At 43.8% G+C, this 72089-nt stretch overlaps 1 protein-coding gene across 1 annotated transcript; it reads right to left on the bottom strand.

Annotated features, from left to right (window-relative positions):
* Positions 1 to 27355: 27355 nt before the first annotated feature.
* ZFP64 (ZFP64 zinc finger protein) lies at positions 27356 to 60061 on the bottom strand. The gene is made up of 6 exons (XM_040437875.1): positions 59917 to 60061; positions 57178 to 57411; positions 51885 to 52037; positions 50730 to 50792; positions 48747 to 48998; positions 27356 to 29598 (listed from the first exon to the last, which is right to left on the bottom strand). The coding sequence occupies exons 1-6, from the start codon at positions 59957 to 59959 to the stop codon at positions 28379 to 28381; spliced, it is 1965 nt and encodes a 654-aa protein (XP_040293809.1). The 5' UTR covers positions 59960 to 60061; the 3' UTR covers positions 27356 to 28378.
* Positions 60062 to 72089: the final 12028 nt, after the last annotated feature.

Here is a 72089-nt window from a genome sequence, read left to right as displayed (position 1 = left end):
TAGAACTGAAGTATCAGAGCATTGAGTAATAAGTGCTCTAGAATTGAAGTATCAGAGCACTAAGTGAAGTGCTCCAGTACTGAAGTATCAGAACATTGAGTGATAAGTGCTCTAGAACTGAAGTATTTTGCTTAGACTATGGCACAGATGTATGAAGAACAGTAAAGATACTCCAGGCATGGCTGTTATCATTAATTATTAACAGATAATAGGCAACATGAGAAATATTGGACGACTGACCTCCAGACGGGTTATTTCCTTCAGACCATGTGAGGCAGTTCCCAGATAGTTGCCTTTATTTTATAACCACTTGTAATCATTCTATTCTTCCTGCAATGGAAATCATCTCACCATCCAGCGTGTCTCGCTCTTCTTCACTTTGGAGGTCCCATTCTGGAGACAGGTCTCAGAGGTGGGACCCGGACCTATCTGACATTGGTGGCATATCCTAGCAATATGCCACCAGAGTGTGAGCTAGGCCAACCCCTTTCCTGAATCAGAGTTCCACAACTGGACATTAGAACAACTTTTTTCTATTTTTTGTAAACCTGTACTGGTTGCCCACCTGCTGTAGAATACAACTTCAAGAGGATGTCCAGCCTTTTCTCAAGATCGGCCATCACTAGCTGAATGGTGGTCTAACATCCTGCACCCCCACCGGTTAGCTTTGGGGCATAGCTCCACAGCTGGAAGTTGGCACCAGAACCACACAGCACCATCAACCTGGTAGTGAAGGGAGTTTGTTACTACAGCACTGCTCCCATTGACTTCGATGAGGATAGATAAACCATCACTTAGTAAAGGCTGGACAACCCCTTTAAATGTATAGCTCTCACCCACAAACCTATCCACAGTGCTGCCCCTCCCTATATCTCCCCCCTCTTCTCTGTCTACCACTCTACCTGTGCTTTACTTTCTGCCAATGATCTAAGACTAACATCCTTCATCATCTGAACCTCCTACTTCTGCCTACAAGCTTTATCTCGTGCTGCACCAGTTCTCTGGAATTTTCGGCACCAGAAAATCAGATTCATTCCCAACATCCACAGTTTTAAACATATCCATCACAATCCATGATCCAGCGATACTTAGGCTACTTTCACACTTGCGTTGTTAATTCCGGTATTGAGATCCGGCTGAAGATCTCAATACCGGAATTAAACAGATCCGTTTTGATTTTGCACATCAGGATGCATCCGTTCCATTAGGATGAGGTTGTGTGAAATCAAAACAGAAAAAAACTGATCCGTCACTAAACACATTGAAATTCAATCGGTGACGGATCCGCAGCTTGCAGCGGTTTTGTGTCCAGTCACAAAACGGAATGCTGCTGGAACGGAAGACATCCCGATGCATCCTGAATGGATCTCTTTCCATTCAGAATGCATGAGGACTAAACGGAAACGTTTTTTTTTTCCTGGTATTAAGATCCTGTGCCGGAAGTGTCAAAGTAGCCTGAGTTTATCCATTATTGCCCAGAACCTGACCCCTTCATCCCCCAAATATCATGCGCCGAAATGTACTTACACAGATACAGGCTTATGACTGGCTCCTGCAGTTTAATGTGTACTATTTAAGGCTCATTCAGACGGACGTAGTGTATGGGGTCCGCAAATTGCGGATCGGCAAAACATGGATACCGGCCGTGTGCATTCCGGATTTTGCGGACCGCACATGGCCGGCCCTATGATAGAAATGCCTATTCTTGTCCGCGATTGCAGACAAGAATAGGACATGCTCTATCTTTCCTGTGGGGCTGCAGAACGTATCTACGGATGCGGGCAGCATACGGTGTACTGTCCGCCTCCTTTGCGGCCCTATTGAAACGAATGGGTTCGCACCTGTTTCGCAAAACTGCAGAATGGAGGCGGACCCATTCATACCGCCGTCTGAATGAGCCCTCAGTATACCAGATAGCTGGACCATTGTATAGGACACTCTAACACTATTTCCTCATAGATTGTAAGCTCTTGTGAGCAGGGCACATGTTCCTACTGCTTGAAGTGCTGATCAGTTTGCTACTCTGTGACTGTATCTGTGCACGTACCCTCTGAATTGTGAGTTGCTGCCGAATATGTTGGCAGTGTGCTAGGATTCTGCGCCGCCATATTGATATAGTTAGTTTTCCTCCGTATCTTGCTCTGACAGCCGTGTCCCTGAGTCCCTTGGTCTCTTCCTGTATGTCAGTCTGCCCGCCATCACTGGAATATTAGACTGCAGCAGCTATATTTCTTGTTTTATGGCCATTTATTAGATACAAAAGTGCAGCCAGATACTTTCCCCTAACTCTTGTTCTGTCAGAGACTTACGATTTACACGGGGCGCGAAACTGGACAATCCGGAGAATAGCTCATGAAGCCATTATTCCTGAAAGCTAATCAATGGCAGCTGCGATGGAGAGCACTTTACAGACTCTCATCGCTGCAGAATAGTTTTGTTAGCAGTTTTGCCCGAATTAACGAAATCCTATTGGAACACTTGCTGATAGGAATGATTTACCAGACGGTGTGTGATATTGTCCCAGCCAATTAATGTCCCGACACATTGTAGTCATTTATATGGAAAAGCTCAATGGTGTTTGCTCTTTAACCAGTTCAAAACCAGACCTTTTTCCCCCCTTGACCGGACAGATTTTCAGGATTTTTAGTACTTTTCTTTCATTCTGGTATTTAAAGGGGTTATCGTATGATTAATGTAAAAACATGAAAATCAGACATCATATAGGACATGACAAACTCTGTCAAAGTTAGATCCAGCCCAGTAACTCACATAGATCCAGTGATCCCCTCATTCATTACTCTAATTGCTGTCCTAGGTTTATTTCAGTACAGGGGGGTTGTCCTTTCTCAGGGGTTGTGTCCTTTTTGCTACAGCTGGTGGCATTTAAAGGATGGAACTGAGCATGTGCGGCCACCTCAGTAAGATGGACAGAGAAATAAGGAAAAGAACAAACACCAGGTGGTGCTATACTGATACATCGTATTGACTATCTCTTTGGCTATACTGCATTTTTAATAACATTCAATTATTTTGTGCCTTTTTTATCGACAATATTTTGTACTTTGTTTTTTAGCTTTACTTTCTGCCAATGATCTAAGACTAACATCCTTCATCATCTGAACCTCCTACTTCTGCCTACAAGCCTTATCTCGTGCTGCACCAGTCCAGCGCTACTTAGGCTACCACTTTCGTTGTTAATTCCGGTATTGAGATCCGACTGAAGATCTCAATAACCGGAATTAAACAGATCCGTTTTGATTTTGCACATCAGGATGCATCCGTTCCATTAGGATGCGGTTGTGTGAAATCAAAACAGAAAAAAACGGATCCGTCACTAAATACATTGAAATTCAATCGGTGACGGATCCGCAGCTTGCAGTGGTTTTGTGTCCAGTCACAAAACAGAATGCTGCTGGAACGGAAGACATCCCGATGCATCCTGAACTGATCTATTTCCATTCAGAATGCATGAGGACTAAACGGAAATGTTTTTTTTTTCTGGTATTAAGATCCTGTGCCGGAAGTGTGAAAGTAGCCTGAGTTTATCCATTATTGCCCAGAACCTGACCCCCAGCCAATTAATGTCCCGACACATTGTAGTCATTTATATGGAAAAGCTCAATGGTGTTTGCTCTTTAACCAGTTCAAAACCAGATCTTTTTCCCCCCTTGACTGGACACCTTTTCAGGATTTTTAGTACTTATCTTTCATTCAGGTATTTAAAGGGGTTATCGTATCTTTATTTTAGCATTTTTTTTTTTTTTTTTATACCTGAGGGAATATAATAAAGGAAAAGTCACTTTTTTTTGTATTGTTTTCTAATAGCACAAAGGGCAACTAAAATACTTAGTCTTTTCTGAGTCTTTTTTATTTTACATTTTGTGGCTCCCATAAGGTCATACAAGACCTTTGGGGAGCATTTTAACATACTACATTTTATTTTTATTTTTTTATTACTGGTTTATCCTGTAACAAGGCCTACCATTTTAGCCCCAGATAAAGAAGAATACAGCCTTCTGACATGCACTGCAGGGATGATCTGGGTCTACTAAGGCCAAGCAGCTCCTGCAGTTACCTGAAACCCAGTGACCACATATAAGACTAGATGAGGAAGTAGCATTGCTGCTTTCTAATCTATATAGACAGCGTTCACTAAGTGTATACGGGGATGGGGAAGGCAGGAACGGCAATAAATTGTCTCTCTGCCTTCTCTATAGGGAACCCGGCTGTCACTGCCAATCCAATACCTGCTCCTGCAGAGTCACCAACAGAAATATATAGGTTCCATACATTAAAACTATCAGTTCCCCTGGACTCCATATTATGGTGATATTTTGAAATAAAGGGGAATTATATGATCTGTAGGCAACCTCTCAAGCCCACATGGCAGGAGTAACAAAACACTGATTGGGGTATTTGCATTTACCTCTTTGTGAAAAAAAAGTTGCCATATTGGCCATCAGATTTGCCCATCACTTTCTATTGAATATGACCCTTTCAACCTTTTTTTAATTAGTGAAACTTCATATCTTGCATGTGGCAATAAAGGAGAAGCATGTAAAAGTATTTAGGCCTCTTATTTGTCTGGGCTCCTGACACCACATGTATTACCCTGATGGTGGCCATGCATATGTGGAACTGCCCGATATTCAAAGTCGCTTGTGTTGTTGCATAAGGGTATATTCAGACATGGCAGATGCATTGCTGGCAACAGAAAATTAGTTTGGTAGCCCTGATTGGGGTTGTTCCTGCAGAAGGTGCATGGATTTCTGCAAGCCCCGTTCAGATGAATAGGTCAGTCTCAGAAATTTCTACAATAAATCTGCTGCGTGTGAATATACTCTAAGAAAGTGTTACAGCAGGAGCCCATGGCCACCGCACTGGTCACGGCTTTCCCCTTCCTGGCTGGTCTGGCCACCAAGTTTGCTCTTTCCCTTCACACAGGCTGCAATCAGCTTAGCCTCTCTTCCTATGCCGTAGGGCGCGTGCTCCCCATTGGCTCTTAAAGAGCCAGCGTGTGCACCTTACTCTGTTCCAGTCTATTGCTGGCTACCTAGGGGTACTTAAAGCTTCACCTGTGGTAGGATGTCTGAGCAATAGGTGTTCTAGCATGCCAGTATCCTGCAAGTATGTCTGTTCTGTTGGCTGCCTGTGTACTGACTTTTTAGTGGATTCTGAGCCTCAGCTACCTGACTTTTGCCTGACCTCCATATTGACCCTTCTCTGCCTGCCCTGACCTTAGACCTTTTACAGTACAGCAGGTACTATGCTTTCTCTGACCTTGGCCTGTTTCTGACTACAATTCTGCCTGATCCCTTGGTGTCCAGTGTCTCTGATTCCTGTGGATCAGTTGTCAAGACTACTCCAGGAGGAAGTGGCCTAGTGGTTCCCCTGCAGTGGTTCAGATTCCTGTACAGGAGTTAAAGGGTGAATACCAGTGGACTGCCAGAATAATACCTTTAGGATTAGCCCAAAGCCAAATCTGTTGGTTGACATAGCGGTTCTAAACCCACTGCTATAACAGAATGCATTGCTTCTAGGGCAGAATATCTGCTCAGTACAGCACTGTATGGCACATCACACAGCAGCACACTCAGCCCATACAGCTTTATTTGCCTCCTTAAAGGCTCCATACAACTCTGCTAAATGAATAGGCCCTTACAGTAATTGTAGAATAAAGGATTTCTTTTCTATCTTCTCCTTCCTTCCTCCCAGAAAACAAAAACATCATACACTTAGAATAATGCTTGGCAAAAACTGGTTCATGGGGCATAAGGGAAAATAGAAGCCTAATCTGAACCCCATTAAGAGATTTTTTGGGGATCCCACTGACATCAGTGAATCCAGAGGAAAAAAAGCAGTCTGGTTTGAGAGCTGCACTTATACAAGCAGACAAACAACGCAAGTTTGTGAGCGTTGGCGTGTTTGATTTCAAGTGTGTGTTTGTATCAAGTGTGTGCCTTTAGATTACATGACTTGAGATTCAGGGACTATAGAAGGGGACTACAGTAAATCAGTGTCTTATCACTGCACTGTATTGTATTTTTTCTCTTTTCTTGCGTAATCCCCATTTACTATGTGTTCCATTATTGACAGCGCAGTCCAGTGCAGTCCTGGAACAGCCGTTTGAGGGTGCATATCTTTGTTCAAAATGTGAGCAAATTGCCCATTTGGAATCGCACATCGAGTATCTGACCGGGCGAATTTCAACACTGAGAAGCGTTGATTTGCAAAAGAGTTTGCTGCTTACTGAGCATGCACTCTATGGGGTAGATTTGGGGGAGGGTGGTAGCGAGGAGGCTCCGGAAAGTGAGGTAGCTAACAGTTAGAAAGCGGGGTAGAGGGAAGAGTGCCAGGGAGACTAGCCCTGATCTGACACACCCCAACAAGTTTGCAAGGTTGGCAGATGAGGGGGATATCAGTCCAGGGACGGCACTGCCGCAGCCGGACACTTCCTCTGCCAGTCAGGGGAATGTCAGCTCCAGTAAGCAGGGGACCAGGAGAGCAGGGCAGGCCAGACAGGTGCTGGTAGTGGGAGACTCCATTATTAGGGGAACAGATAAGGCAATCTGTCACAAATATCGGGATTGTCGAACGGTGTGTTGTCTTCCTGGCGCTCGAGTACGACACATCGTGGATCGGGTTGACAGATTACTGGGAGGGGCTGGAGAAGATCCAGCAGTCATGGTCCATATCGGAACCAATGACAAAGTTAGAGGTAGGTGGAGCATCCTTAAAAATTATTTTAGGGATTTAGGTCACAAGCTTAGGGCAAGGATCTCCAAGGTAGTATTTTCCTAAATACTATCTGTACCACAAACCACACAAGAAAGGCAGCGGGAGATTAGGGAGGTAAACAAGTGGCTCAAGAACTGGTGTAGGAAGGAGGAGTTTGGGTTCCTGGAGAACTGGGCCAACTTCTCTCTCGGCTACAGGTTCTATCGTAGGGATGGGCTGCACCTCAATGGGGAAGGGACAGCTGTGTTTAAACAAGGGACTGGGTGGGAAGGTAATTATGTTATAGGATGGGAAGATAGTGCAGATAGAGACCGGGGGCAAGGTAATGGGACTGGTGGAGAAATGGAAGGAGGGACTAGAATAGTTCAGAAGGAAAGGTGTAGGGTAAAAATATACATAAACCTCTTAATTTTATGCATACTAATGCCAGAAGCCTGACAAATAAAACTGGTGAACTGGAATTAGTGATGTGTGAGGAGGACTATGACATAGTGGGAATAACTGAGACATGGCTGGATGATAGCTATGACTTGGCAGTTAATGTACAAGGTTACAGTCTGTTTAGAAAGGATAGCAAAAACCGGACAGGGGGAGGGGTCTGCCTTTATGTGAAGTCCTGTCTAAAGCCCACAGTCCGAGAAGATATAAGCGAGGGACATGAACATGTGGAGTCACTGTGGGTAGAAATACATGGAGGAAAAAAACAATAATAAAATACTAATAGGAGTTTATTATAAACCACCTAATATATCAGAGTCCACAGAAAATCTACTACTAAACGAGATAGACAATGCGGCAAATCATAATGAGGTGGTTATTATGGGGGACTTCAACTACCCAGATATAGACTGGGAAACTGAAACTTGTATATCTCATAAAAGGAAACAGGTTCTTGGCAATAACCAAAGACAATTACCTTTCCCAACTGGTTCAGGACTAAAGGGACGGCCATACTGGAGTTAGTATTAACCAATAGACCTGACAGAGCAACAGATGTGCAGGTTGGGGGACACCTGGGAAATAGTGACCATAAAGTAGTAACCTTCCAATTGTCATTCAAAAGAGTGTTTCTTCAGGGACGAATAAAAATAGCAAACTTCGAAAAAGCAAAATTTAGCCAACTAAGAGAGGCCATAGGCCTAACTAACTGGGACAAAGTCCTCAAAAATAAAAATACAGCCACAAAATGGGATATTTTTAAAAGCATCCTAAATTCTAATTGTGAGAGGTACATACCTTATGGAATAAAAGGTTAAGGAACAAGAAAAAAACAATGTGGATAAATAGAACTGTAAAGAAAGCAATAAATGACAAAAAGAAAGCATTTAAAATCACTAAAACAGGACGGTAGCGAGGAAGCACTGAAAAACTATAAAGAAAAAAATAAAAATGTAAAAAACAAATAAAAGCAGCCAAACTAGAGACGAGACATTAATTGCCAAAGAGAGTAAAACTAACCCTAAAATGTTCTTCAATTATATAAATGGAAAAAAGTATAAATCTGAAGGCCCTCTATAGAGTAATGAGGGGGGAGTTGCAGAGAGCGATGAAGAGAAAGAAAAACTATTAAATATTTTTTTTCTCCACTGTATTCACTAAGGAAAATAAACTGTCAGATGAAATGCAGAATGTAAAAGTAAATTCAGCATTAAAAGTGCCCTGTCTTACCCAAGAAGAAGTACAGTGGTGTCTTAAAAAGATTAAAATAGACAAATTGCCAGGACCGGATGGCATACACCTCCGTATCCTAAGAGAATTAGGTAATGTCATAGCCAGACCCTTATTTGTGATATTTAAGGACTCTATACTGACAGGGAGTGTTCCACAGGATTGGCACATAGCAAATGTGGTGCCAATATTCGAAAAGGGTCCAAAACAGAGCCCGGAAACTATAGGCCGGTAAGTTTAACATCTGTCATGGTTAAACTGTTTAAAGGTTTTCTAAGAGATGCCATCTTGGAGTACCTCAATGAAAATAAGCAAATAACTCCATATCAGCATGGCTTCATGAGGGATCGGTCATGTCAAACTAATCTAATCAGTTTCTAAGAGGAGGTAAGTTCTAGACTTGACAGCGGCGAATCAATGGGTGTCGTATATCTGGACTTCTCCAAAGCATTTGACACTTTACCACATAAAAGGTTAGTATATAAAATAAGAATGCTCGGACTGGGAGAAAACGTCTGTATGTGGGTAAAGTAACTGGCTCAGTGATAGAAAACAGAGGGTGGTTATTAACGGTACACACTCATATTGGGTCATTGTCACTAGCGGAGTACCTCAGGGGTCAGTATTGGGTCCTATTCTCTTCAATATATTTATTAATGATCTTGTAGAAGGCTTGCACAGTAAAATATCAATTTTTGCAGATGACACTAAACTGTGTAAAGTAATTAACACTGAAGAGGACAATATACAGCTACAGATGTATCTGGATAGATTGGAGGCTTGGGCAGAGAAGTGGCAGATGAAGTTTAACACTGACAAATGTAAGGTTATGCACATGAGAAGGAATAATGCAAGTCACCCGTACATACCAAATGGTAAACTGACATGGAAAAGGACCTAGGAATTTTGATGAACAGCAAAGCTGTAGAAACCAGTGTCTGGCAGCTGCTGCCAAGGCCAATAAGATAATGGGTTGCATCAAAAGGGGCATAGATGCCTGTGATGAGAACATAGTCCTACCACTTTACAAATCATTAGTCAGACCACACATGGAGTACTGTGTACAGTTCTGGGCTCCTGTGAACAAGGCAGACATAGCAGAGCTAGAGAGGGTTCAGAGGAGGACAACTAAAGTAATAACTGGAATGGATGGACTACAGTACCCAGAAAGATTATCAAAATTAGGGTTATTCACTTTAGAAAAAAGATGACTGAGGGGAGATCTAATAATTATGTATAAATATATCAGGGGTCAGTACAGAGATCTCTCCCATCATCTATTTATCCCCAGGACTGTGACTGTGACGAGGGGACATCCTCTGCGTCTGGAGGAAAGAAGGTTTGTACACAAACATAGAAGAGGATTCTTTACGGTAAGAGCAGTGAGACTATGGAACTCTCTGCCTGAGGAGGTGGTGATGGTGAGTACAATAAAGGAATTCAAGAGGGGCCTGGATGTATTTCTGGAGTGTAATAATATTACAGGCTATAGCTACTAGAGAGGGGTCATTGATCCAGGGAGTTAGTCTGATTGTCTAATTGGAGTCGGGAAGGAATTTTTTTCCCCTTCAGTGGGGAAAATTGGCTTCTGCCTCACAGAGTTTTTTGCCTTCCTCTGGATCAACTTGCAGGATAACAGGCTGAACAGATGTATTTTTTCGGCCTTATAAACTATGTTACTATGTTAGGAGATTTCAGCTCTGCAGAACTGTGAATGCAGCTCTGGAGTATAATACAGAGTTTTATTCTGTCTTGTGTTGGCTACCATCAGTATATATAAAGTGAATCAAGTTCAGACACTCCAGTTTATAATAAGCCCCAGTCCTCATGTGAATGGGAGGTATGAATAAGAGTCGGCATTATGACAAGGAAACAGGAGACATTATTTTCTTGACCTGCAGGTCACTCGGCCCAGCTCTGTCATCTTATCTCAGGTCAGCGGCTAATTGATGCAGAGACACAGAGAACACGTATGCCATTTTGTTTTGTTTGGCATTTTCTTCATAACTAGATCGGAGATTAACTGCATTTAACTGACAGGTCTGTGGTTAGAGCACGTCATGTCCGTCACGAGACACAATCCTGTACAATGGGAAAAATAACACACATTACTACTTTACAGTCAGATTGGATATCAAACGGGTTCATGCATTTCTCCTTACCATGCGGGGACAAAACCCCCATTCAGATCTCCAGTAGGAGAGAACCGCGGGGAGCCCTGTGCCGGAATGGGGATAAGGGCAACCCCCACTTTTTATGAATCTCCTACTAATATGGCACTTGTCCTCAGCCTGTGGCTCGATAGCTTGACATTCCCTGACAGCTGCATTTATACCTAGAGCAGAGGTATCCAGTCTGTGGCTTCCACCTGTTGCAAAACTACTACTCTCAACATGTCCTGACATCTGCATTAATATCTTAGAGCAGTAGTCTCTAGTCTGTGGCTCTCTACCTGCTGCAAAACGACTACTCTCAAGATGCCCTGGCATCGTAATTTATGGTTTAGAAACATGGTCTCCAGCCTGTGGCTCCCCAACTACTACTCTTAACATGCCCTGAAAGTGACATTTATAGTTTAGAGCAATGGTCTCCAGACTGTGGCTCTCCACCTGTTGCAAAACTACTACTCTCAACATGTCCAAACATCTGCATTAATGCCTTAGAGCAGTGGTCTCCAGTTTGTGGCTCTCTATCTGCTGCAAAACTGCTACTCTCAAGATGCCCTGGCAGCTGCCCAAAAGGGTTTGAAAGTTGGACAACCCCTTTTATCCCAGGATAGTAAATATGACTTCAGAAAACATGGGTACCACTTACCACGACCTCACATGTGATCAAAAATGTAATATAGCCACTGAGCTATTCAATAAAATGTATTTGTATAGCGCCACCTGCTGTTTGTTCTTTTCCTTATTTCTCCTTCCACTTCACTGAGGTGGTCGCATTAACGGGGCATAACTACTGTGAAAGGGGCATTATACTATACTGTGTGGGGGCACAAAGGGGACTGGGCGGGATTGGGGTGTAGAGACAATGGGTGGAGGTGTGGCTTAGTGTCAAAAAAATTTGACTATGTCGCTCCTTGGGCTTTTTAAAAGTTGGGAGGTCTTTGTGCAGCTCAGTCCTATTCAAATGAAAGGGACTGAGCTGCAATACCATGTTCAGCCACTATACAATGTACGGCGCTGTTGTTGCAAAATATGAATAGGCCGTAGTGCTTGGATACTGATTAATAGGGGTACCAGGAGTCTCATATTGATGACCTATCCTGAGGTATTAAAACTTTTCAAAGATTATATTTATCTATGGTGCCCTAATATGTATGATGTATAAATGAATACACTGATCCCTTCCGGCAGAATTTCCACCTTGGCATTATACTCCTCAAATATAATAATTGTAAGTCATTTTTAAACTGGAAACAGGATGAATTTCACTTAAAAATAGCTTCTGGCATTCTTCATTTTCAGGCTGGAGTCACATCCCATCTGACGAGAGCCTCACAATGACCCCTTTATGGTTATAATTAGTAGCGACTGGCAGTGGCAGCAGTGACATCTCCAGACAGGCCACGCATTGCTGCAAAATAATTACATTTGTTAAAAAAAAAAAAAGAAGCAAAACAGAAAAATCTGTCTCCCCTCATCATTTCTCTCTTTCATAAGATTGGGCTAACCATAGGTCTTATCTTTCCTGTTCATCTGTAATAGAAGCCAAGGACCAATGTGCCGTGGCTGCCTTTATAATGACAAAAATCTACCGGTTTCCTATTTTAGGGTAAACAATTCTTTGCTTTACAAAACGATGAAATTTAGATAACAGAGCTTAAAACAATTGTCAGTTGCTTCGTGGCGGGGAGTGAGGCGAGTCGTACTGGAGTTTACGCTATCTTTTATCTGATATTAAACGTACACACGTGGTTTTCAATCTCACAGACGAGAATCTATATTCACATATCTTTACAAGGCGGCCTCCGCACCAGAAGAAAAGACTGAATAAATACCCTCTAATTTTCCATAATACGCCCCCCGGTAGAAGCAATGCTGAGCTCAGATGATGGCTTCCAACATAGTGCACACATAACCATAATAATGGCTGATCAGTAGGATTTCATAGATGGCAATGTCTACTCCTCGATCCTGGCAGAGAACTGATGGCACATACCCTGTCACTGCCCACAGTTTATGGTGTAATGAGTTGTAATCCATTTTCATATTTTCTAATTCTAATTCAATAGGTTCTAATTTAATAGCTATTAACATCTTAGAAATGGAAAAATGTTTTTTTTTTTTACATATAGTACCTTAGGCACAAAAAAATAAACAAAGTTGTAGTAAGTTCTACAATATTCACTTCTTCATTCATTTTCAGACCCCCTGATATTCAGTTTGGAACCAGCTTCTGGTTTTTCTCAAGTGAACATGTTGCTGAATCTTCTAGTAACACATGCTGTGGATACGAGGTCTGTGTGTCCAGGATCCTGCTTCCTTCACTAGCTCTTATGTATTAGTACTGCTTGATCCCTGTACTATTTCGCCTTCTACAGCTCATGAAGGATCTCTGCTCACTTTTACTGAAAGTTATCTATCGATGCTGAGGAGTGTGTAATTCTCTTCCCTATGGGTGCTCTGCCTTATCTACACATATGTACACAGCCTATCTGACTCTCACCATGCCAACTATCATGTGTGTGCTTTGCCCTGTCTGCAGCCTGTATGAACTGCCCTGCTTGGATGCTTTCCCTTCCCTACTCTCTGATCTGCCATGTACAACCTCCCCTTCTCTGCTGCTCTCTCTAACAATCACACACTCTGTGGAAGCAGAATGATAGGATTTTTATTTTTTTTTTCAAACAAAGACCATCTAGAACGTTGCTTAACTGGCATTTAGGTAGAAAACTAACAATTAAAAAAAATCAGTGCAAAGATGTCCATAGCCTTTAAAGGGATTATGCCGTGACTGATGTAAAGAATGAAAATCAGACATGATATAGTGCATGACAATCTCTTTTTAACAAAGGTAGAACCAGTCTTGAAACTCACATGGATCCTGAGCTACCCCCATTAATTGCACCAATTGCTCTGCCTGACAGCACAGGGGGCTTGTTCATTCTGCTGCAACTCTGAGGGTGTGCTCTTTCTCAGTGGGTGTGTCCTTTCTGCTGCAGATCTCTCCCTGTAACTTTCACAGCATCTAACAGTAGAAATGGCTGGTAACGTTTAACAGATAAAACTGAGCATGTCCGACCATCTCAGTAGATGAACATGCACATTACTATACAGATTAAACACTAGGAGGCGCCATCATAATGAAGTAAGGAACATATCTCACAAGTAGAGGATATTTGTAACAGAAAGGGAATTATGAAAGTAATTTTTTCATACTGAAGTATATTGGCACAACCCTTTTAAACATCATAGCCACATGTAACATGATATGGATTTGTCTATGGATTGCAGGTTATCTTTGCAGCAGGATATGTTCACTATATCTCCACATGGCCTTATACTGTATAGACTATGATGTTCTGACAAGGAACGGGTTATGTGAATGACTAATACTATTCAACATTTGAATCCTCCATCACAGTTATACCAGAAAACCTCAAATTAGCATAAATCCCAACATTTCGTGGTCTGGTTGGCAAATATGAATGCTCCCTAAAAATTTGATTTGTATCCAAATTGATTCTACACAAATCAACCATGCTCCAGTTGGCCTGAAAAGGGGTATATGACACTCTGAGGTCTCCTAGAACTGATATTTTTTTAATCAATATTTGTAAATTTATTTTCCTCCTCTACCCATTTTCAGCTCTTGAACACATTGATAGCAATAGCAAATATAGCTATGGGTAAACACGTTTGATGGTGTTAAACAGCATGTTTAAAAACACACTGCGCTGTTGCATGTATTATTCTTTTTCATGTTAGAAAGCTTCCAAAAATTGTCCCTTATTGGAGGCAGATGGTGTTTAACCCCTTCTACCCCGGGCCAGTTTTCGCCCTTTTGCCCAGGCCATTTTTTGAAAATCTGACATTTGTCACTTTAGGTGGTAATAGCTTTGGAACACTTTTATTTATCCAAGCCATTCTGAGATTGTTTTCTCGTGACACATTGTACTTCATGATAGTCATAAATTTTAATAAATATATTTCACCTTTATTTATGAACAAATCCCAAATTTACCAAACATTTTATAAAAAATAAGCAATTTTCAAAATTTCAATTTCTCTGCTTTTAAAACAGAAAGTGATACCTCATAAAATATTTATTAACTTAACATTCCCCATATGTCTACTTTATGTTGGCATCATTTTGTAGATGTCAATTTATTTTTGTAAGACGTTAGAAGGCTTAGAATTTTAGAAGCAATTCTAAAAAAATGTAAGAAAATTTCCAAAACCCACATTTTAAGGACCAGTTCAGGTCTGAAGTCACTTTGTGGGGCTTGCATAGTGAAAACCACCATATATGACCCCATTGTAGAAACTACACCCCTCAAGTTACTCAAAACTGATTTTACAAACTTTGCTAACCCTTTAGGTGTTCCACAGGAATTAAAGAAAAATGGAGATGAAATTTCTAAATTTCACTTTGTTGGCAGAGTTTCCATATTAATACATTTTTTATTCTTTAACACATCGAGGGTTAACAGCCAAACAAAACTCAATATTTATTACCCTGATTCTGTGGTTTGCAGAAACACCTCATTTGTGGTTGTAAACTGATGTAAGGGCACACATGGCAGGGAGCAGAAGAAATGGAGCGCCATATGGTTTTTGGAAGGCAGATTTTGCTGGACTGTTTTTAGATGCAATGTTCCATTTTAAGCCCCCCGATACACCCTTACAGTAGAAACTCCCAAAAAGTGACCCCATTTTGGAAACTAGGGGATAAGGTGCCAGTTTTATTGGTACTAATTTGGAGTACATATGATTTTTAATTGCTCTAGATTACGTTTTTTGTGAGGCAAGGTAACCAAAAAATTTCTGTTTTGGCACTGTTTTTCTTTTTTATAACATTCATCTGACAGGGTAGATCATGTGCTATTTTTATAGAGCAAATTGTTACGGACTCAATGATAACAAATATGTCTACTTTCTTTCTTTGTTTGCTTCAGTTTTACATAATAAAGCATTTTTATTTTTTTTATTATGTTTTTGTGTCTCCATTTTCTGAACGCCTTATTTTTTATTTATTTTTCTGCCGATGATCTTGTGCAGGGGCTACTTTTTTGCAGGAAGAGTTGAAATTTTTATTGGTACCATTTTTGGGTACATATGATTTTTTGTTTATTCATTATTACATTTTATGGGGCAAGGTGACCAAAAAATTGGTTGTTTTGGCACAGTTTTTATTTATTTATTTTTACAGCGTTCACCTGAGGGGTTAGGTCATGTGATATTTTTATAGAGCAGATCGTTACGGACATGGCAATATAAATACTTTTTTATTATTTAAAGTTTTACACAATAGCATTATTGAAACCAAAAAAATAATGTTTTAGTGTCTCCATAGTCTGAGAGCCATAGCTTTTTAATTGTTTGGCCGATTGTTTTATGTAGGGTCTCATTCTTTGAGGGATGAGGTGAAGGTTTGATTGGTACTATTTTGGGGGGCATATGCCTTTTTGATCGCTTGGTGTTGCACTTTATGTGTTAGGTAACCAAAAATGGCTTTTTTCGGCACTGTTTTTTTATTTTTTTACGGTGTTCACCTGAGGGGTTAGGTCGTGTGATATTTTTATAGAGCAGGTTGTTACGGACGATGCAATACTGAATAGGTCTACTTTTTATTTATTTATTTCACTATAACACAATAGCAGTTTTGAAGCAAAAAAATATCATTTTAATGTCTCCATTGTTTGAGAGTCATATTTTTATTTCTTGACCGATTGTCTTAGATGGGGTCTAATTTTTTGCAGTATGAGGTGACGGTTTGATTGGTACTATTTTGGGGGGCATGCGCCTTTTTTGATTGCTTGGTGTTGCAATTTTTGTGACGTAAGGTGACAAAATGTTATTTTTTTTGCCACTGTTTTTATTTTTTTACGGTGTTCAGCTGAGGGGTTAGGTAATGTGATATTTGTATAGAGCTTTGTTACAGATGCGGCGATACCTAACATGCATACTTTTTTTATTTATTTCACTTTAACACAATAAAAGCATATTTTAAAAAAATGATGTTTTAGTGTCTCCATGTTCTGAGAACTATATTTTTTTTTATTTTTTGAGCGTTTCTTATTTAGGAGCTCATTTTTTGCAGAATAAGTTGACGGTTTTATTGGTATCATTCTGTGGGACATACGCCTTTTTGATCGCTTGGTGTTGCACTTTTTGTGATGTAAGGTGACAAATGGCTTTTTTTGACACAGTTTTAATTATTTTTCTTTATGATGTTTATTGGACGGGGTGGATCATGTGATATATTTATACAGCCGGTCGTTACGGACGCGGTGATACCCAATATGTGTTTTTTTTTTTTTTTTAAAAACTTTATTTCTGTCCCACTCTGGGACTTCAACTTTTGAGGGTCTGATCCCCTCTGCAATGCATTACAATACATCGGTATTGTAATGCATTGCATGTTAGTGTATTACACTTTCAGGTTGCCTAGGACACCCAGCCTGGGGGTGGATCTCCTCAGCGCCCATAGAAGGCAGCTCCCGATGCCGTGCAAGGCATTGGGCAGCCTCTGCACGGCATCGGGCTGCTTGTCACCTATCAGGTCCCCGCTCCCTCACCTGCCACAAACCCCTTGCGGACAGCGACATAGAAGGGTAAATCCGCCGGCATCGGCATTTACAGTGATGCCGGCGGATACAGCAGGGGCGCGGCTATCAGGGCCGGCATCACCATGATGTACTATTACGTCAAGATGCGGGAACACACTGACTTCTATGATGTAATAGTACGTCATATGTTGGGAAGGGGTTAAACACATACCATGTTAAAGGAAAAACAGCGGCTTGTTGGGACCAAGTGTCCAAAATAGACTACCTCCAGACGTGATCCCAGTAGACAGTTTTAAAAAGGTTTTAGTAAATTAAAAGTAAATAACATGCTTATGAAAATGTGTAGAAATCTGAGTCTCACTTCCTTTATTCGCGCCCCCATCCATCTCTTGGTTGAACTTGATTGACTTATGTCTTTTTTCAACCGTATTGACTATGTTATGGGGAAAGATGCCTACCCCTGTTTATACACACATGTTAATGTCATTGGAAACAGTGCCTTGTTCTGCACAAGCATCCAAAAACTATGCGTTAACAGGGTCAGAATGCCTGCTCATATTTATACACACAAGTGTTAAAAGGGTTTCCCGAGATTATAATACTGATGACCTGTCCTCTGAATAGGTCATCAGTATCTGATTTGTGGGGGTCCCACACCCGGGATCCCCACCGACCAGCTGTTTGAGAAGGCAAAAGCACTCATGTCTGCTTACCAAGCACAGTGCCATACATTGTATAGCAGTTGTGCTTGGTATCGCACTCAGCCCCATTCACTTCTATTGGGCTGAGCTGTGCCTAGGCCATATGACCAATGAACGTGTCGTCACAGGTGTTAGACCCCCACCGATCAGATAATTGCTGTGGTGCTGCAGCGAAAAACACTGACCCAGTGGGTCGTAAAATACATGTACTGTTCCTGCCCATAACAGGTGCTCCTCTTAACCCATATGGGCAAGCCCTCCCCCACTTTCTCCCAGTGTCATGTAATCCTCCATCTTCTTCCTCCCACTTGGATTTACCAGTAAATATTCTCTGCTGGGTATCATTTTTACGAGATTCGTCCAAAATGAATCACGGATTCGGATTTGTTTGGCGACAAATTTTTGTGAAATTTGTAACAAATCCATTTGTTTAGAATCAATTCACGCATCTCTAGTACACTTTAATTTTGAAGTTAGGGCTTTCTGTAGATAAAAAGCACGCATATGAGCTTATTGTGGCTCTATACAAGCTTCAAATTGTAACATGTTGAAGGGGTTGTTTGGGATGTTTATACTGATGGCCAATCCTCAGGATAGGTCATCAATATCTGATCGGTGGGGGTCCGACTCCCAGCACACCCACGATCAGCTGTTTGAAGAGTGATGCAGCCCCCTCACAGCGCTGCACATTGTATAGTGGCTGTGCTTGGAATTGCAGCCCAGGCCCATTCACTTGAAAGGAAATAAACTGCATCTAGGCCATGTGACTAATGTTTGGTGACATCACTGGTCTAGGAAGAGGCTGCGGCACTCTTAAAATAGCTGATTGATGGGGGTGCCGGGAGTCGGACCACAACCGATCAGATATTGATGACCTATTCTGAGCATAGAAAATATTGAAGGAACAGCACCACCAGTCCCAATCTGGGAGTAAATGTACCGATTGTTGAAAGGTAATTTATGGTGCAAGCGGGTAGAGATCCAGGCTAGGGGTTCCATTAAATATCCAAAATGAAAAAATCTGCAGCACTCGCCAATGAGGTGAAAAATAATTCAGTTGATTTATTCAAGCAGCATAATCACAGCGACGTTTCGATCGGGGTTGGTCTTTCTCAAGCAGGTCAAGCAGGTTGGGATTGGTGGTGCTGTTCCTTCAATATTTTTTCATTTTGGCTATTCTGAGGATAGGACATCAATATAAAAGCAGGGACGGACTGGAAACTAAAAAAAAAACTAAAAGTGACCCCGTGTTGTAGGTGGGTCCAAATTGAGAGAAGATGGTTCAACACAAGTAGGAAGGACAACAAAAGCAGGCAAAGCCAGCAATACCATAGTACAGAGTATATATATATAAAAAAAAAAGAGATTTCCGCTCACCCACCATCCTCCTTCGCCGTGCACTGATCCCGGACCAGGAATTCATCAGAACAGTAAAAAACATCTGCAGCAGGCTCAGGATAAAATCCAATTTCTTTATTTCTTCATTATACAATCCATAGGCTGAACAAACAGGCAAGGTCTATGTGTTTCGACTGTATGTCTTGTGGTCATGATTAAGACGTACAGCTGAAACGCGTAGACCTTGCCTGTCTGGTCAGCCTATGGATTTTATTATAAAGAAATAGAATTTTATCCTGAACCTGCTGCTGGATTTTTTCTACTGTTCTCATAGTACAGAATACTACACCACCCCAGCAGAACCAAACACCACAGTGCAGCACATAATACTGCCACCTGCACCAAAGTATTTAGTTGAGGAGGTCAATACAGTTGAATTCAAGAGGGCACCTGCGGTTGCTGGTCAAGTGCATAGGAGATCATCAGTACCTGGCTGGTGGGTTTGAGGAGGGCTAGGGTGGCCACCCCAGGCATTGGCCCACTGGGAAATTTATGGCCAATCTGCCCCTGCCTCTAAGGACCTTCTACATGGGAATTTTAATTTGACCGATCGGTGGTCCATCTAAACTCCCAATGACCAACCTACAAACAAGCAAATACTTATTTGTTGACTGATGGGACCTTTCATGAGTATTACAATGATAACACTCTTCAGCAGCTAATATAACTGTGTAAACAGGGGATGTGCTGCTGACATAATGTATAGTATATAGGTGGATGAATGATCGTAGTGACGATCATTCATTTCCCTGTTTTGATCACCTGTGTAAAGCCTATTTAAATGAGCGCAGGTTGATTTTGTTGTCTATTATCACTGGTCCTGGCTCTGCGTCTGGATGTACTATCAGCAGTTTAGGGGTCCATCACACCCCCAACACTCCCAAGTTGCGAAGACAGTGTGAAAATGCTCGTGCGACAAAATATTATTACACTCGTGTTTAAAAAAGTTGTCAAATGACCCCTGTTTTGCCTTTTTATGCCAAAAACTGGCATAAAAATGTTGGCAAACCTGGGGCCCACTGCTCCAAAGGCCCACTCAGGTCTATGCGGAAGATCGCTGTACAGGAATCCCCCAGTGCTACTGAAGATGGCTATACGGGGAATCCCCCAGTGTTACTGAACAGTCAGGACTCTTGATCACTTTTTATTCAATTTTCTTGGGAGATAAAGTGATGAAAAAAAGGCAAATCAGCCTTTTTTATTTTCTTCTGTTACATCCTTCACCATATGGGCTAACTTTTTAAAATATTTTAATAGTATGGGAGTTTTCGCATGCGACGATGCTCATAATGTTATTTTTTTTTGTTCATTTTTATTTTGGGGAAAGTGGGGTGATTTTCCATTTTAAGTTTTTTGTATATTTTCAAAACTTTTTTTTTAAACTTTTTTAAATTACTTTTCATCATATTACAACTTATACAGAATAATGGAAATTGCTCCATTATTCTCTATAGAAATCACTATGTCACAGTTTAGTGCTGCCACCTAGTGGCCTGAACTGGGATATACTAACAATGAGCCTGGAAGCCTAGTACAGGCTGCGGATAATTTTTAGAACAGGGTGCTTTCTCTGGTCTCTGCTGGGGGAAGGCGTGTCTGAGCAGGAACCCCGCGGTTCCGTTTTTTTTAAATTTTTAGATGCCATGGTGACATTTGACAAATGCCACAAGGGGGTCCACTGAGATGTATCGCCCAAGGGCCCACATGAACCTGGAGCCGGCCCTGCCTACAGCTCCATAATACTGAACCTTTCGGACTCCTTGTGTCAGCGTTCTGGCTATATGGGCCATCTCATCTTTTTTTTTATCCTGTTCCAGAAGCTTCAAGTTGCGTCTGAACATTTAGTAGACACTGCTTTCAGAAACTGCGAAGAAAGAGTGGACACAAGTGTCCGGTTCCATACGCTTGCACACCTGCAGGGCCAGGACTCGTGTCACTGCACCCTCCTGGAATATTAGATGCTTGTGAACAGGCTCACAATCAGTGCAGAGCTTCAGAGTCCCTAAGTCTCTTCATAGAAGCAGGTCATAAGGGGTTTCAGCACAAATTAGCTAATCTGACCACTAATCCTTTAAACCTATCACCACCATTAGCTCAGTAACATAGCAGGACTCCGCTTTTAATTCACTGGTGCAGATTTATCAATGTGCCACAGGGTCCTATTACATAGGCAGATACTGTGGGCGCCGATCGACAATATACAAGTTGATCGGCGCTTGTTTACATGGCCCGATTGCAAAGTGCAAGTTCATCCCTCAATGGGCATATTGTCACCAGCACATCCCAGTTTGTCCAGGGCAATATCCTACCTACAAACAACGGTTTTAGGTGTCCCATTAAAGAGGCGATCAGCGACACCTTTACAAAAGGCTATTATCGGGAACAAGCGTTTGTATAAACTTTCATTAAACTGATCCTTGACCTATGTAAAAGGCTGCTAATACAGGAGGGGCCTGGAACCTGGTGGGCACCATATGTGGTCTCCTGAGTGTCAGCTCCTTTTTATTTTATCTTAGGTCCATAAGGGAGCAGCTACGATCAGTGACTCCTGCTTAAGCTATGTTCACATATGCTTATGGGATTCCAGAATTATGTTCCGGCCAGCTGGATACCCATTCACTATACTGGGATCCGTCGGGTTCCTGGCATGAATGCAGAATAATTGCATTCATGCCAGAAACCTCCTGGATCCCTTTATAGTGAATGGGTATTGGGCAGGCCCCAGCAGTGTCTAGCTAAGCTGGATATGGCAATTACAGTATTGTGCTCCTCTGCCAGAACAGAATCACCGGAATCTGATATGCAGATGTCAATGTAACCTTAACTGTGTTTTCTATTGGAGTCTCAAACCCACTTCTTTCATCAGAGTATCTCCTCTATGATTTACACTGCAGCACTGTTTGTGCAGATATACTGCTGTCTATAAGCACAAGCGCGGCAGGAAGGCAGTCAATGCAGGACTGATTTCCATTAAATTAAAAAAAGAGAAGTTTATAAACTACAAACAACTAAATCACCATGCAGAAAGGGAAGATTAATAGGAACTGGTGCGCATAAAGCGGAAGGGTCTTAATGAGGGCAAAACCAGGAGAGGTTGAGATGAGTGTGTGTTTTGCACAACCTGAAAGGTTGAACAACAGATTAAGTTGTAAAGCAAAATAAAATAAAATCCAAAAATGTCAAAATACAGTGAGTAAATGTGAATGTTTAAACTGCTTATTTAAAAGAAAGCACGTGTAGAATGTTTTTTTTAAATATTGTTCTCTTTTAGGTGTGAATGCAGCACCCACTACTGCCCCCCTCTGTGCACTCTGTACCAATTATTTGTGACTCTCATTCTGTGCAATGACACAAAGCCTTGAAGATACCAGGTGGTCCTTTTCCTTGCACAATCTTAGTCTCTTGCGCCACCTGCCTGCTATAGTGCTAACTGCAGTGTCCTACAGTTTTAGGCTTCATGCATACGACCATTGTTGTGTTCCGTTCCGCAAAATGGGGTTCCGTTGTTCCGTTTCTGTTTTTGATTCCGTGTGTCTTCCTTTATTTTTGAAGGATCACCAGACATGAAGGAAAGTAAAAAAAAGTCTAAGTCAAGTTTGCAATGCAAATGATAGGAAAAAAAACGGACGCGGACGCGCGGATGACAATCTTGTGTGCCTCCGCATTTTTTCACGGTCCCATTGACTTGAATGGGTCCGCGAACCGTTTTCCGTGAAAAAAATAGGACAGGTCATATTTTTTAAACGGACTGGAACCACGGATCACGGACGCGGATGACAAACGGTGCATTAGCCGAGTTTTCAACGGACCCATTGAAAGTCAATGGGTCCACAGAAAATCACGAAAAACGGAACAACGGACACGGAATAAAACAACGGTCGTGTGCATGAGGCCTTACTATGCACTTTTTCAGACAACAGAGTTTTGTCCTCATCTTCACTTTCTCAAATTGTGGCATTGGATAATGGTGGTATTCTCACCGAGCAGCATTGCTTCAGAGAGATCATACAGCTCCATATAGACTTCAGTGCGTGCGCATACACACACACACTCATTTAGGCTGGGGCTATACTGCGACTCATGTCATACTGTCACAAATCGCTGCCTGCATATCAATGCATCTCAAATTCTGTCAGCTGAACCATCGCCACACGTTGAAACATGCCATTTGGTCAGCTTGTGCTGTTAATACAGAGATGGTAGCTTGTGGTCAAGCATCACCTAGCAGACAATACGGATCCCATGAAGAAGACCTGCGCTGTAATATCCAGTTAAACCTCCACCTCTGTATTTGCACCCAGGCTTTACATGACTGTCTGCTATTAGAAACATCACACATTTGGCAGACACAATAAACAACATTTTCTTTGTGCAATTTTGAATCTTTTAAGGGGTTGTCTGACTTAGGCCTCATGCACACGACCGTTGTGTGTATCCGCAGCCGTTGTTCCGTTTTTTTTTTTTTGCGGACCCATTGACTTTTAATGGGTCCGTGGATAAATCGGAAAATGCACCGTTTGGCTTCCGCGTCCGTGATCCGTTTTTCCAGTCCATGAAAAAAATAGGACCTGTCCTATTTTTTTCACGGACAACGGTTCACGGACCCATTCAAGTTAATGGGTCCGTGAAAAATCACGGATGCACACAAGATAGTCATCCGCGTCCGTGATCCGTGTCCGTTTTTCCTATCATTTTCAATGCAAACTTGACTTCGTTTTTTTTTTCACTTTTCATGTCCGTGGATCCTCCAAAAATCAAGGAAGACCCATGGAAGAAAAAACGGTCACAGATCACGGAACAACGGAAATCCGTTTTGCGGACCGCAAAAAAAAAACGGTCGTGTGCATGAGGCCTTAAAATAAAAATTGTACAAGCAGGGAAGGCGTTTAAAACAAAATAAGTTATAAGTACTGGTTTAAACCCCTCCACTATAGCCCTCTCTACTTTGTTGCATGCTGATGTGCCGGTATACCGCACGTGACCGCTGCAGCCAATCACTGGCCTTAGCAATTTTAATGGATTATACTGCTGAGGCCAGTGACTGACTGCAGCGGTATACTGGACACCACCGCTGCAGCATTGAGGAGGATCAGAGCAGCGGGCTAAAGTGGAGATGGTTTAAACTGGAAAAATAAACTAGTTTTATTATTTTAACCCCTTCCCTGCCTTAGCAATTTTTATTTGAACTCTGACAAACCCTTTAAAAATGATGGACGAAGGGCATTTCCAAAACGGAAAGAAATGGCTGGCTCACAGTAGATTCGCATATACTTTACTATTTCATTACATATACCTTGTATAAAAACCACAAACTTCATAAAACATATGATTCTCAGTCCCTTTAAATGTTAGAATGCGGAGCTCTCGCATAACAATTAAATATACATGTAAAAAGAGTTTATATATATATATATATATATATATATATGCGGTTTAGTTCTACTTATAATTCATTATGTTGGTATGCACATGTCACAGTCAATTGTATCTTAGTTTGTAGTTTCCAATTGTATCCATGTATAATCTAGATGACAGTCTAGGTAAGGCTACTTTCACACGAGCGTTCGGAGCGGATCCGTCTGATGTTTCATCAGACGGATCTGCTCCGATAATGCAGACGTTTGCATCCGTTCAGAACGGATCCGTCTGCATTATTACTTAGAAAATTTTCTAAGTCAGAAAGTAGCCTGAGCGGATCCGTTCAGACTTTACATTGACTTCCATTATAAGTCTGGACGGATCCGCTCGCCTCCGCATGGCCAGGCGGACACCCGAACGCTGCAAGCAGCGTTCAGGTGTCCGCTCACTGAGCGGAGCGGAGGCTGAACGCTGGCAGGCGGATGCATTCTCAGTGGATCCGCCTCCACTGAGAATGCATTGGGGCCAGACGGATGCGTTCGGGGCCGCTCGTGAGCCCCTTCAAACGGAGCGCACGAGCGGACACCCGAACGCTCGTGTGAAAGTAGCCTTAACTGCATTTTTATACATATGAACTCTTTTTATATGTACAGTATATGGATTTTTTATGCGAGAGGGACAGAGATAATATGTTTATTTTGGTTTTAATATAATGTATGTGTAATGAAATAGTAAAGTACACTGCTCAAAAAAATAAAGGGAACACTTAAACAACACAATGTAACTCCAAGTCAATCACACTTCTGTGAAATCAAACTGTCCACTTAGGAAGCAACACTGAGTGACAATCAATTTCACATGCTGTTGTGAAAATGGGATAGACAACAGGTGGAAATTATAGGCAATTAGCAAGACACCCCCAATAAAGGAGTGGTTCTGCAGGTGGTGACCACAGACCACTTCTCAGTTCCTATGCTTCCTAGCTGATGTTTTGGTCACTTTTGAATGCTGGCGGTGCTTTCACTCTAGTGGTAGCATGAGACGGAGTCTACAACCCACACAAGTGGCTCAGGTAGTGCAGCTTATCCAGGATGGCACATCAATGCGAGCTGTGGCAAGAAGGTTTGCTGTGTCTGTCAGCGTAGTGTCCAGAGCATGGAGGCGCTACCAGGAAACAGGCCAGTACATCAGGAGACGTGGAGGAGGCCGTAGGAGGGCAACAACCCAGCAGCAGGACCGCTACCTCCGCCTTTGTGCAAGGAGGAACAGGAGGAGCACTGCCAGAGCCCTGCAAAATGACCTCCAGCAGGCCACAAATGTGCATGTGTCTGCTCAAATGGTCAGAAACAGACTCCATGAGGGTGATATGAGGGCCCGACGTCCACAGGTGGGGGTTGTGCCTACAGCCCAACACCGTGCAGGACGTTTGGCATTTGCCAGAGAACACCAAGATTGGCAAATTTGCCACTGGCGCCCTGTGCTCTTACCAGATGAAAGCAGGTTCACACTGAGCACATGTGACAGACGTGACAGAGTCTGGAGACGCCGTGGAGAATGTTTTGCTGCCTGCAACATCCTCCAGCATGACCGGTTTGGCATTGGGTCAGTAATGGTGTGGGGTGGCATTTCTTTGGAGGGCCGCACAGCCCTCCATGTGCTCGCCAGAGGTAGCCTGACTGCCATTAGGTATCGAGATGAGATCCTTAGACCCCTTGTGAGACCATATGCTAGTGCGGTTGGCCCTGGGTTCCTCCTAATGCAAGACAATGCTAGACCTCATGTGGCTGGAGTGTGTCAGCAGTTCCTGCAAGACGAAGGCATTGATGCTATGGACTGGCCCGCCCGTTCCCCAGACCTGAATCCAATTGAGCACATCTGGAACATCATGTCTCGCTCTATCCACCAACGTCACGTTGCACCACAGACTGTCCAGGAGTTGGCAGATGCTTTAGTCCACGTCTGGGAGGAGATCCCTCAGGAGACCGTCCGCCACCTCATCAGGAGCATGCACAGGCGTTGTAGGGAGGTCATACAGGCATGTGGAGGCCACACACACTACTGAGCCTCATTTTGACTTGTTTTAAGGACATTACAACAAAGTTGGATCAGCCTGTAGTGTGTTTTTCCACTTTAATTTTGAGTGTGACTCCAAATCCAGACCTCCATGGGTTAAAAAATTTGATTTCCATTTTTTTTTTATTTTTGTGTGATTTTGTTGTCAGCACATTCAACTATGTAAAGAACAAAGTATTTCAGAAGAATATTTAATTAATTTAGATCTAGGATGTGTTATTTTTGCGTTCCCTTTATTTTTTTGAGCAGTGTATATGCGAATCTACTGTGAGCCAGACATTTCTTTCAGTTTTGTATATCTAATCACTAACTGGTAGTTAGTGGGCCGTGCTCCAGTTCGATATACTGGTGAGCATCCCCGATATCTGTTATTTAAGGCCAATTCCACACTAGTGTAATATGAGCGCACTTCTGTGCTGCTAATCTCAGTCTGAACGAGGATCTGATCACCAGAATAGAATGTGAGTTTCAGTGATCAGATTAAGGGTCCATTCACACATCCGCAGAATGGGTCCGGATCCGTTCCGCAACGTTGCGGAACGAATCCGGACCCATTCATTCTCTATGGGGCCGAAAGAGATGCGGACAGCACACAGTGTGCTGTCCACATCCGCATTTCCGGAGCGTGGCCCCGATCTTCCGATCCACGGCTCCCGAAAAAAAAAATAGAACATTTTCTATTCTTGTCCGCAATTGCGGACAAGAATAGGCAGTTCTAGGGGGGTGCCGGCCGGGTGTATTGAGGATCTGCAATTTGCGGATCCGCAATACACTATAGACGTGTAAATGGACACTAACTCGGGTTTTGCAACTGTGTTACGCTTGTGTAAAATTGGTCTCATCAACGGTGTCACCGTTTAAACAAATGTAATAGTAGGTGAAAATGGCACCATATTGCTCAAAAAGATGTAAATGGCATGATAAATTTGGCACCACATTAGGCATGTTAGACTCTTCTTTATGCTACCTCATAACTGGTGTACATTTACACCAATATTATGTGCCAAGAAATGTTGCCCATATTTGAAGCGTTTTATGACACCCATGAGGTAATTCATGTATGAAAATACAAGTGAAGAGGACCCTGCTCTACATCAATGAATAGAAGATGAAAGAAATGAAGACCTGCTTGGGAAGTAATATATACTGTATACATTAGTCTGATGTTGCTCTTTACTTTCCAGTTCTTTGAAAGGTTGTGGATATGCCTTACCAACTCAACTGAGGCACATGTCTGTGAGATAATGTAAGATGGCTGAGTGGGGGTGCTCCTCTGCATATTCAGGGAACATCTGGAGTTCATGAAAGGCACTCAGATGGTCACTACGGTTTACATAGGACACTGACCGCTAAAGGCCTCTTTACACTGGCCGAGCATCAGGCAGATAATCACTAGTGTTCATAGAATCACTCATTAGCGATGATCTGCCGATGTAACGGTGCCGCCGATTTAGTGATCGCTCCTCCCCATACTGTGGTCTCCTCCACTGATGAGCAAACGATTGTCAGGAAGAAACGCTTCCCTCCTGACAATCGTCTGCTGTATCTAGCAGTGTAAAGGGGTCTTTAGTAAATCAGCTTTCTTGCCCTAACCAGTACAACCAACAAGAGTGTGACTGACATGGTGCTAACCTTGTATGTAGCACATTAAGTGGCAGTGCATAGTTTTTATCTAAGAAACAGTCTCAATCCTTCAAGATACGTCCAGTCAATCAGGTATGGCGTCCGCAGGGCATAGAACGTCAGGGCTTTCATTGTCTTGGATGATGATGTACTTTTCTTTGGGAGAGGCCACCGAAGGTGAAGGAAAATTTGGGGAGGACGGAGAGTTGGGTGCTGCAGAGTCACCATCTCCCACCCTAACCACAGTCACGTTATCGGACTCTTCATGAATTAAGACATTGAGACCCTCCAGGTCTGAACAGGACATGCCTGCGGCATTGATAAAGGTTGGGTTGGATGGGGATCCCTGGCTATGGTCCGCATCATTCCCTATCAGTTCCTCATTTATATGATCACCATCAGCCTGTACCATTTCTACTTCAGTGCTTTGAGAAGACCTTGTCTGAGAAGAGGCCATTAAATTGACATGGCTCAACATCTGGAGCTGGTTGCTAGTCATCGTATTCTCTGGATCTAAAGCATTCTCCAAAGAAGTCTCTGTACTGTCTTTGCCTTGAAGCCTTTGCCCAACTTTCTCTTTCCCTGTAATGAACGTTGTGGCTGGACTGGCTTTGGAAGGACTCTCTGTCGTCTGATCATCACTCTCTCTTGATGGATCGAGTGAAAGCTGCAGTATGGACAAGGTTTGGTTCTTCCGTATAATGTACTCGTTGTGTTGCTTCTTGTGACTGCGCAGAGAGTCTTCTCTAACAAACGAAGCCTCACAGAGGTCACACTTAAAAGTTTTTTTGGCTTCCACTTTGTTATTTTTCCGTGCCGTGGATTGCCTTTGAAAATTGCCTTCTGTCTTCTGTGGATCAGATACCTCTTTGACTTGGTCACCGTGAACCTTTTTGATGTGGGTTGTCAGGTTGCTGCGCTGTTTCGTGTCAAATTTACAGAAATGGCATTTAAACGGTCGGTCACTAGAGTGGATCCGCTCATGCACCTTCAGAGCTGCTCTATTGGCGCAGGAATAGCTGCACTCGAGGCATTTAACTGGTTGCTCCGGTAAGTGAGAGCGTAAATGTTGCCGCAGATCAGCCTTGCTGCTACACTGAAACTCACATTGATTGCACTTAAACATGCTCTCGGAGTTATGCTTCATGCGTATGTGCGATTTCAGGTTCCCCTTCATTGCACAATAGAAATCACAGAAGTCGCAGTGGTATGGCTTCTCCCCTGTGTGGACTCGCATGTGTCTCTTCAGGTCAGAGTTGATCTTAAACTTGGAGTTACAGAGGATACAGTGGAAAGGCGCATCTCCTGAAATGCAAGAAAACAAAAGAAAAGTGTAAACTTCTTAACTAAAAAGGTTTCTCTGGGAATGATGGATTATCCTTGGGTTACAAGTTACAACATCACTGTGTTATCTGAGGGGGTACAATCCAGGGCGCCTGCCAGTCAGAAGAATGAAGAAGAAGACACCTACCCATCAGAAGAACCAAGAAGAAGACGTCTTACAGTCAGAAGAACGAAGAAAACAATGCCTGCCAGTCAGAAAAAAGGAAGGAGCCACTAAGAAGCCACTGTGCCTTCATAAGAAAAGGAAGGGACGGTGGCACTCGCCAGAGTCCTGGGGCGTTGGCCCCTCACTAATCACATACTTGATGGAAACCAAACTCAAATTCTAAACCCTCCTCTTCCAAAAAAGCAAATGTAAGTTTAGCCTTCTTGCAAATGGACACCAACATACATCAAAGGCTACATGCAAACGACCATCTGTATTTTGCGGTCTGCATTTTTTGTGGGCCCATTGACTTCATTGGGTCAGTTGTCCTGCGGAACGGACCTGCAGATAGCACATAGATCATCCATACGCTCTCCACATCTGTATGTGCTTTCTGCAAAATGATAAAAAATGTCCACAGAGTGCGGACCATGGAAGTCAATGAGTCCTCCAAAAAAATGCAGATGGCACACAGACTGCAGACCGCAAAACGGACATGGTCATGTGCATGAGGCCTAATAGTAATCATAGTAATAACCTTTATACAGCGACAACATATTCCACAGCGCTTTACCATCAAAAGGCAAATCAGAAATTCAGACAAGAGCGAGCAGGACCTTCACGTAAGAGCTGTCAATCTAAAGGACACCCCTCTTATGTTAGCAGTAATTCATTACCACAGTGGATTGATACACATACGTTTATAAGCTGAAATATCTTATTCTTCTATAGAAAATTCAGCATTTTCTTCAAGGCTTGTAACTAAAGAAAACCATACTTTATGTGACTGACAGAACTCTTCTCAGAGAGCACCTCTCATTGATATAACAAGCTTAGGATCTCTTAGAGAAGCGGAAATTGACTCTGTAAAGGTAAACTGGCCAGTCACTGCAAATTTAACCTGTTACGGACACAGGGCGTACAGGTACGCCCTGATGTCCTGGAACTTAAGTTCCGATCACTGCCGCTCGGCAGGCGGTGATCGGAACTGGGCGCCTGCTGAAATCAATCAGCAGGCACCCTGGGTCAATGCCGAGGGGGGTCCTGTGACCCCCCGTATCGGCGATCGCTGCAAATCGCAGGTCAATTCAGACATGCGGTTTGCAGCGCTTTTGGAAGTTTCGGAAATTTAAAAATGCTTTTTTTTTTTATGTTTAACCCCCCCCCCCCATGCAGCCCTCTTTGTGATGTGCCGATGGGCTGTGCGGGGGAAGGAGGTGCGGGCGTGTGGTGCTGGGGGGGGCGGGCAGGCGCGCGATCATCCGCCCGCCCCCTCTCTCAGGATGGCCGAGAGGTTTTAGCAGAGTATCAGCACATTGCTGACACTATGCTTGAAACGGCTGACATCATCACACAGATGTCAGCCGTTTAACCCCTTCTATGCCCGGTCCGTAGGGAACACTGTATGGAAGAGGTTAACAGGGAGGGAGCTCCCTCCCTCTCCCATCGGGGGCTGCTGTGCCTTTTCAGCCCCCGATTTTTGACGGGATCACAGAGGGAGGGGGCCCCCCTCCCCATCACCCGCTACTCTGTTGTGGCAGCGAGTGATGGTTACCATGGCAACCGGACGCCTTTTCAGGCTTCCGGCTGTCTATGGTGCTGATCAAACTAAATAAAGTAAAAATACAGTACAGTGTACTGTACTGTATTATACAGACATCAGACCCACTGGATCTTCAGGAACCAAGTGGGTCTGGGTCAAAAAAAAGAAAAAAAAAGTGAAAAAAGTAAAGATAAAAAAAAACAAAACATTTATCACTGAATAAAAATTTAAAAAATAAAATACACTACACATATTAGGTATCGCCGTGTCCGTAACGACCTGATCTATAAAACGGTCATGTTACTTTCCCCGCACGGTGAACGCCATAAAAATAAAAAAATAAAAACTATGAGGAAATTGAAATTTTGCCCACCTTACTTCCCAAAAAAGGTAATAAAAGTGATCAAAAAAGTCGCATGTACGCCAAAAGAGTACCAATCAAACCGTCATCTCATCCCGCAAAAATCATACCCAAAAACTGAAAAAACTATGGCTCTTAGACTATGGAAACACTAAAACATGATTTTTTTTGGTTTCAAAAATGAAATCATTGTGTAAAACTTACATAAATAATAAAAAAGTATACATATTAGGTATCTCCGCGTCCGTATCGACCGGCTCTATAAAAATATCACATGACCTAACCCCTCAGATGAACACCATAAAAAATTAAAATAAAAACGGTGTAAAAAAAGCAATTTTTTGTCATCTTACGTCACAAAAAGTGTAATAGCAAGCGATCAAAAAGTCATATGCACCCCAAAATAGTGCCAATCAAACCGTCATCTCATCCCACAAAAAATGAGACCCTACCTAAGATAATCGCCCAAAAACTGAAAAAACTATGGCTCTCAGACTATGGAGACACTAAAACATGATTTTTTTGGTTTCAAAAATGAAATCATTGTGTAAAACTTACATAAATATAAAAATTGTATACATATTAGGTATCGCCACGTCTGTGACAACCTGCTCTATAAAAATACCACATGATCTAACCTGTCAGATGAATGTTGTAAATAACAAAAAAAAAAGGTGCCAAAAAAGCTATTTCTCACAAAAAGTGTAATATAGAGCAACCAAAAATCATATGTACCCTAAACTAGTACCAACAAAAGTTCCACCCTATCCCGTAGTTTCTAAAATGGGGTCACTTTTTTGGAGTTTCTACTCTAGGGGTGCATCAGGGGGGCTTCAAATGGGACATGGTGTCCAAAAAAACTGTCTAGCAAAATCTGCCTTCCAAAAACCGTATGGCATTCCTTTCCTTCTGCACCCTGCCGTGTGCCCGTACAGCAGTTTACGACCACATATGGGGTGTTTCTGTAAACTATAGAATCAGGGCCATAAATAATGAGTTTTGTTTGGCTGTTAACCCTTGCTTTGTAACTGGAAAGAAAATATTAAAATGGAAAATCTGCCAAAAAAGTTAAATTTTGAAATTGTATCTCTATTTTCCATTAAATCTTGTGCAACACCTAAAGGGTTAACAAAGTTTGTAAAATCAGTTTTGAATACCTTGAGGGGTGTAGTTTCTTAGATGCACAGAGCACAGGGCAGCAGGGAGAGTGTGAGGTCCTATTCACCCTGATAGAGATCTATCAGGGTGAATAGCACAAGGGATGAAAAGATGAAAAGATCCAGGTTCTAGTCCCTAAGGGAAGAAATGGTTATTAAATAAAAAGTTAAAAAAAAACAAAAAAAAACACCAAAATATTAAAAGTTTAAATGGCCCCCTTCCCAGTTTTACATATAAAATTTACAAACAATAAAGAACATATTACATATCGCCACGTCCCAAAAAGTGTGAGCTATTAAAATATAAAAAAATATTTCCGCTCGGTGAAGGCCGTAACAGAAAAAAAACCTCTAAACCACGCAATTCGCCATTTTTAGTCACCTTGTTCCCCAGAAATTGTCCCTGGATGTGAGAGGCATGTGGTGCTGTTTTCTCCTATATGTAGTGCACCTGCGTCTCATCTTCTCAAAGTCCTTTTTTTAAAATTATATGCATTTTAAATTTGGCGACTAAAAAATGTAATTTGGCTCCTAAATTTTTTAGTTTTTTTTTTGTCTGGAGCACTGCAGGTGGTGCCATACTATGTAAGAAATCCCTCATGGTACATATACTTTACTTTTTATGATCTATACAATGAATATTAGTGATAAAATAATAAAATAACAAATAACATTTTTCCAGTGCTTCTGCTCTGATCCCCTTTGCCAGGCTGTGTTTGTCTGGCTGCAGCACTAATGTCTCTGTATACTCCACGTGACTGTTGCAGTCAATCACTGGCCTCAGCGGCCATGCACAGTGTACCACTAAGGCCAGTGATTGACTTCAGTAGTCTCCTGGACATATGGGTACATCATCATTGCAGCCAAGAAGATGGCATCATGGCTGCAGTGGTGGGGATCGGAGTGGCAGTACTAATAGCAGTGGGAGGTAAAAATCGGTGAGTAAGTGTTATTTTATGACAAGTGCTGCCTTGCTTTTTTAAAATAAATTGCACAACCTTGTTAATGGAACAACCCCTTTAACCCTTAGGATACCGGAGGTTTTTTCATTTTTGAGTTTTAATTTTTCTTCCCCATCTTCCTTGATTAATGACTTTTTTATATTTCCGTTCACATAGCTGTATGAGGGTTTATTTTTTGTGCCACAAGTTGTACCTTCAGGTTTCTGCTAGAAAACTGAGCATGAAGAGGAACTTTATCTTTCAGCATGACAGCGACCCAAAGCATACATCCAAATCAACAAAGGAATGGCTTCACCAGAAGAAGATTAAAGTGTTGGAATGGCCCAGCCAGAGCCCAGATCAGAATCCAATCTGTGGGGTGATCTGAAGAGGGCTGTGCACAGGAGATGCCCTCGCAATCTGACAGATTTGGAGTGTTTTTGCAAAGAAGAGTGGGCAAACCATATTATTTTATGTTCATATTTTTTCTTCCCACTACCTAAAAGATTTCAGTTTGTTTTTCAATTGAGTTGTACAGTTTATTGGTCATATTAAAGGTGGAAAAAGTTCTGAAATGATTTATCTTTGTCTCGCTTTTTTACAGCACAGAAACCTGACATTTGTAGACTTTTTATATCCACTGTACACATTGTGGGGTTTAGCTCTGGTAGACAGGATTAGCGGATGCAGTATAGAGGCAACAACAAGTTCTTTGGATCAAACAGTTCAGTGTTTTATTCACACTTTAGGCAAGTGACAAAACAAGCAGTTATAATCAAAAAGTCACCTTGTGGTGTTGGTGGTAATTTACACTATGCAGCAATTCTGCCTCAAAAAGTCCTTGACCATAGCAGCACCAACCTGTTTTCATGCCAAACAGGTAGCAAGCCTTCATCCAGACACAAGGCTCCCAGATCCCAATGCGGAGACCTGGCTTCTGAGCCCGGCTGCCTAAGGACAGCCAGGTGCTGCCAAAACCCAGATCGGCACTAAAATCCAGTCTGGTATTTGACCTCTCCTGGCTGTAAATCAGCCCAGCATCACATGCTTGGAGGAAAATAGAGGTTTTCCCAGACAAAACCTCTCACTGTGTCACTGTATGTATATTTTATTTATATATATATATATATATATATATATATATATATATATATATATATATAACACAAAGAAAATCCGCAGCACTCCTTGAAGTAAAAAATGTGCAGTTTATTCACAAATGTCAGAAAATTTACAACGTTTCGGTTCTCTCACAGAACCTTTCTTAAAGAGGACCTTTCATCAGTATAATTTTAATAAACTAATAACCCTACCTAATAGTGCGGCTTCCACTGATGTTCCCCCTTTTTTCTTTTTTTTAAATCGACCACCGAATGTTGAAATAATAGCCCCGTTTGTTCTGGTGCAGCGCCTGTCACTCAAGCGCTTTTTTGTATGGGGCGTTGCTAAACTTTTTTCTTTGCTATGGGCCTTGGCTGAGAGCGCAGCCAATCAGAGCGCTCCTCTCTCAGCCAGGCAGATCAGATAGAAAGATCAGCGAAAGATCAGATAGACCGGCCGAGGGACGCGACGGGTGTGGAAGCAGCGGTACGAGCGGCAGGGTAAGTATCATAATCATCCCCTAGACATCGCTGCAACAGGATCTTATGAAGCTAAAGTTCTCGCGAGAACTTTAGCTCCTTCTGCCTGGCTGAGAGAGGAGCGCTCTGATTGGCTGCGCTCTCAGCCAAGGCCCATAGCAAAGAAAAAAGTTTAGCAACGCCCCATACAATAAAGCGCTTGAGTGACAGGCGCTGCACCAGAACAAACGGGGCTATTATTTCAACATTCGGTGGTCGATTAAAAAAAAAGGGGGAACATCAGTGGAAGCCGCACTATTAGGTAGGGTTATTAGTTTATTACAATTATACTGATGAAAGGTCCTCTTTAAGAAAGGTTCTGTGAGAGAACCGAAACGTTGTCAATTTTCTGACATGTGTGAATAAACTGCACATTTTTTACTTTAACCCCTTAAGGACACAGCCTTTTTACACCTTAGGACCAGGCCATTTTTTGAAAATCTGACCAGAGTCCCTTTAAGTGCTGATAACTTTAAAACGGTTTGACTTATCCAGGCCGTTCTGAGATTGTTTTTTCGTCACATATTGTACTTCATGACACTGGTAAAATGGAGTAAAAAAAAAAATTTTTTTTGCACCAAAAAATACCTAATTTAACAAAAATTTGAAAAAAATTAGCAAATTTCAAAGTTTCAGTTTCTCTACTTCTGTAATACATAGTAATACCCCCAAAAATTGTGATGACTTTACATTCCCCATATGTCTACTTCATGTTTGAATTGTTTTGGGAATGATATTTTATTTTTTGGGGATGTTATAAGGCTTAGAAGTTTAGAAGCAAATCTTGAAATTTTTCCGAAATTTACAAAAACTCAATTTCTAGGGACCAGTTCAGGTCTCAAGTCACTTTGCGAGGCTTACATTATAGAAACCACCCAAAAATGACCCCATCTAAGAAACTACACCCCTCAAGGTATTCAAAACTGATTTTGCATACGTTGTTAACCCTTTAGGTGTTGCACAAGAGTTATTGGCAAATAGGGAGGAAATTTGAGAATTTCATTTTTTTGTCTAATTTTTCATTTTAACCCATTTTTTCCACTAACAAACCAAGGGTTAACAGCCAAACAAGACTGTATCTTTATTGCCCTGACTCTGCCATTTACAGAAACACCCAATATGTGGCCGTAAACTACTGTACGGCCACACAGCGGGGCGTAGAGTGAAAGGTGCGCCGTTTGGTTTTTGGAAGGCTGATTTTTATGGACTGGTTTATTTACACCATGTCCCATTTGAAGCCCCCTGATGCACCCCTAGAGGAGAAACTCCCTAAAAGTGACCCCATCTAAGAAACTACACCCCTCAAGGTATTCAAAACTGATTTTACATACGTCGTTAACCCTTTAGGTGTTGCACAAGAGTTATTGGCAAATGGCGATGAAATTTGAGAATTTCATTTTTTTGCCTAATTTTCCATTTTAACCCATTTTTTCCACTAACAAAGCAAGGGTTAACAGCCAAACAAGACTGTATCTTTATTGCCCTGACTCTGCTGTTTACAGAAACACCCCATATGTGGCCGTAAACTACTGTACGGCCACACAGCGGGGCGTAGAGTGAAAGGTGCGCCGTTTGGTTTTTGGAGGGCTGATTTTGCTGGACTGTTTTTTTGGCACCATGTCCCATTTGAAGCCCCCCTGATGCACCCCTAGATTATAAACTCCATAAAAGTGACCCCATCTAAGAAACTACACCCCTCAAGGTATTCAAAACTGATTTTACAAACTTTGTTAACCCTTTAGGTGTTGCACAAGATTTAATGGAAAATAGAGATACAATTTCAAAATTTCACTTTTTTGGCAGATTTTCCATTTTAATATTTTTTTTCCAGTTACAAAGCAAGGGTTAACAGCCAAACAAAACTCATTATTTATGGCCCTAATTCTGTAGTTTACAGAAACACCCCATATGTGGTCGTAAACAGCTGTACGGGCACATGGCAGGGCGCAGAAGGAAAGGAACACCATATGGTTTTTGGAAGGCATATTTTGCTGGACTGGTTTTTTTGACACCATGTCCCATTTGAAGCCCCCCTGATGCACCCCTAGAGTAGAAACTCCAAAAAAGTGACCCCATTTTAGAAACTACGGGATAGGGTGGCAGTTTTGTTGGTACTAGTTTAGGGTACATATGATTTTTGGTTGCTCTATATTACACTTTTTGTGCGGCAAGGTAACAAGAAATAGCTTTTTTGGCACCGTTTTTTTTTTGTTATTTACAACATTCATCTGACAGGTTAGATCATGTGGTAATTTTATAGAGCAGGTTGTCACGGACGCGGAGATACCTAATATGTATACAATTTTTTTTATTTATGTACGTTTTACACAATGATTTCATTTTTAAAACCAAAAAAATGTTTTAGTGTCTCCATAGTCTAAGAGCCATAGTTTTTTCAGTTTTTGGGCGATTATCTTAAGTAGGGTCTCATTTTTTGCGGGATGAGATGACGGTTTGATTGGCATCTATTTTGGGGTGCATATGACTTTTTGATTGCTTGCTATTACACTTTTTGTGACGTAAGATGACAAAAAATGGCTTTTTTTACACCGTTTTTATTTTTATTTTTTTACGGTGGTCATCTGAGGGGTTAGATCATGTGATATTTTTATAGAGCCGGGCGATACGGACGCGGCGATACCTAATATGTATACTTTTTTTTTATTTATGTAAGTTTTACACAATGATTTCATTTTTGAAACAAAAAAAATCATGTTTTAGTGTTTCCATAGTCTAAGAGCCATAGTTTTTTCAGTTTTTGGGCGATTATCTTGGGTAGGGTATGATTTTTGCGGGATGAGATGACGGTTTGATTGTTACAATTTTGGCGTACATGCGACTTTTTTGATCACTTTTATTACCTTTTTTGGGAAGTAAGGTGGGCAAAATTTCAATTTCATCATAGTTTTTTATTTTTTATTTTTATGGTGTTCACCGTTCGGGTAAAGTAACATGACCGTTTTATAGATCAGGTCGTTACGGACGCGGCGATACCAAACATGTGTAGGGAATTTTATTTTTTTCATTTTTTATCAGTGATAAATGTGTTTTTTGATTTTTACTTTTTTTTACTTTTATTCACTTTTTTTTGACCCAGACCCACTTGGTTCTTGAAGATCCAGTGGGTCTGATGTCTGAATAATACAGTACAGTACAATATATATTGTTCTGTACTGTATTTTACTTACACTGAACAGATCTATGCCATTCAGCACAGATCTGTTCAGCACCATGGACAGCAGGACGCCTGAGAGGCGTCCTGTTGCCATGGGAACCTTCCCCGTCTGCTCAGTACTGCTCAGAACTTCGCAGACGGGGAAGGGTAAGGAGGGGATCTCTCGGGGGGCTCTCTGGGGGCTCTCTCCCTCCCCATCGGGGGGCTGCAAAGGCACAGCAGCCCCCCGATGGGAGAGGGAGGGAGCTCCCTGCGCTGTTAACCTTTTCCATACAGCGGTCCGTACGGACCGCTGTATGGAAAGGGTTAAACGGCTGACATCGCATCGCAGATGTCAGCCGTTTATACCAGGGTGCCAGCAATGTGCTGGCACCCTGGTATCCCCACTAGACACCAACGATTATACAAGGGGAGGCGGGCGGGGGATCGCGATCCCGCCTGCCGCACCGCCCGCCTCCCGCACCGCCCACACCGCCCGCAACCCTCCCCCTGCACCTCCCGCCACCATAAAAATCATTCGGGGGTGCAGGGGGGGGGTAAATAAAACTTTTTTTATGGCATATAAAGTTTCTGATCCCTGCGGTCAGGGACTGCGGGGACCAGAAACTTCAGAAATCGCAGCAAACCGCAGGTCTGAATTGACCTGCGGTTTGCCGCGATCGCCGACATGGGGGGGTCACGGGACCCCCCCGCGCATTTAGCCTAGGTGCCTGCTCGATGATTTGAGCAGGCACCGGGTTCCGATCACTGCCAGCCGCACGGCAGTGATCGAAAATACACAGGGCGTACATGTACGCCCTGTGTCCTTAAGTACCAGGGCACAAGGGCGTACCTGTACGCCCTATGTCCTTAAGAGGTTAAGGAGTGCTGCGGATTTTCTTTGTTGTTTATCCGTCCTGTATCGAGGGACCACCGCGGGCACCGCATAACTGTGAAGGAGTGCTGCCTGACCTTTTCTATATATATATATATATATATATATATATATATATATATATATATATACACACACTGCTCAAAAAAATAAAGGGAACACAAAAAAAACACATCCTATATCTGAGTTAATTAAATATTCTTCTGAAATACTTTGTTCTTTACATAGTTGAATGTGCTGACAACAAAATCACACAAAAATAAAAAAATGGAAATCAAATTTTTAAACCCATGGAGGTCTGGATTTGGAGTCACACTCAAAATGAAAGTGGAAAAACACACTACAGGCTGATCCAACTTTGATGTAATGTCCTTAAAACAAGTCAAAATGAGGCTCAGTAGTGTGTGTGGCCTCCACGTGCCTGTATGACCTCCCTACAACGCCTGTGCATGCTCCTGATGAGGTGGCGGACGGTCTCCTGAGGGATCTCCTCCCAGACCTGGACTAAAGCATCTGCCAACTCCTGGACAGTCTGTGGTGCAACGTGACGTTGGTGGATAGAGCGAGACATGATGTCCCAGATGTGCTCAATTGGATTCAGGTCTGGGGAACAAGCGGGCCAGTCCATAGCATCAATGCCTTCGTCTTGCAGGAACTGCTGACACACTCCAGCCACATGAGGTCTAGCATTGTCTTGCATTAGGAGGAACCCAGGGCCAACCACACCAGCATATGGTCTCACAAGGGGTCTGAGGATCTCATTTCGGTACCTAATGGCAGTCAGGCTACCTCTGGCGAGCACATGGAGGGCTGTGCGGCCCTCCAAAGAAATGCCACCCCACACCATTACTGACCCAATGCCAAACCGGTCATGCTGGAGGATGTTGCAGGCAGCAGAACGTTCTCCACGGCGTCTCCAGACTCTGTCACATCTGTCACATGTGCTCAGTGTGAACCTGCTTTCATCTGTGAAGAGCACAGGGCGCCAGTGGTGAATTTGCCAATCTTGGTGTTCTCTGGCAAATGCCAAACGTTCTGCACGGTGTTGGGCTGTAAGCACAACCCCCACCTGTGGACATCGGGCCCTCATATCACCCTCATGGAGTCTGTTTCTGACCGTTTGAGCAGACACATGCACATTTGTGGCCTGCTGGAGGTCATTTTGCAGGGCTCTGGCAGTGCTCCTCCTGTTCCTCCTTGCACAAAGACGGAGGTAGCGGTCCTGCTGCTGGGTTGTTGCCTGCTGTACTGGCCTATCTCCTGGTAGCGCCTCCATGCTCTGGACACTACGCTGACAGACACAGCAAACCTTCTTGCCACAGCTCGCATTGATGTGCCATCCTGGATAAGCTGCACTACCTGAGCCACTTGTGTGGGTTGTAGACTCCGTCTCATGCTACCACTAGAGTGAAAGCACCGCCAGCATTCAAAAGTGACCAAAACATCAGCCAGGAAGCATAGGAACTGAGAAGTGGTCTGTGGTCACCACCTGCAGAACCACTCCTTTATTGGGGGTGTTTTGATAATTGCCTATAATTTCCACCTGTTGTCTATCCCATTTGCACAACAGCATGTGAAATTGATTGTCACTCAGTGTTGCTTCCTAAGTGGACAGTTTGATTTCACAGAAGTGTGATTGACTTGGAGTTACATTGTGTTGTTTAAGTGTTCCCTTTATTTTTTTGAGCAGTGTATATATATATACACACACACACACATACATACACACACACACACACACACACACGCAGAAGGACCCGCTTTCGCATGGGTATATTTCATCTATTTCATTTAATGTTTCTGTGTGTCATTAAAAGATATCAACAGTTCCTCCCATAAGAGTGACCTCTACAGTGCCCCGCCCCCTTAACACTAAGCGTATTTTTTGGCAAATAATTGGAAAGCGCGGGGTGAAAATTTCCACTCAAAACATACGGTAGTCTATGACATTCCCCGAGTCACAGGAAGCGACTGTGCAAAATTTTGTGATTGTAAATGCAACGGTGCGGATTCCTTTAGCGGACATACATACATACATACATACATACACTCAGCTTTATATATTAGACTAGCCGAAGGACCCGGCTTTTCACGGGAATATTTCATCTATTTAATTTAATGCTTCTGTGCCGTTAAAAGATATCGACAGTATCCACTATAACAGTGACATCTACAGTACATCCCCCATAACAGTGACCTCCACAGCGGCCACCCTTTATTAATGACCTCCACAATACCCAGTCTCGTTAACAGTAATTTTCACAATAACCTGCCCCCTTAACAGTGACCTTCACAGGACTCCGTTCCCTTAAAATGTGACCTCCACAACACCCTGCCCCCTTAACAGTGACCTCCATAGCAGACTGTCCTCTTAACTGTAACCTCCACCGTTCCCTGCCCCCTTAACAGAGACCTCCACAGCACCCATCCCTTTAAGTGACCTACTCAGCATCCCGCCCCCTTAACAGTGACCTCCACAGCAGCCCGCCCCTTTAACAGTGACCTCCACAGTACCCCATCTCGTTAACAGTGATTTTCACAGAGCTCCGTTCCCTTAAAATGTGACCTCCACAACACCCTGCCCCCTTAACAGAGACCTCCACAGCGCTCGTCCCTTTAACAGCGACCTCGACTGCATCACATGCCCTTAACAGAGATCTCCACAGAGCTCCGTTCCCTTAAAATGTGACCTTCACAACATCCTGCCCATCTTAACAGTAACCTCTACAGCACCCTGCCCCTTAACACTGACCTCCATAACGGACTGTCCCCTTAATTGTGACCTCCATAGCAGCCTGCCCCTAGGGTGGCCAGAGGTCCGGCTTTCAGACTCCCTGTTCTCCGTCCGGAGCAGGGCCTGGACGGACACAGGGATGTCCTTTTGAACAGCTCACACTCGCACTGTGCTATGTGAGCGTGAGCTGCAGGAAGAAAGTCACCCTCCCTCCCCTGCAGCTGACAGAAATTGATTTTTACCTTTATTTTTTTAATCCCCGTCGGCTGCGCGGTGGGAGGGGCGTGGCCTACCCGGATCGGGGCATGGCTGGTCAGGGCCTGGGGGTGGGGTTTTTAAGTCCGTCTTTTGAGGGTGGCCTAAATGGCCACCCTACCTGCCCCCTTAACTGTGACCTCCACAGCACTCCGTTATTTTAAGTGTAATCCACAGCGCACTGCCCCTTTAAAGCTGACCTACAGCAGTGAAGAAAAATGGCTGGGTTGTTATGGAAACCTGGTGTAAAACTGTATATGTGGAGACTAAGGGCCTGCGAGCTTCTATTGGCTGATAAGGGTCATGTGACTAGGCTTCTATTGGCTAATGCTTTTTTGGGGAATATCTTAGGAACGGTACGTGCTAGAGAGCTGAGACCAAGTCTAAAACCTTCCCGGACACCTGATGTACCTGTGTGCCAAATTTCGTGATTGTAAATGCGACAGTGCGGATCCTTTAGTGGACATATACACATACACTTAGCTTTATATATTAGATATACAGTTGCAAGAAAAAGTATGCGAACCCTTTGGAATGATATGGATTTCTGCACAAATTGGTCATAAAATGTGATCTGATCTTCATCTAAATCACAACAATAGACAATCACAGTCTGCTTAAACTAATAACACACAAAGAATTAAATGTTACCATGTTTTTATTGAGCACACCATGTAAACATTCACAGTGAAGGTGAAAAAGTATGTGAACCCCTAGACTAATGACTTCTCCAAGAGCTAATTGGAGTGAGGTGTCAGCCAACTGGAGTCCAATCAATGAGATGCGATTGGAGGTGTTGGTTACAGCTGCCCTGCCCTATAAAAAACACACACCAGTTCTGGGTTTGCTTTTCACAAGAAGCATTGCCTGATGTGAATGATGCCTCGCACAAAAGAGCTCTCAGAAGACTTGCGATTAAGAATTGTTGACTTGCATAAAGCTGGAAAGGGTTATAAAAGTATCTCCAAAAGCCTTGCTGTTCATCAGTCCACGGTAAGACAAATTGTCTATAAATGGAGAAAGTTCTGCTGCTACTCTCCCTAGGTGTGGCCGTCCTGTAAAGATGACTGCAAGAGTACAGCGCAGACTGCTCAATGAGGTGAAGAAGAATACTAGAGTGTCAGCTAAAGACCTACAAAAGTCTCTGGCATATGCCAACATCCCTGTTAGCGAATCTAGCATACGTAAAACACTAAACAAGAATGGATTTCATGGGAGGATACCACAGAGGAAGCCACTGCTGTCCAAAAAAAACATTGCTGCACGTTTACAGTTTGCACAAGATCACCTGGATGTTCCACAGCAGTACTGGCAAACTATTCTGTGGACAGATGAAACCAAAGTTGAGTTGTTTGGAAGAAAAAAAGAGGACAGCACACCAACATCAAAACCTCATCCCAACTGTGATGTATGGTGGTGGGGGCATCATGGTTTGGGGCTGATTTGCTGCGTCAGGGCCTGGACGGATTGCTATCATCGAAGAAAAAATGAATTCCCAAGTTTATCAAGACATTTTGCAGGAGAACTTAAAGGAAACCTGTCACCGGGATTTTGGGTATAGAGCTGAGGACATGGGTTGCTAGATGGCCGCTAGCACATCCGTAATACCCAGTCCCCATAGCTCTGTGTGCTTTTATTATGTAAAAAAACTGATTTGATACATATGCAAATTAACATTAAAGAGTCATATCTTACTTGTGTGACCAGAGAAGAGTCATATTTTCAATCTCTGACTGATCTCAGGTTAATTTGCATATGTATCAAATCATTTTTTTTACACAATAAAAGCACACAGAGCTATGGGGACTGGATATTGCGGATGTGCAATCTAGCAACCCATGTCCTCAGCTCTATACACAAAATCCCGGTGACAGGTTCCCTTTAAGGCCATCTGTCCACCAGCTGAAGCTCAACAGAAGATGGGTGTTGCAACAGGACAATGACCCAAAGCATAGAAGTAAATCAACAACAGAATGGCTTAAACAGAAGAAAATACGCCTTCTGGAGTGGCCCAGTCAGAATCCTGACCTCAACCCGATTGAGATGCTGTGACATGACCTCAAGAAAGCGATTCACACCAGACATCCCAAGAATATTGCTGAACCGAAACAGTTCTGTAAAGAGGAATGGTCAAGAATTACTCCTGACCGTTGTGCACGTCTGATCTGTAACTACAGGAAACGTTTGGTTGAAGTTATTGCTGCCAAAGGAGGTTCAACCAGTTATTAAATCCAAGGGTTCACATACTTTTTCCACCTGCACTGTGAATGTTTACATGGTGTGTTCAATAAAAACATGGTAACATTTAATTCTTTGTGTGTTATTAGTTTAGGCAGACTGTGATTGTCTATTGTTGTGACTTAGATGAAGATTAGATCACATTTTATCACCAATTTGTGCAGAAATCCATATCATTCCAAAAGGGTTCACATACTTTTTCTTGCAACTGTATAATTATTATTAGTCTGCCTTTAAAAAGATGACAACCTCCATATCAAAGATTCATTATAGAGCGGTCTACCCATTGGATTTGTTGAGCAGTTTAAAGAATCTTATTGTAAACCGGATTTCTGTTATTTTTGGAAGGGTAAACTCTTACCCTCTCGGCAGGCCCGGCTGCTGTGTAACTGATGGCTGCTTTCAGCCTGCGCTCCCTTCTATATACATTCAAAGTGCATTTAATTAAAATATCAGTAGGAGACCAATTTGCTGTTTTCCTTTATATTTTAACATTTTTTTCTGAAATTTATTCATCTAATAATAAGGAATATCTCAGCTCTGTAAACAGCCGGCTGCAGTCGGGGAATGTTCAGCTGAATTTCACACTTAATCGCACTAAAAGCTTTAGTATGTAGATCAAGAGCACATCAATATGCATTTAGATTATTATCTTCCTCAGATCGGGGGGCTAGATAGAAGTGTACGTATGTACCATCTAAGTGGTAAACCACTTACCCCTAAAAAAACTTTGGATTAACACTGTCTACAATCGTAAATGTAATTTCGCCAAATAGTTTAACTCTTTCCTGCCTGACGCTTTTAGGGCTACACGGCAACACCGGTCGCGAAACAGCTGTCGTGGCCAGGAACACAGGGCAATCGCAGTGTACCAGTGATCCCATAGAAATTATCGCAGCGCAAATCGCAAGTGCGACCCCTTGAATGGCGAAAAGTCCAACACATGCTCCACGACCCCATGAATCGCAAAAAACACAGTTTTGGATTTTTCGCCATTCAGGGTTCGCAGTTGCGACTTGGCCAAGTATAGGATCATCCGCATGTTTTCCTCATCCGAATGTTCGTTCCGCAAAAAGATAGAATATAGCCTCAAAATGCAGACTACAGACCCATTGAGGTCGATAGGTACACAAAAAAAACAAAACACACACACACACCTCAAAACGGATATGGTCGTGTACATGAGGCCTCAAAGGCCAACTGGTACGAGTTTCAGTTTCGTGAAGCTGGATTATAAGGCAGTGGGTGTATGGCGCTGTCCGCAGCACTGCCAACAATACCAGTTATTGCACAGTCTCAAGGGATGATCTACAACAGCCTCCACTGCAAGACAGGAAGAGAATCCTGGAAATGTGCAATGTATCCACAGTAAAGAGCAGGGTGTCATAATGTATGTACACCCTCCAGCCCGAATTACTGACAATAGACTGACTGGACGTGGAGAAGCCTAGGAAATGAAGATTACCCGTCACAGACACTCACGTGACAGGTGGCAGGAGATCAGAGAGACTGGTAACACGAGGGTTAATCTGACTGGTTCCTTGTGGATCATTTGTGTCTGTGTTGGTTTGGTAATGACCACACCTCTTGCAGGTGTTGTTGGTTTGGTCATTTAACTTCCCCTATTTATTACTGCTTACCCCTTCTGGGGTGCAGTTTATAGCTTCAGTTTCTGGACTCTGGCCTAGCTAGTTGTTGGATCTCGGTTGAGCTCCTGGCGCTTCCTTTGCTCCACATGAAGTTAAGTGTCGCCTTCCCTATTTGTATTTTGTTTGTTTAGATCTAGGCCTGAGGGAGACTCCTGTTCATCCTTCTGGTGGAGGAATAGGTTGTCTCAAGTCCTGTCAGTATACCAGGGCCCCACAGTGTGTGTTAGGGCTCTAGGTTCCTGTGTATGAACTTTCCTACCATCGAGGTCAGTTCATACTGATAGTTAGTCAGGACTTGGATTAGGGTTGTTTTAGGAGATGACCTTCTCCTCTACCCTAGTTTCCAGGCCTAGTTGCTGTCCCATTTCCTCCTGTGCTCGGTGTGGAGTTTTCCATCCACACCGCAATCCGTGACAATACTATAATGACATGCAAAGAAGGACCCAACAAATTTTGGGAATAAGAATGAAACAAACATCTATATCATGTCACATTAGTAAAAATTAGCAAATGTATTCCCTTTCTACATTGTAATATGTTTAGAGAATTCCCACTTAAAGGGGTTATCCGAATTCTAAAAGATCCCCTCCAAAGCCCGGGGCTCCTCGTATACATTATACTTACCTGCTCCCCGACACCCGCGTTGCTCTGGATTTCTGCAAGGCCTCCACTGCATCTGGAGGGAGGGGGGGGGGGGGGGGGCAGCCAATAGCAGGCCGAGCCCCCTTGAGGCTGGTCACTGTCGCCCTTTAAAGGGCTTTTCCAAGATTATTATTTTTTTAAATGGGCACTGAGCAGGGGGCTGCATAAAATAAAGAAAAAAAACTCTTATTCACCGTTCAAATGTCCTGCCGTACTGGTCTCAGCTGAGCCTGCAGCAGTCACATGCCATTCATCGTTCACATGACCACTAAGCCACTCTGGTCCCATAAATTGTTTTGGACAGACCAAACAATCCCTTTAGGAATGCATCCATTGTTTCCAATCTCTCCACTTCAAAATAAAAAAAGTTTTTATTTTTCTTCCATTGTATCTGTGTAAGAGATTATTTTTTGAAGGTGGGTTGTACTTTTAAATGGCATCATTTTGGGGTACATATTATACAGTATATTGCATAATGTTCAAAAAATGCTGAAATTCCGCTAGGGTTTTTTCGGTTTTGCTTCAACAGCATTCATCCTGCGGTATAAATGACCTGTTAGCTTTATTCTGTGGGTGAGGGCGATTATGTTGATATCAAATTTGTATAGTTTGTGATTGTTTTATACTACTTTGGCATAATTACTTTTTTTCAAACAATTTTTATGCTCCTTTCCAAGATGATAAAGCTTTTATTGTACCGTTAACAGAGCTGTGTGAGGGTTTGTTTTTTGCAGGAGAACTTTCAGTATTCATTGGTACTATTTTAGGGTAGATACAACAGCATCCTAATGCATTAGGCCTTGGAGGGCAACGATGGGGTAACACAAGGAGCCACTCCCTATGCCTAAACACCTAGACGTCACAGCTCGGCCGTGCCCGTATTGCGGCCCACAAATATGCGGGCACTGGACGTGTGAACCCCGCATCATGGATGTGGACCCATTCACTTGAATGGGTCCGCAATCCAGAAGGTCCGGTGCGGAACGGAGGCACGGAACATCACGGAAATACTTCCGTGGGGTTTCTGTCCGTGCCTTCAAACCGCAAAAAAGTAGTGAATGCACTACTTTTTTGCGGTGCGAACGGATTGTGGACCCATTCCAGTTGAATGGGTGTGGATCCGTCTGCGGAATCCGCACGGATGTTGCCTGTGCATTGAGGGACGCAAATTGTGGTCCCCAATGCACAGAACGGCCGATCAATGGCCATGTGCATGAGGCCTAAGGGGATAAATGGAAGCTAGCATGATTCCAGCCATTGCAGAAAGATGTTAGTTGTATGTTACAGCCAATAACTGCTGCTCATGATGCGGGTACAACTCCTGCGCCATCCCTGAGCATTACATTTAGGTATGTTGCTTTCTGCATCTAATCCACAATTTTGCAGATTAGATGCGCATTCACTCACTTCTATGGGCCCGTTCTTCCAATCCACGGTCCCCCAAAACAAATAAAGCGTCCTATTCTTGTCAGTGAAAATCGGGACATGGCCCCATTGAAGTCTATAGGTCCGCAAAAATGCGTAATGCAATCCGTTTTTTTGGCGGACATACTGAACTGACTGCAAAAAAGTGGATCAGCATTTTTTCAGCCTACAAAATAAATACGGCCATCTGAATGAGCCCTCACAATGCTTCCATTAATGGCTAGCTGCCAGAGCCATAAGTGTACAGCGCACGTTAGGAAGGGGATAAGCAGTTGTCTACTATATTCTGAAACTTCACTTATAAGTGGAGGAACTAGTTGAATCTTGCCAGTCTACATGGGAGTCTCTTACCTGTGTGTGACCGCAGATGCACAGTCAGCTGGCTGGAGTTGCGGCTGGCATATGGGCAGATCTGACACTTGAAGGGGCGCTCATCTGTATGAATGCGCTGGTGTTTGCAAAGGCTACTACTGTCTGCTGCACTGTAGTCGCACTCCTTACATTTATATGGTTTCTCTCCCGTGTGGGACCGCATGTGCGTCTTTAGCTTATCCTTCCGGCTGAAACACTTTCCACATGTCTCACACTTGTGGGGTTTGTCACCTGAGGGTGAATGAGAAGAACATTGGAAACAATACGTGAATGCGTAGCAATTCCCCAATATAAGCATTTATTACGTTATTTGCTTCGTAAGCAGGTTTCTGATAATGCAGTGGGGGCAACAAAGTCCTACCAGCACTCAGCCAAAGGACTATAATGCAATGCAGTCTACCATAGAACAGCCTGTGCCAGGGGGCGGCCCAACTGGGCGGCTGCGGGGAGCTGGAATTTCCTGCTTAGTTGCCCATACCAACCAATCAGATTCAAGCTTTTATTTTCCAAAGGAGCTCTAAAAATGAAAAGTGGAATCTCATTGGTTGCAATGGGCAACTAAGCCAGTTTTCATTTACACCAGATTTGATAAATCTCCTCCATTGTGTCTACAGATATCATAGGCAGATAGGAGGGAGGTGGTACTTCTAGAAGTCAGTGATGGTAATGTCGTATACAGATGAATCTAGGTATCTCCCAGGACAGGAGCAATGTATATTTACTTGAGATACCTGCATCACTTACTCCATGCTATACAGAACTATTACATCCATATGCATTCCTAGTAGCTGCTACTAAAAATACCAAAGACAACTTAGTGTTTAATAGCGATCAAACATACCAGTAAAAGTTCTAAAAACAGGCCATCTGTCAGCAGATTTGTACCTATGACACTGGCTGACCTGTTACATGTGCACTTGGCAGCTGAAGGCATCTGTGTTGGTCCTATGATCATAGGTGCCCGCATTGCAGAGAAAAATGATGTTTTAATATATGCAAATGAGCCTCTAGGAGCAACAGGGGTGTTGCTATTACACCTAGAGGCTCTGCTCTCTCTACAACTGCCATGCCCCCTGTACTTTGAGTCTCTAGGAGCAATGGGGGCAGTTGCAGAGAGAGCAGAGCCTCTAGGTGTAATGACAACACACCCGTTGCTCCTAGAGGCTCATTTGCATATATTAAAACATAATTTTTCTCAGCAATTCGGGCACATATGAACATTGGACCAACACAGATGCCTTCAGCTGCCAAGTGCACATACAAGAGGTCAGCCAGTTTCATAGGTACAAATCTGCTTACAGATACCCTTTAAGTCTGCATTTAAAAGCTATGTACACCTTTGGGGGCAAATTTTTTAGGATTGCATTTTACTAATTTTGGTCTTTAATATTGAGCTGTTCTGTCACAAAGGGATAACTGTTTTTCTAGCTGTGTGAAGTCTATTTTTACTTTTAGCCAAACCCTTATCTCTAAATAAGAGGCCATAAACATTTATTTAATCCACATTCTTATCAGTAAGATAAGGATTGAGCTTTGATGAGTGTTTATAAGGTCAGAGAGCAGAGATAAGGAGAAGCTAGTTGTCTGACGAAGCAGGGAGAAAATTCAGATCCTGCTAGTAGAGCATCTCAGCTCTGTACAGAGAAAAGAACTCCATATTTTTAATGAAGACCAAATGAAAAAAATATTTTTACCTCATAATGAGTACAATGGAATAAAAAATGCCCCCAAAGGTGTGCTTTGCCTTTAAGTCTGGCCATACACCTAAGATGTATTATGGAAATGCACTCGAGATAACAGAAGCAGGCACAGAAAACCTGTAAGTAATCGACAGGTATTTCAATCACGTCCATGAACTGCTAAGACTGGAATACTCCTTGAAGGAAAAACAATGTTAGTGTTATAATATCACATAAAAGAAAATATATATATAGGTTGCCTGACCTCATCTTTCACAAATACCTGTATGGGTCCTCAAGTGACGCTCCATGTCTTTCATTCCATAAGCAGTTTTGAACTGACAGCCTAAAGTTAGAGGTCAAAGGGGAAAATATGTTACACTGCTTCTTACTTCTTAGAGGGGCTGTTTGCATTTTATTATGTTATACTTTCTTTGTCAGAAAACTCCTCTTCATCTACCCTATTAGGATATACGGGTGTAATACAGGGGGTAAAACTAGAGGAGAGAGGCTCTGGTATGTCCTTGCATTACACAGATTACTCTGCTGATTTCATTTGGAGCTTGGTAATCCTTAAAAGGGTTGTTCATCTTCTGGGGGTCTTTCAGCAGACCCTTCCTCATAACTGGACATGTGGAGAGAAGCATACTTACCTCCTCCCTGCCGCTGGGTCCCAACTCCATGGCTCCCCCGCAGCACTTGAGTCCCCCACTGTCAACAGTTGATGCCATTGCAGCCAATGACATGCCCCTCCTCCGTCACATAACCAGTTGAGGTGACGCAATGGGAAAAGGTAACTGCTGCGGCCAGTAAATGGCTTCAGTGATGTCATGGGGTGGGGTCTGCAGAAAGATCCCCAGAAGAAGAACAACCCCTTTAATTTTCCCAGAATTGGATGTTTTGCATCCACTTCCCCCAGACATAATAGGTGATTGCTGGGAGTCACAGGGAGTGGTTTCTCCTTAAAGGGGTGTCTCAGCAAATGGCATTTATCATGCTGAGAAAGTTAATACAAGGCACTTACTAATGTATTGTGATTGTCCACATTGCTTCCTTTACTGACTTAATTCATTTTTCCATCGCATTATACACGGGTTACGACCACCCCGCAATCCAGGAGTGGTGGTCGTGCTTGCTTACTATAGGAAAAAGTGCCAGCCTTTGTGCACTCCTGCAGTCCCGGCCACCAGAGAGACTGGTGCTTTTTTCTATATTGTGAAAGCACGGCCACCACTTCTGGATTGCAGGGTGGTCGTAACCCGTGGAAACAAGCAGTGTATAATGTGAAGGAAAAATGAACCAAGCCAGCAAAGGAGGCAATATGGACAATCACAATACATTAGTAAGGACCTTGTATTAACTTTCTCTACATGATAAATGCTATTTGCTGAAGCGAGACAACCCATTTAAGGGAAGAATATATAACGGCCCTCGTCACCTGGGTAGTGGCAGCTTTGCTTCTTCTGGGATAAGGAAGCAGAGAGTTTCCTGGAGCGACATTTTGTGGCTATAGTGACGCTCTGGGATGCTGGCCCTTCACTCGGCAAAAAGGTTTGATATCCGTGTTCAAACACAAATTCTGGAGCAGAAACTGAAAAATAAAAACAACATAAGGGACTGTTCACATCTGTTGTATAGGTTGTGTTTTTATGTTCCATCAGGGGGGCAGAAAAATAGAATTCAAGGTAGTGTGAGAGGGTGTCAGCCAATAGCAGGTTGCGATGGGGACGAGCCTCCTTAGCATCACAGGTGACGCTAGGGAGGCTCGTCCCCATCGTGGCCTCCTATATTGGCTGCACTCCCCATCGCCTGATGTTTTGATGTGGGCAAAGGGGAGATGCAGCGGCGGCTGTGCAGGGATCTGGAGTGACGCAGGTGCTGGGGAGCAGGTAAGTATAATGTATACGAGGGGCCCGGGCATTGGGGGGGGTTTATTATAGTGGTTGGATAACCCCTTTAACCCCTTAAGGACACAGCCTTTTTACACCTTAGGACCAGGCCATTTTTTGAAAATCTGACCAGAGTCCCTTTAAGTGCTGATAACTTTAAAACGCTTTGACTTATCCAGGCCGTTCTGAGATTGTTTTTTCGTCACATATTGTACTTCATGACACTGGTAAAATGAAGTCAAAAAAATTATTTTTTTTGCACCAAAAAATACCTAATTTAACAAAAAATTTGGAAAAATTTGCAAATTTCAAAGTTTCAGTTTCTCTACTTCTGTAATACATAGTAATACCCCAAAAAATTGTGATGACTTTACATTCCCCATATGTCTACTTCTTGTTAGAATTGATTTGGGAATGATATTTTATTTTTTGGGGATGTTATAAGGCTTAGAAGTTTAGAAGCAAATCTTGAAATTTTTCAGAAATTTACAAAAACTCAATTTTTAGGGACCAGTTCAGGTCTCAAGTCACTTTGCGAGGCTTACATTATAGAAACCACCCAAAAATGACCCCATCTAAGAAACTACACCCCTCAAGGTATTCAAAACTGATTTTGCATACGTTGTTAACCCTTTAGGTGTTGCACAAGAGTTATTGGCAAATGGGGAGGAAATTTGAGAATTTCATTTTTTTGTCTAATTTTTCATTTTAACCCATTTTTTCCACTAACAAATCAAGGGTTAACAGCCAAACAAGACTGTATCTTTATTGCCCTGACTCTGCCGTTTACAGAAACACCCAATATGTGGCCGTAAACTACTGTACGGCCACACAGCGGGGCGTAGAGTGAAAGGTGCGCCGTATGGTTTTTGGAGGGCTGATTTTTATGGACTGGTTTATTTACACCATGTCCCATTTGAAGCCCCCTGATGCACCCCTAGAGGAGAAACTCCCTAAAAGTGACCCCATCTAAGAAACTACACCCCTCAAGCTATTCAAAACTGATTTTACATACATCGTTAACCCTTTAGGTGTTGCACAGGAGTTATTGGCAAATGGCGATGAAATTTGAGAATTTCATTTTTTTGCCTAATTTTCCATTTTAACCCATTTTTTCCACTAACAAAGCAAGGGTTAACAGCCAAACAAGACTGTATCTTTATTGCCCTGACTCTGCTGTTTACAGAAACACCCCATATGTGGCCGTAAACTACTGTACGGCCACACAGCGGGGCGTAGAGTGAAAGGTGCGCCGTTTGGTTTTTGGAGGGCTGATTTTGCTGGACTTTTTTTTGGCACCATGTCCCATTTGAAGCCCCCCTGATGCACCCCTGGAGTAGAAACTCCATAAAAGTGACCCCATCTAAGAAACTACACCCCTCAAGGTATTCAAAACTGATTTTACAAACTTTGTTAACCCTTTAGGTGTTGCACAAGATTTAATGGAAAATAGAGATACAATTTCAAAATTTCACTTTTTTGGCAGATTTTCCATTTTAATATTTTTTTTCCAGTTACAAAGCAAGGGTTAACAGCCAAACAAAACTCATTATTTATGGCCCTGATTCTGTAGTTTACAGAAACACCCCATATGTGGTCGTAAACTGCTGTACGGGCACACGGCAGGGCGCAGAAGGAAAGGAACGCCATACGGTTTTTGGAAGGCAGATTTTGCTGGACAGTTTTTTTTTACACCATGTCCCATTTGAAGCCCCCCTGATGCACCCCTAGAGTAGAAACTCCAAAAAAGTGACCCCATTTTAGAAACTACGGGATAGGGTGGCAGTTTTGTTGGTACTAGTTTAGGGTACATATGATTTTTGGTTGCTCTATATTACACTTTTTGTGCGGCAAGGTAACAAGAAATAGATTTTTTGGCACGTTTTTATTTTTTGTTATTGACAACATTCATCTGACAGGTTAGATCATGTGGTAATTTTATAGAGCAGGTTGTCACGGACGCGGCGATACCTAATATGTATACTATTTTTTTTATTTATGTAAGTTTTACACAATGATTTCATTTTTAAAACAAAAAAAATGTTTTAGTGTCTCCATAGTCTAAGAGCCATAGTTTTTTCAGTTTTTGGGCGATTATCTTAAGTAGGGTCTCATTTTTTGCGGGATGAAATGACGGTTTGATTGGCATCTATTTTGGGGTGCATATGACTTTTTGATTGCTTGCTATTACACTTTTTGTGACGTAAGATGACAAAAAATGGCTTTTTTTACACCGTTTTTATTTTAATTTTTTTACGGTGGTCATCTGAGGGGTTAGATCATGTGATATTTTTATAGAGCCGGTCGATACGGACGCGGCGATACCTAATATGTATACTTTTTTTTTATTTATGTAAGTTTTACACAATGATTTCATTTTTGAAACAAAAAAAATCATGTTTTAGTGTTTCCATAGTCTAAGAGCCATAGTTTTTTCAGTTTTTGGGCGATTATCTTGGGTAGGGTATGATTTTTGCGGGATGAGATGACGGTTTGATTGGTACTATTTTGGCGTACATGCGACTTTTTTGATCACTTTTATTACCTTTTTTGGGAAGTAAGGTGGGCAAAATTTCAATTTCATCCTAGTTTTTTATTTTTTATTTTTATGGCGTTCACCGTTCGGGTAAAGTAACATAACCGTTTTATAGATCAGGTCGTTACGGACGCGGCGATACCAAACATGTGTAGGGAATTTTATTTTTTTCATTTTTAATCAGTGATAAATGTGTTTTTTGATTTTTACTTTTTTTTCACTTTTTTTACCTTTTTTTTGACCCAGACCCACTTGGTTCTTGAAGATCCAGTGGGTCTGATGTCTGTATAATACAGTACAGTACAATATATATTGTTCTGTACTGTATTTTACTTACACTGAACAGATCTATGCTTTTAGCACAGATCTGTTCAGCACCATGGACAGCAGGACGCCTGAGAGGCGTCCTGTTGCCATGGGAACCTTCCCCGTCTGCTCAGAACTGCGCAGACGGGGAAGGGTAAGCACAGGGCTGAGGGGGGCTCTCTGGGGGCTCTCTCCCTCTCCCATCGGGGGGCTGCAAAGGCACAGCAGCCCCCCGATGGGAGAGGGAGGGAGCTCCCTGCGCTGTTAACCTTTTCCATACAGCGGTCCGTACGGACCGCTGTATGGAAAGGGTTAAACGGCTGACATCGCATCGCAGATGTCAGCCGTTTATACCAGGGTGCCAGCAATGTGCTGGCACCCTGGTATCCCCACTAGAAACCAACGATTATACAAGGGGAGGCGGGCGGGGGATCGCGATCCCGCCTGCCGCACCGCCCGCCTCCCGCACCGCCCACACTGCCCGCAACCCTCCCCCTGCACCTCCCACCGGGCTAAAATCACTCGGGGGGTGCAGGGGGAGGGATACAGATCTATTTTAGGAATACTAAAGTTTCTGATCCCCGCGGTCAGGGACCGCAGGGATCAGAAACTGCAGAAATCGCAGCAAACCGCAGGTCTGAATTGACCTGCGGTTTGCCGCGATCGCCGACATGGGGGGGTCACGGGACCCCCCCGCGCATTTAGCCTAGGTGCCTGCTCGATGATTTGAGCAGGCACCGGGTTCCGATCACTGCCGGCCGGGCGGCAGTGATCGGAACAACACATGACGTACCGGTACGTCATGTGTCCTTAAGTACCAGGACATCATGACGTACCGGTACGTCATGTGTCCTTAAGAGGTTAAAGGGGTATTCCCATCTGGAACATTTCTGGCATATTGATTGGATGTGCCATAAATATCCAGCAGGTGCGTGGTCCCACCTCTGGGACCTGCTCCTATCTAAAGAATGGGGCCACAAAGTGAACAGAGAGCACCCCATTTACTTCAGGGCCTTATTCTTGACAGTGCAGCAGATCCCAGAGGTGGGACGGGACCCGCACCAATCAAACATCTATGGCACATCCTATCAATACACTATGAGTGTCCCAGATGGGAATACCCCTTTAAAGTGGTTGCCCTGGTAAAAAATATTGTTAAAACGGGTCAGCATGTTGGAAATATATATATATATAATGAACGGCATACTCACCTCACCGATCCCCCACCACTGCCGTTCCAAAACTGCCCGGTCCTCCGTCATTCTCTACTTCCTCCTGCATCACTGATGTCACCAAAACAGGGACTGCTGCGGCCAGTCACAGCAGTAGTCCACCACGGCCAGTAGCTGGCTGCAGCCATCACATGTCCCTGTCAGGATGGCACTGCTGCAGCAGGATTGGGAGCAGAGGGGGATCGGTCAGGTGAATACGCCTTTTTTATATATATTTCCAACATACTGACCCATTTTAACGATATTTTCTTTTTCCATGGACAAACCCTTTAAATCACTGATTAATGCAAAGTCTTTACATTTCTAATATATTACGTTTAGGCTCTCCACCATTTCCAAGATCTCTGCTTGCCATCAGTGAATGGGACCATTGCTGTTTACTTCCAGAAGCTGAAATCTGCACTGTAGACAATCCTCTGTACACTGACGATATCAGCAGCATGAATCTCTTTCCTGTTCAGCTGTTGTAGAACCACAACCACCAGCATGCTCCGTTCACCTCTATGGGAGTTCCCAGGATAGCCAAGCAGGTGTTCATGATGGGAGTTGTAGTTCCACAACGGCTGGAGTTTGCTGACCCTTGGTCTACACTAATACATTGCTATGACACCAGCACCTGAGTGAGTAGGACGAGGTCAAGAAGGATGACCAAGATTCAGTGACAGCAAGCAGAGATACTGAAACACAAAGTAGATGAAACTACAGAGATTTAATATAGCAGAAATGATCTACATCTCGTTTTCCTCCCTCATGTCTTCTTCAGCTTACCAGTGATAGTCTGTGTCTCCGAGGTGATGGTCCGCGCTGCTGTCTGAGACGGGGTCACCGTTTCTGCCGATACAAACTGGACGGCGTTCGCTCCGCCCGTGGTGGCGCTGGTAAGGTGGCAGCCAGTCTGCTTGTGTGCCACAAAAGCATCCAGATTATTGAACTGGGCCTTGCAGAGGCCACAGATGTGTATGTCTGCAGTGAGCTCCACCAGCACTGTGGCCCCTCCTGAAACTAGACACGATAGAAAGGCAATTACCACATCTACTACGCGGACATCAGCGGACTTGTACATGTTGGGGCTCATTCACACATTCGTGTCTGTCCTGTGGATGCAGGTACACTGACTCTGCTGCATCTGCAAACATCCCTTTTCAGGACGTGTCTCTGTGTTTTTTTTGCTGATTGATCCGTTTTTGTGGCACCCACAAAAAAATGGCAAGTTTAAAAAAAAAAAAAAAAACATTTTACACATCTTTCTAGGCATCGGATCAGCGATAAACGGACAGAACGCGGCTGGTCCACAGGCTTCTATGGGCCATGTCATCATTGTGTTTCCACTGATCCATGGTAAAATCAATGAATGCCTGAGCTGTCTGATGTGCATAAGCACTCAAAGGGGTTTTTCTTAAAGGGGTTGTTCAGCCTTTACTAAGTGATGGCCTATCCTCAGGATAAGCCATCACTAGCTGATCGGTAGGGGTTCCAACACCGTACACCCACACTGATCAACTGTTTCGGTGTAGCTCCCATTGACTTCAATGGCAGCAGCGCTGTAGTAACGCGTTCCCTCCACGACAGAGCCGGCTGTGTTGTGTAGCTCTGGCAATGGTGCATCACCCAAATAGCTGATCTGCAGGGTGTCAGACCCCCGACAAGCAGCTAGTGATGGCGCTCCTGAGAATAGGCCATCATTTAGTAAAGGCTGGACGACCCCTTTAAAGGGGTTTTCTGAAAGTAGAATATTGATGACCTACCCCCAGGACAGGTCATCAATATCCGATTGGTGGGTATCCGACTCCCGCACCCCCACAATCAGGTGTTTGAAGAGGCTACGGTGCTCCAATGAGCGCCGTGGCCTCTTCCTAGGTCTGTGACATTGGCCACATGGCGCATGTGCAGCTCAGACCCATTCAAATGACTGCAATACCAAGAACAGCCATTATACAATGTGTGGCACTGTGCTTGATATGCTGTGAGGAGGCTGCGGCCTATTCAGGCAGCTGATCAGTGTTGGTGCCAGGAGTCAGACCCCTATCTATCAGATATCCTGGGGATACGTCATCAATATTCTACTCCTGAAAAGTCCTTTTAAAATAAGCCATCAATTACAGATCCGTGGGGGTCCGACACCCACCGATCAGCTTGATATTATACCAAGTGTAGCGTTGTATAGTGGCCGTGGTCGGTACTGCAGCTCAGTCTCATTCACTTAATTGCACTTAGAGCACGTGACCGATGGACGTGATGTCACTGGCTGAGGAAGGGGCCGCAGAGTGCAGACTCTTTGAACAGCTAATCGGGGTGCTGGGAATCGGACCCCCATCAATCAGATATAGGTGACCTATCCTGAGGAAAAAACTCCTTTGGTATTCCGTTTACATTAAATTATCCCCTATCCACAGGGTATGGAATAACTATTAGATCAGTGAGGGTCCTACCGCTGGGCCCCCCACTGATCACAAGAACAGGGGCCCTGTACCCCCTGCAATGAACACCCCCCTGTCATTTAACCTCTCAGGTGCCACGATCAACGCTGAGTGTGGTACCTGTGAGTGAAGGCAGAGGGATGCGTCTCCCTCTGCCTTCCGATCAGCAGAGCCCCCCGCAGTGAAATTGCGGGGCTCCGATTGGTTGCCATGGCCGCCTGGACGCTGCTAAAGCGATCCAAGCCTGCCATGGCGTTCTCCATACTGAGCTATGTATGAGGAGAATAGGAGAGGGGGTCAAAAGATCCCATGTACTAGGCCACTAAGGGGTCTAATAAGAACATATTAGGTATCGCTGCATCCAAAAATTATTCAAATATATATTTTTTTAAATCCTGTACTGTGAACGCCAGAATGGAAAAAAAAAAGAAAAACGCACGATTCGCCATTTCTTTGTCATCTTGTCCCTCCAAAAAAATTAAATAACAGTGATCAAAAAGACATACATACCACAAAAATGGTACCAATAAAAATATAGAGCCCTTATACAGCTCGTTAGACCGAAGTCTAAAAAGTCAATTTTTTTTTAAGTAGCAGCCGCATTTGTATGGAGCCGCAGGGACATCATTTTTAGCGCACAGTGAACGCTGTGATGTCAGAACCCCCAAAACCTTGTCGGAATTCTGTTTTGTTTTTCCATTTTGCCACACAAAGAATTTTTTTCCGTTTTCCAATAAATCCAAAATGAAAAAATGAAAATAGGCCTTGACGCCAAGGGGTTAAGGTCACCCCTTTTGGAGTAGGTTTCTTTTCATCTCTGGCCTCAAATGTTAAAAACCTAATCATGACGTAACTGATGACGTAGAAAAAAAAAAGCATGAGTCAACATCAGCGCCAGTATGAGTTCACACACTGCGGCTGTCTGCCAGCACGGGCGGGCCCCGAGAGAAGAGACTGGTGCACTCTGGGAGCCGCGCTGTCACTCTGCAGCCGTTCAGGGATCATCGTTATAAGCGCAGGCACGTTCCGGGGTTACTCACTCTGAGCCCAGGGCGGCGCCCCGGAACCTGCACGCTCTCCCAATACTCACACTGCACGGCGGGAAATCCCTCGGCGGCTGCGCTGGGGTTCATGGCCGCCCCCGGGACCCCCTGCTGCGGAGCCCAGGATATTACAGGGGGGGTTTCGGGGGCCTGTGAGGCTACTGAGAGTGGTTATTAATGGTAGATGCTAGATCCTAGTAGGATAAAGGACCTTAGATGATGTCATGGTCATGTGATCGGTCACATGGGGTGGGAGGAGTCGAGGGTGTTTTGCTGCTGCATGTGTATGTGGGATAAGTCTGTACCATATAGAGCAGGGGCAGGCAGTGTGAAACTACAACTCCCAGCATGCATGCTTGCTGGGAATTGTAGTTTCACAATAGAGAAAACAGATGCAGACTAGGCAGATAGAGCTGTGTGTGTGATGCATAGTAGGACAGCAGAGCTGTGTGCGTGTGTGATGCATAGTAGGACAGCAGAGCAGTGTGCGTGTGTGATGCATAGTAGGACAGCAGAGCAGTGTGCGTGTGTGATGCATAGTAGGACAGCAGAGCAGTGTGCGTGTGTGATGCATAGTAGGACAGCAGAGCTGTGTGTGTGCGTGTGTGATGCATAGTAGGATAGCAGAGCTGTTTGCGTGTGTGATGCATAGTAGGACAGCAGAGCTGTGTGTAATGCATAGTAGGACAGTAGTACTGTGTGCAGCAGAGCTGTGTGTTTGTTGATCGCAGGGGGGTCCCAGCAGTCAGACCCCCCCCCCCCCCACAATCCGTTATTTATCGGCACAACTTTGTGTGTTATGGATGTGAGGATACCATTTATCTTTAGTTTTTTCTTATTCTTTCTTCCCCCTGAAAATAATGGACAAAAGCTGGGAAAACAAGATTTAAATTTTTTATTTTTTTACTTCGAATTAGGGTTGCATCGGGTATAGAATTATCAATACCCAAGCGAGACTTTTGTACCCGGATCGATATGATACTAGGCTGCTGCAGCGCGTGACATGTTCTCTTCACCAGCAGTGGAGGAGAAGGGAGTCTCTCCCAACTGTGCCGCTGCCACCAATGAGAATAGAAAGGGGGAGGGCCACCAATGATTATAATTTATAATACTGAGGTTGGGGGGGGAGTGCACTGCGCCACCAATGAAGATAACTAACCCATTAATTCAAATATAGGCGGCGGGTACCGACGGTGTCACATACCCGGCACCCGACCTCTATGTCAAGGCCTTGCGATCTGCGGCAAATAACCCCTCAGGTGCGGCACCAGATGGCAGCTCCTTGCCATAGAGGTCGGGTGCCGGGTATGTGATTCTGCTGCCGACACCTGCCGCCTATATTTGTAATAAAGGTTAGTCATCTTCATTGGTGCTGCAGTGCGCCTCCCCCAACCCCAGTATTATAAATTCTAATCATTGGCAGCGCAGTGCGCCCCCCCCCCAACCCCCCAGTATTATAGTCATTGGTGGCAGTGGCATCTTTCATGATGTCATGGCTGGCGGAAGGGATCCTCTGTGGGGAAAAAAGATTGTCATGTTCCATCTGAAGGGCTGCACTGCTGTATGCTTCCCTTACTTATTCATGTGCCCCCACATACCTACTGAGGCTGTCCAGACGAGAAAGCTGGCCTCCGCGGCAGGGGAGCAGGAGCTCATGAATAAGCCGGACTCTCCTGCAGCACCGGACTGTTTTCTAGCATGCACTGGCGGCATTATACAGTAAGGTATGTGACTGTGTCTGGCACTACTTTATACTGCCCTCAGTGACGACCAGTTCCCTTTAAGACAACACATCAGTGCTTTTACGTTAGCATGCGGTGCCCTGCGGCACACTGACCCCCTGCACACAGGCGTTTTGTTTGCCCTGAGGATTCATGGCCAGGCTGAGGGGGTGGTTGGTCAGGCACAGCACGTGGTGCCGCAGAATAAAAGCCGCTAGTATTGGGATTGTTTGCTCATTGTAGTTGTGGGGGATTCAGTCAGCACAACCCTATATGCAGGTGCACATCGTTATGGCGAAATACATATACAAAGAAAAAGACACAAATGCAATAGCACTCTGCAACCAGCACTCCGCCCTGCCTCCATGCTGGATGTTGAATGAGGCATTGGTGTACATTTTGGCCAAAGCGTAATAAGCCACTCACCACGCCAAGGTTGCCTCTATGAGTGGTCCCCAACACTAGTTCCTACCTGTTTATGGGCCATGACAGCCACACAAAGTCCAGGGAGCGCAGGTACAGCATGAACGCCAGACACACTCTGCTTTTAACCCCGTCCGGCGCCGTTACAGCTTTCATCGGATCCAGGGATTCAAGTACCAACATGCATGCTGAGCCCACTATATACTTCTCCTGGAGCCATTTGTACTTCTACAGGGCCTACCAGTAGCCATTTGGCTCCAGGAAAAGTATATAGTGGGCTCAGCATGCATGTTGGTACTTGCATCCCTGGATCCGATGAAAGCTGTAATGGCACCGGACGGGGTTAAAAGCAGAGTGTGCTTGGCGTGCATGCTGCACCTGCATTCCCTGGACTTTGTGTGGCTGTCATGGCCCATAAACAGGTAGGAACTAGTGTTGGGGACCACTCATAGAGGCGACCTTGACGTGGTGAGTGGCTTATTACGCTTTGGCCAAAATGTACACCAATGCCTCATTCAACATCCAGCATGGAGGCAGGGCGGAGTGCTGGTTGCAGAGTGCTATTGCATTTGTGTTCTTTTCATTGTAGTTGTAGTTTATAACATCCATTACGTTTTTGCTTTACATTTTTAAAACCCTTTTAATGTTTTAGATGCTATTTACCGGCAATTATCTTATGCATTTGTAAACCAATCTGTAGTGTAAAAAATGTGTTTTTTATATACATGAAGCATAACAAGTTCTGAGAGGGGGAGGCTCTAAAAGCTTTACAGAATAGAAGCTTTATAGTATTGTCATATATGAGTAATGGGGGGGGGGGGGGAGAGTGAGAAACTCATATCTTACTTGTGCACGGCCCCGGCGCCAGTGCTGCTCATGAGATGGTTTGGTACATAAAACTAATTTTTTTGGAATGAGAAGATCTGCAACTTTTTAACAGACTTTTTGGCCCATTTCCTGCAGCATGTTCATGTCTGCTGCCTCCTGTCCTGTTCTAATCTAGATTTTCTTTCACGAAGCTGGACACCTACTTTAGGCCACATTCACTCTCAAAATGGCCATGAAGAATGGACACACTGTCAGCTTTTCATGACCATTTTTGCATCCATTTTTAACAGTTGTTAAAAACGGCCATTAGAAGTGAATCGTTTTCACAGTTTTTTTATTTACCATATTTTTCACCCTATAAGGCTACTTTCACACTTGCGTTCAGAGAGGATCCGTCTGGTGTCTGCACAGACGGATCCTCTCCTTTAATGCAGACGTTTGGATACGTTCAGAACGGATCCGTCTGCATTATAGCTTAGAAAAAGTTCTAAGTGTGAAAGTACAGTCGTGGCCAAAAGTTTTGAGAATGACACAAATATTAGTTTTCACAAAATTTGCTGCTAAACTGCTTTTAGATCTTTGTTTCAGTTGTTTCTGTGATGTAGTGAAATATAATTACACGCACTTCATACGTTTCAAAGGCTTTTATCGACAATTACATGACATTTATGCAAAGAGTCAGTATTTGCAGTGTTGGCCCTTCTTTTTTAGGACCTCTGCAATTCGACTGGGCATGCTCTCAATCAACTTCTGGGCCAATTCCTGACTGATAGCAACCCATTCTTTCATAATCACTTCTTGGAGTTTGTCAGAATTAGTGGGTTTTTGTTTGCCCACCCGCCTCTTGAGGATTGACCACAAGTTCTCAATGGGATTAAGATCTGGGGAGTTTCCAGGCCATGGACCCAAAATGTCAACGTTTTGGTCCCCAAGCCACTTAGTTATCACTTTTGCCTTATGGCACGGTGCTCCATCGTGCTGGAAAATGCATTGTTCTTCACCAAACTGTTGTTGGATTGTTGGAAGAAGTTGCTGTTGGAGGGTGTTTTGGTACCATTCTTTATTCATGGCTGTGTTTTTGGGCAAAATTGTGATTGAGCCCACTCCCTTGGATGAGAAGCAACCCCACACATGAATGGTCTCAGGATGCTTTACTGTTGGCATGACACAGGACTGATGGTAGCGCTCACCTTTTCTTCTCCGGACAAGCCTTTTTCCAGATGCCCCAAACAATCGGAAAGAGGCTTCATCGGAGAATATGACTTTGACCCAGTCCTCAGCAGTCCATTCACCATACTTTCTGCAGAAGATCAATCTGTCCCTGATGTTTTTTTTTGGAGAGAAGTGGCTTCTTTACTGCCCTTCGTGACACCAGGCCATCTTCCAAAAGTTTTCGCCTCACTGTGCGTGCAGATGCGCTCACGCCTGCCTGCTGCCATTCCTGAGCAAGCTCTGCACTGGTGGCACTCCGATCCCGCAGCTGAATCCTCTTTAGGAGACGATCCTGGCGCTTGCTGGACTTTCTTGGACGCCCTGAAGCCTTCTTAACAAGAATTGAACCTCTTTCCTTGAAGTTCTTGATGATCCTATAAATTGTTGATTGAGGTGCAATCTTAGTAGCCACAATATCCTTGCCTGTGAAGCCATTTTTATGCAACGCAATGATGACTGCACGCGTTTCTTTGCAGGTCACCATGGTTAACAATGGAAGAACAATGATTTCAAGCATCACCCTCCTTTTAACATGTCAAGTCTGCCATTTTAACCCAATCAGCCTGACATAATGATCTCCAGCCTTGTGCTTGTCAACATTCTCACCTGAGTTAACAAGACGATTACTTAAATGATCTCAGCAGGTCCTTTAATGACAGCAATGAAATGCAGTGGAAAGTTTTTTTTGGGATTAAGTTAATTTTCATGGCAAAGAAGGACTATGCAATTCATCTGATCACTCTTCATAACATTCTGGAGTATATGCAAATTGCTATTATAAAAACTTAAGCAGCAACTTTTTCAATTTCCAATATTTATGTAATTCTCAAAACTTTTGGCCACGACTGTAGTTCAGACGGATCCGTCCAGACTTTACATTTAAATTCAATGGGGATGGATCCGTTTGAAAATAGAGCCATATTGTGTCTCTTGTGTCTTCAAACGGATCCGTCCCCATTGACCTACATTGTAAGTCTGGACGGATCCGTTTGCCTCCGCACGGCCAGGCGGACACCCGAACGGGTGTCCGCTTGCTGAGCGGAGGCTGAACGCTGCCAGACTGATGCATTCTGAGCGGATCCGCATCCACTCAGAATGCATTAGGGCAGTACGGATGCGTTCGGGGCCGCTTGTGAGCCCCTTCAAATGGAGCTCACAAGCGAAGCCCCGAACGCTAATGTGAAAGTAGCCTTAGACGCACCGGCCCATAAGACTAATCTAGGTTTTAGAGGAGGACAATAAGAAAAAATATTTTTCATTAGACCTCAGATCAGACCCCCAATGTTAATAAGACTCTCAATCAGACCTCAGATAAGAGCCCAAGTATAAATAAGACCCCCAATTCAGAACTCACATCAGACCCCCATGCCTCAGATCACTTAAATAAAAATAATCAACTAACCTCTCCTGCAGCGCTCTCTCTCTTCTTCTTCCTGCTGCGGTTGTGCTGTGACCAGACTAGGGTGGCCACTGGCTTCACCCCAGAAACCTGGACCTCATCGGCCACACCCCCAAACTTCTAAACCACGCCCCCGCTCTCGCTCGTCCTCTGTTAATCCACACCCGCTCCATTATGCCACGCATCATCGCCGGCAAAAAAAAAAGGTGGGGGAAGAACGTTCAGACCGGAAGGTGAGCTGGGGGCAGCCCGGGGTGCTTCTCTCCCCCTCAGTCAGCCACAGAGAGCCATGTCAGTGACTGACTGGGGGTGAGAGAAGCCTCAGTCAGTTTGTGCTGGCAGTTCACGCTCAGACAGCGCAATGCTACTGTCTGAGCATGAGCTACTGAAAAGGAGGACATCCCTGCGTCCATCCAGGCCCTGCAATAGACGGAGAACAGGGAGTCTGAAAACCGGACTGTCCGGTCTAAAACTGGACATCTTGCCACCCTAAACCCCGACGAGCACAGCATAAGGTCACAGAGTGCCCTCACACTGTGTGCATCCACAGCACATCCAACAGCAGAGGACCAGGAAGCGGTAAGTGCTGCATTCACCGCTTCCCGGTCCTCCGGTACTAATGAGCGCTTCCATAAAGCCTCATTCACACGTCCATGTCCGTGCTCAAATCCGTGAGCAGGTGGTCAGTGATGCATCCATGAAGCTGTCCGTAAAGGATCTGTGTTGGGTCGGTGTGTCCGTTTTTTGCTGTCCATGTGTCATCCATGTTTCACTGACACTGAACAACTGAAAAATTATTTTCAAAGCATTAATGATCCGTGAAACACGGATGGTATCCGTGTTGCATCTGTGGTTTTCACAGACCCATAGACTATAATGGATGTGATGGATCCGTGAACACGGACAAAATAGAGCATGCATCCGTGTTAAAATCACTGATCCACGGACCACGCTAAAACACTGATGTCTGAATACACACATTAAAATGAATAGGGATGTGTGCTGTCCGTGGAGAACACGTACAGTACACGTCCATGAAACACTGATGGGTGAATGAGGCTTAATGGAAGCGTTCATTAGTATACGCCTCATAAGACACAGTGATATTTTTTTGGGGAAAAAAGTCTGTCTTATAGGGAAAAAAATATGGTAAATCTATAACACCCCAGAGTTGTGTTGCTACACGCCCCTACCCTGCTACTATCTTCTAAGAGCCTTTATACTGTCATCAGATGTGATTTTGCTTATGTCCCCCAGAAATGTGCATATAAAATGTAATGGTTCATGTAATTATTCTGGTTACCAGCGGGTGGCAGCATCATTGGCAGAGATAGTCTTAATGTTATGGCACTTCAGAGTGGAACATTCCTATTCTATTCTTCCCCCCTTCTGGAGAGAGGTGGGCTAGTCCCTCTTCCTGCAGCAAGGGAGGGAAAAAACTGTTAGAGCCAGATATAGTTACCACCTGGCTCCCAAGTTACTCAGGAGAACTCCATTCACTCAGGGAATTCTGTGATAAAATGCTAGCCACATTTAAGCTATATCCAGTATCACAGGATCAGAAAGTGGAAATCCTAATTGGCCAGTTACAGGGAGCTGTGCTCCAGGAGCTCAAGTCCTGGCCTCGGTCAGAGTGGAAAACCGCTGAGTAGATCCTAGACTGACTCAGTACCACCTTTGAGACTAGGACCGCCTCTAAGCTTAAAATGCGCTTCTTTGGAAAGCGGCAACAGTCAAAGGAGACCTTGAGAGACTTTGCTGTGTCTCTGCAGGAAGCACTGCGGGCTGTTATCCACATTGATCCCCATGAAGCTTAGGGACAAGATCAAACCCTCAGGGAACAGTTTATTGAAGGTGTCCTTGACGAATCCCTCAAACGTCAGCTGAAGATGCTGTCAGCTCAGCACCCAGATACCCCTTTCTTGAATTTTAAGGAACTTGCTATTGGCATCCTAGGGTAGTGATGGACAAACTGCACCTCTCCAGCTGTTGTAAAACTACAAATCCCATCATGGCTTGCTGTAGGCTGATAGCTGTAGACAGTCTGGGCATACTGGGAGTTGTAGTTTTACAACAGCTGGAGAGCTGCAGTTTGCCCATCCCTGTCTTAGGGGAAAGTCACCAATCTGAACCCCCTGAAAACAAGAGGACAGGGCCCGCACTACGGCCTGCTACTCACAGCCAAATAGCTGAGCATGGAGCTCAGGCACCAGTTCCAGATGCCGTTGCGGCTCTGATGGCTCAAGTCTCCCTCTTAGCTGAGAATATGGAGAGGATGAGGGAACAGCTAGAGCGACTGGAACAGCAGCCCAAGGTGGAGAAAGGGACTTCTGCAACCAGAGACCGCCCTACACCCGGTCCACGAGAACATCAGCGCCAGCCGACCGGTCGGTTGCCAGACCCCGTTTAACAAGTAAACAACACCATCAAGTCTTCAGCAAACATTCTCTGGACTATGGTCAGACTAGCTTAATACAGCACACCAATCCAACCGACACTCATCCTCCAATTAAAGAGAGATACAGACCAGTGCCTCCTTCCATGTACCAGCAGGTGAAGAAGATGGTTCAGGATATTAAGACAGCTACCATCATCCAGGATAGTCACAGCCCCTGGGCTGTGCCCCTAGTCTTGGTAAAAAAGGTTTCCATCCTTTTCTGTGTGGATTACTGTAAGATCAACAACATTACACACAAGTATGCGTACCCCCTGCCACGAATTAAGGAGTCCTTGGCAGCTCTGGGATCCGCTTCTTACTTTTCAACCCTGGATCTAACCAGTGGCTATTGGCAAGTCCCCATGGCACCAGAAGATAAAGAAAAAACAGCTTTTGCCACTCCAATGGGTCTGTTCGAGTTCAACCTACATGCCATTTGGGTTGTGCAACGCCCCCAGGATATTTAAGAGACTCTTGGAAAGATGTATTGGACACAAAAACTTTGAGACCATATTGCTGTACCTGGATGATGGGATCGTCTACTCCAAGACCTACGAAGAGCATTTACAGCACTTGGCAGAAGTGTCCCAGACTTTGGCCCAACATGGACTGAAAGTGAAACCTTCAAAGTGTCACTTACTGAAGCCCCAAGTGAAATATCTGGGACATGTTGTGAGTGCGGAGGGCGTGAGACCGGACCCCGACAAGATAGCCGCAGTACAAAGCTGGCCGGCTCCCAAGACAGTCAAAAAAGTCAAGAGCTTCCTTGGATTTGCAAGTTACTATCGGAGATTTCTCCCGCACTTCGCTCAGATTGCAGAGCCTATCCAGGAGCTTGTGAAAGGTCATCCTAAAGGCTGTCAAAATGCTAAAATACTGGTAGAGTGGAATGAAGAAAGAGAGGCTGCTTTCCGACTGTTGAAAGAAAAACAGAACCACCAGTCCTGGGTTACCCTGACTACAGCCTACCATTTTGCCTCTATACTGACGCAAGTAAGAAAGGTTTAGGAGCCGTACTATCCCAGGCACAAGCTGGAACTGAAAGTCATCGCCTATGCCAGCAGATCTTTACGAGAGCTGGAGCGGAATGACCATAACTACAGCTTGTTTAAACTGGAGTTTCTAGCCTTGGTCTGGGCTGTAACTGAGAAGTTCAAGGATTATCTAGCTGCCGCACCTTTCACGGTCTAAACCGATAATCATCCGCTGGCTCACTGCACATCTGGGAGCTCTGGAACAAAGATGGGCCTCTAGACTGTCGAACTTCAACTTCACCATTAAGTACCGGACTGGCCAATCTAATGACAATGCCGACGCTTTCTCTACGCTACCTGCCCGGAAAGACCCAATTTCTATCGCTGATCAGTGGGAAGATGTGGAAATGCAAATATTCTACTCTTGATTTACCCGCCCTACACACTAGGCATCCGACCTCTAATGTCACTTGTTTTCCACAGACCTGTGATCCCTCGCCTCCAGTTGAGAAAGAGCTCTGGATTAAACTACAAGCAGAGAGCAAAGCCATCGGAGAACTGTTGGATTATTTTTACAGTGGGCGCGTACCGGAGAGAATCTGGCAGCGGAGAGTTGACTCAGAGCTAGTTCACCTCTGGCGACAACGGAAGCTACTCTTCCTACAAAGAGATCTTCTCCTCAGGAGAACGTTTGATCCAGTCACCTCTGAACGCCTCCACCAGATAGTGGTGCCCCGAAGAGATGCCAAGATGGTAATGGACATGTACCATAATAGGTCTGGTCATTTTGGAACCCAAAAAACGGAAGCCACCATCAGACGGCGTTTCTATTGGATTGGCATGAGAAGTGACATTAAAACTTGGTGTCGGCAGTCTCCCACCTGTGCTGTGGCTAAAGGAAAAAGACATGATCAGCGAGCCCCCCTTCATCCAATAGTGAGTAGAAGTCCCCTTGAAATCGTGGCCATCGACCATATGAAACTGGAACCCAGCAGATTCAGGTATGTCTATGCTCTGACAATCATAGATCACTATACCAAGTTCGTCGTGGCTGTACCTGTAAAGGACTTAACTGCAAAAACTACGGCTGCTGCCATGTGGAAGAGCTTTATTCTGTCGAATGGGTGTCCTGACAAGATACTCACTGATCAGGGATCTGCATTTGAGTCTCAGTTATTCTATGAACTTTGTACCTTATACAACTGCAAAAAACTGAGGGCCACCGCATACCACCCTCAGGGGAATGGGCTGTGCGAAAAGATGAACCAGACACTGATCAACATGCTCAAGGCTATGCCACCTCACAAGAGGGTCGAATGGCCGTTACTTCTCCCTGAATTAGTGTATCTGTACAACAATACAACTTATTGCTCCACTGGGTACACCCCATACTTCCTCATGTTTGGAAGACATGGCCGTTTACCTGCAGATCTTACCCTCAACGTCCCTATGCCGGACTCCACTCCTTCCCCAATTTGATTGGGTCAAAGAGCATCAGAAGCGCCTGGAAGACGCCAGAGAAATAGTGGACTCCAAAATAGAGAAGGCCTAACAAAAACAGGACTTTGATACGCATGCACATGTTAAGCCCTTACAGCCTGGATACCAGGTCTGGCTAAAAAACAATCACCCAGTAAGCAAGCTGGATAGTCGCTGGGAGCATGAGCCATATACAATAGCGGCCTTCCCCTCATCGGAGGTCTACGAAATCCAGAGAGAAGATAAAGGTACTCAGCGAGTACATCGCAATAGGCTAAAGAAATGCCTGCATGAACCTGTTCAGGAGCAGTCAAGAGAAGTGGATGAATCACATGAACTGCCGGTGTCTTCAGGAAATGAGACTCCAATAGAGTTGTCCTCCATGTTTGACCCCCTTCAGTGGTTTCTCCAACCTCAACTTCAAGTCCTGATGCCAGTTTCCAGAATTATTATGTCTACAGAACCAAGTCAGACAGCTGATCCTACTGCACGAGTCTCGGACTCTACCTCCACTCCCGGAGACTCTGAACTGTCCTTGTGGAGATCCCAATGAACCACTAAAGGTCAGCTGCCTGCTCGTTATAGGGACTTTCAGCAGCAGCGACCAAGAGGAAGACTTCCAGTGCTTCCTGTAAGAGACCGCATGCTATGAGGAAAACCCATCCATTGGATGATAGGAGCCAAGCCATGGACACATTTTGACTGGTAAAAAACTTTGCCTACCGTTTATTGTTTACATTTGGCCTTATTTATCTATCCTTTTTGTGCCTAGACTTCATGGACTCCATCTATCAGCCAAGCCATACCTCATGCGGATTACAACTATACCTCATGTTAGATTACAATTAATTTTATTTTATTATAATTTTTTCTATGTGTTACAGTTCTGCAACATTACAAGCCAGCACCCAAAGAAAAGACTCTAATGTATACCTGAGTTCTTTTTGACTTATACTGTTCTACTTTTGCACTAATTTAGCTTCAGTGTTTACAGGTTATGCAACGTTCAAGTACTTGTGCCCATTGTGTGTATTCTTCTCCAGGTGCCCCAATGTGAATCTATCTGCCTTTAGTCATATAAGTAACACCTTTCTTCTGTGTGCCTTGCTTTACAGCTCTTTATAAGGACTGCCTCTTTGGACGCTTAATACTAATGGCCTACATCTGACATCATTACCCGGGTACCCAGGTGGGGACAAGTGGTAAGTCACAGGCAGGTCCATCATCAACACAGGTAACCCCACTGCTTCGGGAATGGCTAGGGGAGCAATATACCCCCTCCTTCTTGTTTGATATAAGTGCCTGGATTGGTAAGGGATTATTAAAACCCCCATCCTGTGATGTCTTCCGGGAGTTTTATGGGATTTTTATACCCTCCTCCTGTGACTGCCAGAAGTGTTCGGCAGAAGCATGCCCTCCCCCTTCTGTGCCTTTGCCTAAGGCCTAGTGCACCGCCTTAGAGCCATTTAGCTACCCATAGTCACCATATTGATCGTGCTATAAGCCTTATTTTCAGACTTTGGTGCAGAAAAGGAATACAGGATAAAGCCACCCTTCCATTTGCAATTGTTTTGTTACACAATGGTGGGACTACAGAGTAAAGCTTTCTTTGCTACTAGAGCTCAGTATACTCAAAGTTTGTCAGTAGTGATTGCTTAGTGCAGACCTTTGGTTCACTGGTTATACCGAGAGGGCAACTGTTAATAAGACACCCTACTCATGCAGGCAGGAACCTTAGGGTAGCTGT

The sequence above is a fragment of the Bufo bufo genome, chromosome 6 (genome assembly GCF_905171765.1).
Source record: "Bufo bufo chromosome 6, aBufBuf1.1, whole genome shotgun sequence".
In the NCBI taxonomy this organism is placed as follows: Eukaryota; Metazoa; Chordata; class Amphibia; order Anura; family Bufonidae; genus Bufo; species Bufo bufo.
This window is presented reverse-complemented; position numbering and strand designations above follow the sequence as displayed.

Bases quoted from the DNA above. Each gene is read 5' to 3' on its own strand.
- ZFP64 (XM_040437875.1), bottom strand. From the start codon at position 59,959: ATGAACCCCAGCGCAGCCGCCGAGGGATTTCCCGCCGTGCAGT. The intron at 57,412-59,916 runs GTGAGTATTGGG...TATCGTGTCTAG, and splicing joins GGGATTTCCCGCCGTGCAGT to TTTCAGGAGGGGCCACAGTG. The intron at 29,599-48,746 runs GTAAGAGACTCC...CTTGCATTTCAG, and splicing joins GCATCTGCGGTCACACACAG to GAGATGCGCCTTTCCACTGT.